The sequence below is a fragment of the Ictidomys tridecemlineatus genome, chromosome X (assembly GCF_052094955.1).
Source record: "Ictidomys tridecemlineatus isolate mIctTri1 chromosome X, mIctTri1.hap1, whole genome shotgun sequence".
Lineage (NCBI taxonomy): Eukaryota > Metazoa > Chordata > Mammalia > Rodentia > Sciuridae > Ictidomys > Ictidomys tridecemlineatus.
Window position 1 is genome coordinate 20,168,921 of NC_135493.1, and position 72,089 is coordinate 20,241,009.

At 37.1% G+C, this 72,089-nt stretch overlaps 2 protein-coding genes and 1 non-coding gene across 3 annotated transcripts; 1 reads left to right on the forward strand and 2 right to left on the reverse strand.

Annotated features, from left to right (window-relative positions):
• Positions 1 to 207: 207 nt before the first annotated feature.
• On the reverse strand, positions 208 to 1,176 carry LOC101966495 (olfactory receptor 1468). The gene has a single exon (XM_005319492.2). The coding sequence runs from the start codon at positions 1,150 to 1,152 to the stop codon at positions 208 to 210; it is 945 nt and encodes a 314-aa protein (XP_005319549.1). The 5' UTR covers positions 1,153 to 1,176.
• A 12,831-nt stretch (positions 1,177 to 14,007) lies between these two features.
• Trnav-cac (transfer RNA valine (anticodon CAC)) lies at positions 14,008 to 14,081 on the reverse strand. The gene has a single exon. It is a non-coding gene; the product is annotated as a tRNA-Val (tRNA).
• A 14,463-nt stretch (positions 14,082 to 28,544) lies between these two features.
• Positions 28,545 to 29,468, forward strand: LOC101966780 (olfactory receptor 5AR1). Its single transcript, XM_005319493.1, has one exon. The coding sequence runs from the start codon at positions 28,545 to 28,547 to the stop codon at positions 29,466 to 29,468; it is 924 nt and encodes a 307-aa protein (XP_005319550.1).
• The last annotated feature ends 42,621 nt before the right edge of the window (positions 29,469 to 72,089 follow it).

A 72,089-nucleotide genomic window follows, 5' to 3' on the forward strand; every position in this document is an offset into this window, starting at 1 on the left:
TATAAAGTGGTGAAGAATAGAGGAGCAATTTTGGTATTTTTAGTGTATTTCTTTATGATGAGATGAGTCTGGTGTAGAGTCTTGGGTCTGAAAATAGATGGGAAGAAAATTGTTAAGAGAGTGGGTTCGCCTGAGGACCTGGATCCTCTTTGAGTTCATCCAGGTCAAAGAAAAGATAAAGATGATAAAGATGTCTTATGGCAGAATTCACCAACTCCAGCAAAAGCTTTTTCGGCTCAACATTCTCCTCAATGCTCTTTTCATGTCTTTGTTCCTTAGACTATAGATGAAAGGATTCATCATGGGGGTTACAATTGTATACATGATAGCAGCTACCTTATCCCTTTCTGCTGAGTAGGCAGAAGAGGGGAGAAAATAGACCCCGACAATGGATCCATAGAAGAGGGACACAGCTGAGAGATGGGATCCACATGTAGAGAATGTTTTCCACTTTCCCTTAGTTGATGGAACCCTGAGCACAGTGCTGCCAATAAGGGTGTAGGAGACAAGAATGAAAATGAAGGGGGTGAAGATAACTGTTCCACCAATGCCTAGGATAAATAAGTTGTTGATCTGGGTGTCTGAGCAAGCAAGCCTTAAAATGGGTTCCAGGTCACAGAAGAAGTGTGGAATTGCTCTCTGATCACAGAAAGTCAAATGAATCAGCAGACTGAGATGCAGTACTGAAACCAGGTTGGAAATAACCCATGGAGTCACAACCAACAGGGCACAGCGCTTGGGATTCAATAATGCTGCATAGTGTAATGGGTGACAGATGGCAACGTACCGGTCATATGCCATGGCTGCCAAGAGGAAATTGTCCAGGTCCACCAGGAGCATAAAAAAATACATTTGCGTAAGGCATCCTGCAAAGGAGATGGTTGGACTTTGGCTTTGAATGTCTGCCAACATTTTGGGGATTGTAGTGGTTGTGAAGCAGATGTCAATGAAGGATAGATTTGCAAGGAAGAAGTACATAGGACTGTGGAGGTGAGTGTCACTGATAATAGCTAGGATGATAAGTAAGTTTCCTACCATGGTGACTAGATACATGGATAGAAACAGCATGAAGATGATCTGCTGCTGTTCAGACCCCACTGTAAGTCCCAGGAGGAAGAATTCGGAGATAGTAGTTTGGTTTCCTTGGTGCATGGTTCTGCTGTGTCTAAAAAGGGAAAATTTGAACTTCACTGTAAAATGGTAATGTAACACAAAAGCCCATCTGTGCATTATATGAGATTATTGAATAGAATCAGGCTTTGGAACCAGACAGTCCTGGCTTATATTATTCCCTTACTAAAACACCAGTTTCCCAAGGGCATGGATTTTGTCTTCTATGTTCAATGCTATACATCAGTGATATAGACAGTGCCTGTCACATAGTAGGAGATAAATTTAATACTGGTTGGATTTATTAAGCAGTGGGTAAATAAATGAAAAAAGAACATTCTATATTTAAAACTCACTATCTTCATGTTTCTATCATTGGTGCTTTTCTGAGCCTATTTCATCAAGTGTAAAAGTTGAAGAGTATGTACTACATGAGGATGTAAACTAGATACTCTCCACTGTGTAGGCATTGCCGTGACACATGTAACATATCCAGGCCTGAATTTTAGCCATTTGTGTAGCTGTTATCAGTCACTAATTTGGAAGACTCGGAGAGTCTAAAGGTAAAAAGAAACCCCCAGAGTTATCTGAACCAGTCCCTGCCTTTGGGCAGTGACTATACATGTGATGATTTAGCTGATCACTTTTTAATGCTCCAGAGAAAGAGATTCTACATCTCTTTCCAGCATTTGATCCAAAAATTTATCCTCTAAGTAATTTGCTCACATCTTCCTGAAATCTTTCCTCTTTTTACATTTCAACAAGGAGAAAGTAGTCATCAATATTAAATGCTGCAAAAGTCATGTAGGAATGTCCACTGAATTAGGCAACATAGAGGTAATGTTTAATGTCTTTATCCAGACCAATTTTTTTGGTGAAATTGATTGGGCATAAGCAAAAACAAAGAAAACTTTAAGGAGCTAATATTTATTTGGGGCTTACTATGTTGTAGGCACTCATCTAAGTGCTTTATGTGGATTATCTTATCAAACATTCACCACAACCTTATAAGATAAACAAGACTATTAAAATGCCCAATTTACGGGGGAGAAAACCAACAAATAAAAAGGTTAAACTTATCAAATTGACACAAAGTCAGTATGGTAGAGTCAGGATTCTGAACTCAATATGTCTTCAGAGTCATCTTGCTTGATCACTATGCTGGAATGTCTCTATACTGTTAATGTTTTCATGTATGTGGGGGAGCATCAGGAAAGAATATTTGTTAAGCCTCACCTCTATTGTAGGCACAGAGGAGCTTGCTCAGCCAAAGCTATACAGCTATAAATGATGGAGCTAGGCTTTGACTTTTGACTCCAAAGCATTTTTTTTTGCCATATCTCTAAATCCAAATTAGACCAAGTGAATAAATGGGAAGTTTTATTTTTGCTTATTTCAAATTGCACCTTTTCCAGGCTCTTCTATATGCTGCTGGGAGATTCATTTTACACACTTGTTGCTTATTTGCATGCTTGTCATATCTTTATACCACCTTCCCAGTCTAACACAACTAGACTGCCATTGTGTAAATGCACATACTTTTACTGGTTTGTTGTTTAGCTTTGTATCTTCTGTGAAAAAAGAGTTTGGTGGCACTAATGAATAGTTGGAGCAAGATTACAGGAAGACTGTTACACTTATTTAATAACACATTTTTTCCTAAGTGCCACAGCAGTACTCATTTGCATACTAACAAATAAATGTGCTAATTATAAATCAGGCAGGATCAGGTCTGGTGGGACCTCTGCTAGGCAACACTTAGCCATTTCATATGTACAGAATGTACTGAAAATAATAAAGTGGCATATTATTATGTACACGTAATCTAGGCTTTTCATTAATGCAGATTGTATTAGCAAAGTTTGACAGCCCACGTTCCTGACTTGACCTTCAAGGCATCATATCAACTAACTCCATTTAACTGATTGTTCTCCTCTACTCTCCCCAAGCTGGAATTATCTTTCACAACCAAGCATATATCTATCTTCAGTCTTTCAACCACTATGTTCAATTCACTAAGTTGTCACAATACTTTTGTAGTGTACCGGGGAAATAAATGTTTGTGGGTGTTGAGGTCTCCCGCCTATGAAACTTACCCAGATGTTCTGTGGCTATTTCCAAAGCTATTCCAGAAAGAAACAGTTCAAATTTATCCAGTTGAAAAAAACAGTTGGTGACTTTTTCAGCTACAAAGTGAAACTTTCCTCCTCCTAATATAAAAAATAAGACAGAAAAGAGGACTGGAGCAGGACTTAAAACCTCAAGTTTGTGTTGTCTCTTCTTCTGGATTTGGAAAAAGGATCACCCTAGAGCTTAGGACACAATCCTCAAGGCTCCTTATTAGAAACTACTCTCAACTCCATTCTCTATGGACCAAGTCCTCCCTACCGGTTTATATTGTATTCACTGATTTTCTGGGATGTATAAAATTATATATAATCAAGTATAAAAGCAAACTTTATGTTTCTGTTGTGTTTTTATTCTAGCTAGAAAACTAAAATATCAATTTTCAGATAAAAATTCACCTTCCTTCATATGTAACAGGTGTGTACTGCATTTCTATGTAATCCAATGGCCAACCAATTCAGGTGATATTTGAAGAGCTTTAATAATAAAAGTAATGGTAGAGTTATTATTATTTGTCAGGCACTGTTTGAAGCTCCTCTTCTGTATTAACTCCTTAAATTTATTTTCATAATAAAATTGTCAGGTAGGTAAGTTTCTGATTCTTTTTGCATAGATGAGGGAACGGATGACAGAATATTTGAGTGATTTAATCAGTGCCACACAACCTAGTGGTAGTAGAGCCAAGTTCATACCAAAACACTTTTGCTTTAGATGTCACATTCTTAACCACTGCATTACATTCTCTTTTAGAAATTATGAGGAGCAGTAGAAAAAAAATGACATGCAGAGATCTTGACCAGAAATTGTCTTCTCAAATTTCTATTACTCTCACTTCCCACCAATCTCAGCAAATGTCCTCACCACCTATTTGCTTCTACCTCCCAACGCCTACCACTAAACCCAGAGATAACTCTGTGGCCCTCAACAAGTTCCAAACTTAGAGACTATAGACATGTTAACTACTCTTTTTCCTTCAGGTTATTATGGAGAGATTGATATCTTTCCTTCTATTACTGGACAGTCATTCCACCCATATTCTGGATCGCATCCCTGTTTGCCTTTGCAAGAGACTGATGCCATCAGTTAATTTCTTGCTTGCCTGTATCTTCAACCAATCCTTCTCTACTGACTTCTTTTGATTTTCAAATATGTTCTGGTCTTCCCAAGGTTCAAACAGACAAAACAACCCCCCCCCCCCGGATCCTTTAGCTCAGTTGAAGGATTGGTTTCTAAACAATCTCACTCCTACCATTAAACACAAATTTCTTGAATAACCTACATTTCTGTCTCCATTTCTTCACCTCAACCCACTCCAATCTGTCTTCTGCCCCACACAACTCTACTGAAATAGCTTTGATAAGGTCACAATGACACTCTTATTGCTAAATACACTCTTCTTGGCAACTCCACTGCATTCACCTCAGATGATCACTCTTCTTAATGTACTCTCCACCCTTCAGTTTGAAGAACCCCTACTCTCCTGGGTTTCCTTCTATCTCTCTGACCATTCTTTTTGAATCTCTTTTTATGGATCTTCCACATAACATTTAAATATTTGTTGTTATGTTACAGAGCTTTCTTTGCCTACTCAACTCTCTCCCTAGAATAAAATTATGTACTTTCATGAGTTCAATTACTATCTTTATGCTTTAGGTTCTCAGTCTTTTATCTCTAGTTTAGCTCACTCTTCTGAGCTTTAAACCATACACCTAAATTATTATTTGTTCTCTTCACTTGTATATCTCCTAAATTCCTCATCAAAAACCAAATTCATTGCCTATCAACCCTACCACCTTAAACCAACCTTGATCCTCCTACATTTCCCCTTACCTGAATAAATTGAAAACTGAAAAACACTATCAGTTTTTGTCATTTTTAACATCCCCCATCTCTCTTTCTTAAGATCCTGTTATTTAAGTCCTATATGTTTTCCGTCTTTAATGTCTGTCCAATAGATCTACCTCTATCACGCAATTCTAACCCATCATCATGGCTCTCAATGTACTTTTGTTCCCTCCAAAGAGTCCCACATACTAATACTTTCCAATGAATTCTTGATCCTCTTAGTTTAAGGTTCAAAATTACTAACATGTCCTATAATGCCTGAACTTGTGAGTTCTTGAGTTGTACCACCATTCCCTTCTTTCAGCTCTATCTGAAGCTCCAAGTTGCTTCTTGCCTCATTCCCTCACCCCATGCCTGTATTCTCTGAAGGCAATCATCTCCTCATCCTTTTAACTCATGTTCTGATTTCAGATCTCAATTTAAATGCTCCTTCTTCAAATGGGTCTTCTATCACCTCTAAAATTTAGGTTAGATCTTTTATAGTGGCATCTTATAGCCACCTACACATCTCTTATGAAAAAATTTATTGCAACTACTTATCTTTACTATTATCCTATAAATTCTATGAGGACAGGAACCATGTCTGTCTTCTACTGTATTCTGAATGATTAGAACAGTGTCTGAATAGTATTCAGTAATTTGATAGCAATTTAATTAGCAGTAGAATAAAAAGTATATACAGAAGAATTAATTTGGGGTGACTGTAAGGATCATATAAAATTGTTTTTTTTGTGTGTGTGTGTGGTGCTGGGGATGGAACTCAAAGCCTTGTGCATGGTGGGCAAGTGCTCTACCACTGAGCTATACTGTCAGCCCAAAGAGAAAGCTACTTTCTGACTGAATTTTCAAGAATGAAAATAGGTAGGAGGCATTTGAAACACCATTTTTAAAGATATAGAGGTAGGAAGTTTGAGACCTTAAAGTATAGGTTTTGTCCAGAAACTTAGAGTTGTCCACTATTGCTATACCACAGGAGGGAGTGGTGGAAGGTGAGACTAGCAATGTGGCTTGGGCACAATGTGAAGGTGTTTGTGAGTATCATCTGATTAATGATGTCTGGCAACATCCAAGAAAAACAACAAGTGTGATTTTGTTTTATGAAAAATTCAGAGTTTCGTGCAGACTAATAGGTACCAGAAATACAAACATCAGAAATACAAAGCAAAAAAGGCTATAAATAATTGCTTTTTTTTCTTTTTTATTTGTTCCACTTCTCTGTTCTGAGCTCCTTAGAAACCTTACTCCCTATTTCTAGTGATCAGAGAGCATGTCTTGAACCTGTGTGACTTTCTGAGGCACCAGAGAAATGATTGAGTACAAAGACAAAGGAATGAGATGTCATGTCTGGCACTTGCAGACCTGTCACCACAATTCCCAAGGCCGGAGAAAAATGGTGTCTCTTCATGCTCCTTTTGTGTTCCTTTTTCAGTTTGGTAAATCACATAACAACTTTCATTGGATTTGCCATTTCTTCAGGAGTCTTGGACTTTACTAGAGGAGATTTGTAAGTCTTCAGGCAATTGGTATTCAGTATTGTAATGTCTGATTTTTTTTAAAGAGGCATATTTGGAAACAGAGGACACTGACACTGACCTTTTCTCTGAGTGGCTGCCTTTGCATACGTCATAGCAAATGCATTTAGGAATTGCTCATTCGTGAGGGCTGTTCAGAGCAGGGGAAGGAAAGTGTCTTGGGAATTGACAAGCAGCAAAGCAATGTAGAAAGGAACAGGGACATTCAGACATGATGAATAGGGTCATTTTTGCTTTGAAATGATTGTTGTTTCCTCATTTGGGGAATGGATCCATATATGCTTAAGTTCTTGGTTGAATATGTATCTGTTTGTTTTGATGCAAAGGATCATAAACATGCACATGGTTTTAGTCTCATTTCTGTTCTCATCTACCTGACTGACCTTTGGAAAGTCCTCTCTCTGGGTATTAGTTTCATCCTCTGTAAAATGAGGAGGTTAGACTAAATTATCTCTATACTCCCTTCCCACTCTGACATTTGACAATTCTATGATTTCTAATTGGGTACATTTATGCATGTTGTGATGGAAGCATGAGAGTATATGACTCGAAGGTGCGTAGTAGAAATAGTGCAATTTATTTTCAACTAACACAGTGGTTTTGTATATGTGTTTTGATGTATAATTCATGAAGTTTCCCAATTTCCAGCATAGAGTTTGTGACAATAAAATTACATTCTGCCTAATTGGTTCACTTATCTTGTGTGTGAGAGTAGGGGGTTTATTATGGAAGAGTGTGTTATCTAAGATGGGTCACCTGAAGATGGTGGTAGGGGCAGGCTTCTGTTTGAGAGGAGAAAATGGGAGAATGGAGAGGAAGGGGAGAAAACAGCTTTAAGCAATATGCTTGATATAAGTTTGTGAAAAACACTAAGCACAGTTATGAGCTTGTCAACTACATTGAAGTCAGTCTCTGCTTATTGAACCTCTCTGAGGTAGGCCTCCAGGCTATCTATTTGTTCATTTCTTCATTAATAGAGGAAGGAATAGTCTTGAAACTTTTCTTCAGGTTTGGGAAAAAGGAAGTTATGCAAGAAAAGCATCCCATAGGTCTCCTTTCTTCTTCCCAAATTCCACCCAGCTGGCAGAGGAGACCCAAGTATCCAATGACTTACTTTTCCTTCTTCCTCTTCCACAAACATCTTTAAGAGCAACAGGACACAAAGAGACCAAGGGCTAGATTACTAATAGCATCGCTGCCCCATCTTACCCCAGGCATCAAGTTTTTTTTTTGGTTTATGATCCCCTATAGAACCATTCTCATATTTATATATCCTTGAGAAGAATCATATTTTCTTTCATTCTCAGGTACTCCCTAATGATCAGCATGCTATCTTTTATGCATGAACCATATTTTGTCAATCTTTAGTTCCATGCTTCCCCACAACTTCAGAATATTGTTTCAATATAAAGGGATGCAAAAAAGTAACATTTAGAACACATAAGCACCAGCATTGGAAATAGCTATATGGAACACATGTCACTTAGGTAAAGCAAATACATGCACGTGGAAAACTTCAGATCTTCAAATTGTGCTTTTACAACTGAATAAAAACACATAATAGAATGAAAAGTGGAACAGCTAATCAGTCAGAGTTTGGAGGGTGTTTGTCATAAAAGGCTTCCTGGAAGTCTTGGGAACGTGATAGTTTCCACACCCATAATTGCTTCATAATCAGGCCATCCCAGGGGTCCATTTGTAGTCGATGTTTCAATCTCAGAAATAATTTGATATTTTCATTTGTGGTATGGAATAATTAGTCTGTTAAGTAATATTTATTGTCATGTGGGTCTTAGGGAGCATGTTGTCCTTAAAGACAGCTGGCAGGGGAACAAGGTGCTTGCAAGCTTCTAATTGGCTTGGGAAAGGATGAAATTCTGCCACCTGAAGTGCCAAGGGAACAAGTACAGAGTGTTCTTCTTTCTAATGAGATTTGGTGGTTTGTGGAGAAGGGGGGGGGGTCTTCCTGATTTTCAGTTACTTGCATAGAGTGTCCAGAAAGTCAGAATTGGGAGTACAGAGTGAGGGTCAGAGTGACCCAGCATTTTATCAACCTTTAAATTTCTGTTGAATTCCCTCAGAAACAACCTGAGGCTTGGGTCTATTGGGACAATAGACACCTCCTCAGAGGGAAAAGCTTTCTGCTGAGAGACAAGAGCTACATGTCCTAAATCTGGCTTGAAATCTTATTTTCAGTGAGACTTTGAACCTATTATTTCCCTAATATGGGCACTAAATTTCTTATCTGTTAAACACAAAGAACTTCCTTCCCTAGTTATGCAACCTACCAGATGATATTAGAATATGTCAGTCTTTATATCGATCATATAACAGTTTGGAAAGGTAGTAATATGGAGATAGAAGTGCTATGAGTTGGAAAATTGAAAATGTCATACTGTGTCAGATAGACAAATCTGGAAGAGAATGTGATTATGGACTCTATCCAGTAAACTGAATTCCCTAATAGCCCTTCCTGCCACTTTCCCTCTTTCTCTTTTGTTATGGTTAGATGTAAGGTGTCCCTGTGAAGATCATGTGTGGGACAGTGCAAAATGGTTTAGAGGTATAATGATTGGGTTATGAGAGCCTTAACCCAGTCAGTGCATTAATCCCCTGATGGGATTGACTGAGTGGTCACTGTATGTAGGTAGGTTGTGGCTGGAGGAAGTAGGCATTGAGAGTGTGCCTGGGGTGTATATTTTGTATCTGGAAAGTGTAGCCTATCTCTGCTTCCTGATCATGTTCTGAGCCACTTTCTTCCACCACATTCTTCTACCATGATGTTGTACTTCATCTCAGGTCTGAGGAATGAATACAGTCATCTACTAAGAACCCTGAAACCATGATCCCCCAGATACACTTTTTCCTCCTCTAAAATTTTTCTCATCAACTCTTTTAGTCACAGCATGGAAAAAGCCAATTAAAACACTCTTTGTTCATTGCTACTGTGTGAATTAATTGTACTACCACTTTATACATTGAAGGTCTATCCCCTCATATGATAGTATTCTGGAGACGATATTTTGTATGGAGATTAAGTCTCCATGAGGTCATGAAGGTGAAGTTCTCATGATGGAATTAATATCCTTATAAAAAGAGATACTAGGCAGCTAGTTCTTCTCCCCTGCCCCGAAATCAAGTCAGGACAGAACAAGAAGGCTGCCTTCTACAAGCTAGAAAGTGTGCCTTCACCCATATTAGCAACCTGATCTTGCACCTTCAGCCTCCAGAGCAATGAGAAAGTTTTGTTACTGAAGATGCAATAGACGAAGATGATTATTATTTCTTAAACCAAGGCTGTCGCATGACTTGTAAGGAAAGGAAACCCAATATCACCAATCCAAGTTTACGTTCTTGAGAATTGAAAAGAGTGTATTTTCAAGGTTGTTTTTTTTTTTTTAGGACAATTCACCTTTTTATTTTATATAAAGTGAAGAACTGGCCTTGATTATCCAGCTCTGTTATCAACTCACCTCTTCTTGCAGACACACACACATACACACATACACACACACATAACACTCTGTGTATTTGTCACTAATCTTCACTCATAGAGATATTGGGAGACATACAACAAATTCAAAACTATTGGCTCCTTTTTGGGTATGAGTATAATTAGCTCATTTAACAGATTCTTCTTTGTGGGCTATCTTCTGAATTCCATAACATATGGTCACTATATCACCACGTGTATCATGAAATTCTATATTCTGTTACTGTGTTCCTTAAGAACTCTTGGCAGATAAAAATTAATTAAGCCACTATTAATTCATCACCTATGGCATGTAAGACCCTGTTCTGGATGCTGAGGTACAACAATGAATAAAAAAGAAAGATTGTTGTGTTTTTTTTGTTGTTCTTACAATGCTTGCAATATAGTGGGGGGAAACAGACAATAAATATATAGGCAAATGAATTTAATAACATACTATGAATAAAATATACAAAAGAATTGCTCTGTCAGTCACTACTTTAAATTAGCTTTTTATCTAAATGTACTGGGTATATACATAGTACATAAAGAAGATCAGTGTGTTTAAAAGTAGTGAAAAACATAATGAAAGCAAAAGGTAATCAAAGATAATGTTATGAGGAGTCCAGAAGGCTATGATGAGGAGTTTGGATTTAATTCTCTGGCAATATAAAGCCTTTTAGGATATTAATTATGTCCTATTGTCCTATATATAGTTTGAAAACTTTGGACTTCTTAATTGGTAAGAAGGGGAGAGAAAGGGTCTAATTAACACTTTACAAAGAAGCTTCTGGCTGCTTTCTGGAAGATGGAATATAGAGGGCGACAGTGAAAGTAGCAATCCCAATTGTAGATTATTGTAGTACTGTATTGTAGAACGCTACAATGAAGATGATAGTGGGTTCAGCTAAGACAGTACAGTGAAGGTAGAGAAAAGTCTTTGAATACTGGATGTCCTTTTAGGGTAGAGTAGGGAGATTTGATGCTTTGGATATAGTAGTGGTATACTTTGCCCTGTAATTATTGTCATCTCTGTGGTCCTTGCTCATCTTGGCCTTTCTGCTCAACTTACATCATTCAAATATAATTATTGGGGCTGGGGATGTGGCTCAGGCGGTAGCTCGCTCGCCTAGCGTGCTTGGGGCCCGGGTTTGATCCTCAGCACCACATACAAACAAAGATGTTGTGTCCGCCCAGAACTAAGAAAAAATAAATAAATATTAAAATTCTCTCTCTCTCTGTCCCCCTCTTTCTCTCACTCTCTCTTTAAAAAAACCAAATATAATTATTTCTTGGTTTCCAGTTTATAATTTTACAATTTCAACACAGTGTGCCATAGTGTGGGAAATTTTGCCAAGTATTCATTTGTATCTTTTAGTCTGGAAACAATTTCTTCAGTTCTGGGAGTTTCCCTTTAATGATTTCTATGATTTCCTCCCCTCCATTATCTCTCTTCTTTTTCCAGAAAATTTGGAATTCCTAAGTTGCACTTCCTGGTTTCATCCTCTATTTTAAGAAACACCTTTTTATTTCTTTAGTTTTTGTAAGAATGCCACAACTTCATTTCTAATACTTCTATTGAAATTTTATTTCTTGGGGCTGGGGATGTGGCTCAAGCGGTGGCGCGCTCGCCTGTCATGCGTGCGGCCCGGGTTCGATCCTCAGCACCACATACCAACAAAGATGTTGTGTCCGCTGAGAACTGAAAAATAAATATTAAAAATTCTCTCTCTCTCTCTCTCTCCTCTCTCACTCTCTCTTTAAAAAAAGAAATTTTATTTCTTCATTTCTAGTACTTCTATTGAAATTTTATTTCTTCTATCACTTAAAATCCCTGAGAGCTCTTTAATTTATTGTTCATTTTTAAATAGTATACTGATCTTTTATTGACTATAATACCTTCTTTTATAATTCTGAAACATTTAATGATTAGCTGCAATCTCTTTTGTAGGGTTATTTTTTTCTTGTTTATTTTGATTTCTTCCTGTATTAGTCAGGATTCTCTAGAGGAACAGAACCAACAGGAGGTATAATCATAAAAAGGGGATTTATTAGATTGGCATACACAACCAGAAACTGGATAGTCCACAGTGGCCGTCTGCAGGCTGGAGAGCTGGAGGAACCAGTAGCTGTGTAGTCCAAGAGGCTGAAGCCTCAGAACAAGAGGGATCAAAGATGCCACTCAAGTTCAAGACTGAAGGTTTCTGGAAACTCCCTGGAAAATCACTGGCAGAGTCTGCTTTGGAAGAGTGAGGAAATGAGAATCTGGTGTCCTCAGGCTTAATTAAGAGCCTATTCAAGGGCTGGGGATGTAGTTCAGTGGTAGAATGTTTGCCTAGCATGCATGAGGTCCTGGGCTTGATCCTCAGCACCACAATAAACAAACAAACAACTAAAAAAATTAAAAAGAACACATTCAAGAAGAATTGAGCTTGCATCTGTGGCTGCTTGCTTGTTCTTCCAATTTTTATCTCATCCAAGCCTCCAGTCTATTGGATGGTGCTGTCCATGCTGATGGAGGGTCTCCACTTCAGTTCCCTATCCCACATGCCAATCATTCCTAGACACACCCTCTTTAACACACCCAGAAGCCTCTTCATCTTGGCATCTCTTAATTCAATCAAGTTGACAGTACAAATTAACCATTAAACTTCCTTTTATGATAGAATTGTTTTAATCACATGTCTTGGGATCCTTGGCTATTTGGTTATATTTAAATGGGACACAAAGAGACTGATTAATTTTTTTGTCAAGGTGAGCCTCACTGTTGGATGATTTGGTGAACTCCTAATTATTTTGAAATAATTTTCTATAAGTCTTATCAGGTCCTCTCAGAAAATCATTTCTCAGTCTTCCAAATGGGGATTATAATCTGTGGTGTGTGTGTGTGTGTGTGTGTCCCATTTCCTCCATTTATCCATTGATGGGCATTTAGACTATTTCCATATATTAACTACTGTTAATTATTGTACAATGAACAAGGTCATACAGGTATCTCTTTGACATACTGATATCATTTCTTGTGGATATATACACAGTGGTTGGATTGCTGGATCATATGGGAATTCTGTTTCTAATTCAGTGAAATTAGTGTGTTGCCCATTTTAAAGTTGGTTTATTGAGCTGGGGGCAGTGGTGGATGCCCGTAGTTCCAGTGACTCAGGAGGCTGAGACAGGAGGATTGCAAGTTCCATTATAAGTTTGAGGTCAGCCTCAGCAACTTAGTGAGATGCTATATCAAGTAAAAAATTTTAAAAAGCTAGGGTATGTAGGTCAGTGGTAAAGCATTCCTGGGTTAAATTCCCAGAATAGATAGATAAATAAATAAATAAATAAATAAATAAATAAATAAATAGTAAATTTAAAAAATCAGTCTATTGAGTTTTTCTGCAATCAAGTTTTGGGAGGGAGATCCTTATATATTCTGTTTTTCTTTTTTTTTTTTTTAAATTTAGTCATTGATGGACCTTAATTTAATTTATTTATTTATATGTGATACTGAGAATTGAACCCAGGGCCTCTCAGGTGCCAGGCAAATGCTCTACAACAGGGCCACAACTTTAGTCCTTTAAGTTTTTAATTTATTTGTTCTAAACAGTTATACATGACAGCAGAGTGCTCTTTGATTCAGTGTATACAAATGGAGCACAATTTTTCACTTCTCTGTTTGTATTCCTCACATATTCTTTTTTTAAAGAGAGAGAGAGAGAGAGGGAGGGAGGGAGGGAGAAAGAGAGAGACACAGAGAGAGAGAATGTTAATATTTATTTTTTAGTTCTCGGCGGACACAACATCTTTGTTTGTATGTGGTGCTGAGGATTGAACGCGGGCTGCACGCATGCTAGGTGAGCGCGCTACCGCTTGAGCCACATCCCCAGCCCATAAAATTTGTAACTGAACATCTTTTTTCCTTTTTCTTTTTTGTGGTACTGGGGATTGAACCCAGGGCCTTTTGCATGTGAGGCAAGCACTCTACCAACTGAACTATATCCCCAGCCGTCCTCACATATTCTTGATTTTAATCCTTCATCAGTTATATACATTGCAATTTTTTCCTCCCATTCTGTAGGTTGTCTGCTCATTCTGTTTATGGTTTCCTTTGTAGAACAGAAGATTTTCAGTTTGATATAACCCCATTTATCCATCTTTGCTTGACTTTTGTTTCCTATGAATTGTAGGTCTTTTCCAAATCAATCCTTGCCCATTCCAATTCCTGAAGCATTTCCTGTATGTTTTCTTCAGTAGTTCCATACTTTCAGGTCTTACATTTAATTCCTTATTCCATTTTGAGTTGACTTTTATAACTGGTGAGAAATAAAAGCCTAGGTTAATTATTCTATTTTTGTATATATGATTTTCCCATCACCACTTATTGAAAAGACTGTCCTTTCTCAACTGCAAATTCTTAGCACTTTCATCAAAAATTAGTTGACTGTAGATGTTTGGGCTTATTCTTTTTTTTTTTTTTTTTGGTAGAATCATTGGTTGATTTTATTTTTATTTATTTATTTATTTATTTATTTTTTATTGGTTTTTCAAAACATTACAAAGCTCATGATATATCATCTTTCATATATTTGACTCAATTAGGTTATGAACTCCCATTTTTACCCCAAATACAAATTTCAGAATCACATCAGTTACACACTCACGTTTTTACATAATGGCATATTAGTGACTATTGTATTCTGATACCTTTCCTATCCCCTACTATCCCCCCTCCCCTCCCCTCCCATCTTCCCTCTCTACCTCATCTGCTGTTGTTCAATTCTCTCTCTTGTTTCCCCCCCTTTTCCCCTCACAACCTCTTCTATGTAATTTTGTGAAACAATGAGGGTCTCCTACCATTTCCATATGCTTTCCCTTCTCTCTCCCTTTCTCTCCCCCCACTCGTCTCTGTTTAATGTTAATCTTTTCCTCATGCTCTTCCTCCCTGTTCTGTTCCTAGTTGCTCTCTTTATATCAAAGAAGACATTTGGCATTTGTTTTTTAAGGATTGGCTAGCTTCCCTTAGCATAATCTGTTCTAATACCATCCATTTCCCTTCAAATTCTATGATTTTATCAATTTTAGTGCTGCGTAATACTCCATTGTGTATAGATGCCACATTTTTTTTATTCATTCATCTATTGAAGGGCATCTAGGTTGGTTCCACAGTCTAGCTATTGTGAATTGTGCCGCCATGATCATTGATGTGGCAGTATCCCTATAGTACGCTCTTTTAAGATCCTCAGGGAATAGTCTGAGAACGGCGATAGCTGGGTCAAATGGTGGATCCATTCCCAGCTTTCCCAGGAATCTCTATACTGCTTTCCAAATTGGCCGCACCAATTTGCAGTCCCACCAGCAGTGTACAAGGGTACCCTTTTCCCCACATCCTCGCCAACACTTATTGTTGTTTGACTTCCTATTGGCTGCCAATCTTACTGGAGTGAGATGGTATCTTAGGGTGGTTTTGATTTGCATTTCTCTGACTGCTAGAGATGGTGAGCATTTTTTCATGTACTTGTTGATTGATTGTATGTCCTCGTCTGTGAAGTGTCTGTTCAGGTCCTTGGCCCATTTGTTGATTGGGTTATTTGCTTCCAGGATTTGGCAATCCATTCCATCTTTCATCTCTGGGAAGTTTTCTAGAATTATTTCATTTAATAGGTTGTCCATTCCTTTGATTTGATTCTCTATGCCTTCTTCTATCCCAATGACTCTCAAATTTGGTTATTTTATGACATCCCATATCTCTTGAATAGATTGCTCATGGGATTTAAGCATCTTTTTCTGTGTTGACTATATTATTTTCAAGTTGATAAACCTTGTCTTCATTATCTGATGTTCTAACTTCTACTTGATCTAGTCTATTTGTAATATTCTTGTTTGAGTTTTTAATTTGGTTTATAGTTTCCTGCATTTCTAGGATTACTGTCTGATTTTTTTTTAAGATCTCTATCTCCTGGCAAAGCTCGTTCTTTGCCATTTGAACTTGTTTGTTTAATTCATTTTCAAAATATACTTTTATTGCTTGGACTTGCTGTCTCATGTCTTCTCTAATATTCCTTTCCTTCTGAGTTAGGTATGCCTTGAGTTCTTTCCCTATCCCTGTTTCTGATGCTTCTAGGTCCTCCTGTAGATTTAAGTTGTCCTGCATTGTTTGTACTCCTTTTTTCCCTTGTTTTTTCATGATGTTCACGCTACTTTCCAGCTCTATTTGATTGCTGTGTTTCTGCTCTCTTCTATAGATTTGTTTTGGTTTTGTATATGTCTGTTGTCTCTCCTTTGTGTTGGTAGACTATGCCTGCTAAAGTGGATTCCGCTGGGAAGGAATTCCGACAGCCAAGCTCCAGTGACGTCACCTCACTGCTATGGTGGGCCCCAGGCTCCTTGCTGGGGTGTCCGAATGGGGGGGTGGGACTGGACTGTCTCTGGTTGGTTTCAGCTCCCGGTAGCCGGCAAGCGGGCAGTCTCCAGCTGTCCAGTCGCATGGACAGCCGGCAGGCGATCTGTCGCTGGCAGGCGGGTGGTCTCCAGCCGCACAGTCTCGCGGGCAGCCCACAGGCTATCCAGCTGCCCAATAGCGCAGGCAGCCGGCGGGCAATCTGTCACCAGTGGGCGGGTGATCTCTAGTCGCGCGGTTGGTCGCTGGTGGGCGGGCATTCTCCAGCCGCCCAGTCACGTGAGCAGCGGCTGGGCTGTCCCCGGCGGGCTTGCGGTATCCAGCCGCCCAGTCGTGAGGGCTTGGCCTCTAGTCCCCTGGTTTCTCCTGCTAGTCCTGGTTTCTCCTGCTAGACCAGATTTCCCCTGCTAGACCAGATTTCCCCTGAGTGATGTCTCTCGGCAGTTCAAACTGTACTCTGGGCCTGCCGTTTGTTGGGCGTGGAGGGTGGCTATTGGGAACCCTGGTACTCTATTGTTTTGATTTTTTCCGCTTGCCCCTCCCCCAGCACTGGCAAGACAGGTTTCGTTTTCCCCGCTGACGGGAGGGGGAGTTGAAGGTCGGGTGTATCTAGTTTTCCCTGCGTCTTTATGCAGGCTTGCTGTGATAATCCCTCCCCCGGAGAGCCTAGGAGAGATTTTATGCGAATTCCCCGCTCTATGGGAGATGAGCTGAGTAACATACACCTGTTTTATTGTTGCAATCTGTTGGAGAGTGGCGGTGGTTACTTCAGCTCTCCAAGATGGTGGCCGCTGGTTTCCTTGGTGGAGTTTCCGTTGTGGGGGATAGAATTGTACCGCTTCCTTCCCCGTCTGAAATCCCAAACTCAGCCTGGGGCTCAGTGAGGGCTCAGCCGGCAGAAATCCCAAACTCAGCCCGGGGCTCAGTGAGGGCTCAGCCGGCAGGATTCCGCAGAATCCGCACCAATGTTTCTCCCTGCTTGCTGGCCGCTTCTTGGTGGCACCCCGCCGTCTGTAGTGGTGGGGCAGGCCGCGAGGATCAGTTAGCCCGGATCTCCGGTCGCACAGTTGGCTTGTGTTTGAGACTCAATTACCGGACCTCGGTGCTAGAAATCCTTCCTCTAGGTTTCGGTGCACCCCCATTTTGCTGTAAGTTCCTAACAAGATAGTTTTTTTGTCGTCGTTCTAACTCGTTATTCACCTGCGCAGTGGCGCGGTACATGGGGTGTGATGCACTCTATTCGAGGCCATCTTCTCTCCTCCAAAGTATCCTCGGCTTGTTCTTATACTCAATATTCTGTTCCATTGACAATACCATGCTGTTTTGATGACTGAAACTTTGCTCTATGTTTTGAAGTCAGATTGTGTAATGCCTCCTGCTTTCTTGTACTTGCTCAAGATGATTTTGTCTATTCCAGGGTTTTCATGGTTCCATACTAATTTTAATATTGCTTTTCCTATTTCTATGAAGAATTTCATTGGTATTTTGATAAGAATTACGTTAATCTTTAGATCAGTTTGGGCATTATGGTCATTTTAACAATATTGATTCTTCCAACCCATGAACACATGGTGTCTTTCCATTTTCTTTATGCATCCACTTAACTTTTATCCATGTTTATATTTTTAATTATAAAGGTATTTCACCTCTTTGGTTAAATTTCTAGATATTTTATTTTTTTTAGCTTTCGGAAGTGGGATTGCATTCATGTTATTATATTATCTGTCTCTGTCCACTAATATATATGCATATGAGAAAAGGAACTTTATCTCTGTTGTTCACTCTGCATTCTTTGTGTCAAATACAACAAACATTCTGTAAATAGTTGTTGAATAAGTAATTTTCTTGTGTATTTTAGCATATGAGAAAATTAGATTTGTAGTCATAACATCTGAAAGTGTTTATGGGACAAAATAAAAATAGGCATATAATAAATTAGACAAATAAAAATGGAATAATTAATGACTCAGGGGAAATGTGTACAAGATAATACACATAAATAGAACATAGACCTTAATTTTTTAAATTCATATTTAAAATTTTATTTAAAAACAGCTGGCTGGAGCTGGGGTTGTAGCTCAGTGGCAGAGCCATTGCTTAGGACATGTGAGGCACTGGGTTCGATCCTCAGCACCACATAAAAATAAATGAACAAAATAAAAGTCCATTGACAACTAAAAAAACTTTTTAAAAAATCCAACTGCCTATACTTAATTGATTTGAATGGACTAAGAACAGCTATATGGAAATCAGTTAATAGGTAGTCCAGGTGAGAAAAAATTATGACCTGTTAGAGTAGAAAGAGGTGATCATGTCTTTAGTCCATTTCTCCTATTATAACAGAATATCAGAGAGTGAGAAAATTAAGTAGTAATGGTTTATTTGATCATGTTTCTGGGGGCTGGGAAATTTAAGATTGAGGGGATACATCTGATAACAAATTCTTATTGTAACATTACATGGTGGAAGAACAAATGAGCATGTTTGGAAGAGAAAAATAGGGTGGAACTTGTCTTTTTATCAGGAACCCACTCCCATGATCACAGTATTAATTCATTCATGAGGGCAGAGCCCTGTTGACCTAATCATGACTTAAAAGTTCCACCTCCTAATACTGGGACCATGGAAGTTAAAACCAGCATGAGTTTTGGAGGGGACATTCAAATCATAGCAGACCAGAATCAAGGGGAATTTAGAAGGTAGAATTAGGTGGACTTGATAATGTTTGGGTAAAGGAGGAGGTGAGAAAGAAGGGGGTCTTAAGGGTGACCCATACTTTTCTGGCTAAATGGGTAAGTGGCACCCTTCACTCAGATGGTCAGACTAACTTGGAGGTTGACAAGAATAACTATGCATGTTTTAGTCAGATTTTTTTCATTGCTGCGACCAAAAGACCTGACAGGAACAATTAGAAGAGGAAAATTTTATTTGTGGGCTCATGTTTTCAGAGGTCTCAGTCCGTAGATGGCCAACTCTTATTCTTGGGGCTTGAGGCAGGAAAAAAACACCATGGCAGAGAGTGTGGTGGAAGGAAAGCAGATCAAGACAATATACCAGGAAGCAGAGAGAGAGACTAAGCTCAGCTCACCAAATATATATCCCAAAGGCACACCCCTGATGGCCCACCTCCTCTATCCACAACCTACCAGCCTGCAGTTACCATCAGTTAATCCCTATCAGATAATTAATTCACTGCTTGGGTTAAGGCTTTCATAACAATCATTTGTCCTGCAAACTTTGCTTTTTCTCACACATGAGCTTTTTGGGGACACCTCATATCTAAACCATAACAATGGGAAACAAATAGTAACATTAATTTGCCCTGCTGCTTCCTCGACTGCCTAAAAGACTATTTTGACCCAAGAATTATAAATAACAAAGTTTTGGCTTGAGTTGCTCGGATTTCCACTATCTTATTTTGCTCTTCTTAATAGACTTAGCTAAGTAATATAGTGAAAAAAATATTTTATTACTTTTACCTGACACAACAAACTTTTAATAGAAGTATAGCTTAGTTTAAATAGAATCAGTTGAGTGTGTAAACTCCATTGACTAGGTATGACATAACTTGGGTTTTAGATTTGGCTTTGTCATTATCTGTATGACTTAGGACTAGTCATATAACTTCACTATTCCTTTATGTAAAATCAGTTTGTTTACATAATAATTATACTCTGGCTAATATATTCCGTGACTGAGAAAGTGGAGAAGATCCATGTTTATTTTGAGATCAAAAGAGCACCTACAAATAAATAAAGTATAAATACATTCTGGATGGGAACTTATAATGTATTGGCATATAAAGCCACTAGGAGTAGCTACCATTTAATGAGAGCTTATTATGTGCCATTTGCTGTTTTATTGTTTACCATCACAATAACCATATAAAGTATTACTATCTCATTTTATAGAGGAAAGATGAGACTCAGAGAGGGTAAATAGGCCAAGGTAACACTGGTCATAATTGGTAATTCCAAGAATCAAACACAATTTTGTTTTACTGTAAAGCCAATATATTTTCTACTTTAAAATACTGCCTTTTTGTGCATAGCAGGTTGCCTCTGAAACATGTCACTGGGCTCTGACTCATTGAGTCTTAGAAGTAGAAGAAAAGCTCTGCAAATCATCTGTCCAATCTCTTGTTTTATGGATGCAGACAATGAAGAGCAGAAATGGGATGTTATTAGCCAAAAGTCAGATAGCTGGTTAGTGTCAGATCTGACACCAAGTCCCATCTCTTAGCTAACCTATCCTTTGCTCTTTCTAATTAGGGAACCTAAATATAGAGCCTGACCCTTATTGGTATAAATGTACCACTACATATCTTACATGGGTTTTAGGACAATAAACATGTTAACATGCATATGGAGGAAAAGTGTTTGTGGAAGGAGTTTTAAAAAATGTTTACATAAATATAACATATGATTAAGGAAAGACAACCTATTTACACAGTAGCCTTTCTTTCTTTCTTTTTTTTTTTTTTGGTACTGGGGATTGAACTCAGGGGTTCTTGACCACTGAGCCACATTCTCAGCCCTATTTTTTTATGTCATTTAGAGATAGGGTCTCACTGAGTTGCTTAGTGCCTCACACAGTAACCTTTCAATTAGCTTCAGATTCACCCAGGGGAGAATGATTCTACATTATATGCTGTGCATTGCTTTCATTCAGCACTTCATAGTTGCCTCATGATTAGCTGTTTTTATGGAGAGAAGTCCAAGGAGCTAAAAAAATGCCTCAGTCTTTCCAGAAGAAAAAATTGGAGGAGATGAGTGAAATGCTAAATGTATCCTTCAAAAAAAAATAGCAAGAAATTGTAGGTGAGTAGAGTGGACTTGTGTATTTTGTTGAAGTCACACAAAGAGTGGAGTAGAGGGGAGGGAACAATAGGGCAGGTTCTTTCACTGAGAGCCACTGAATTCGGCCATAAAAACTGATCTATGTTGACGTGTCTGCCTGGGGCCTATAACTTGAAAAACTTTAGGCAGAACGACAAGTTTTTCTTTGAGTAACTCTAAATTGCTTTTCACATTTCTATTTTATGTCTGCAGAGGGTAAGAATGTAGCAGGCAGAAATCAGAGCTGATGAATTCTAAGCTTACATAAACTAAGGTTCCCAATCCTGGAGCTTTTCTTTTTCCCTGTCAGTAGACTTAGTAAAACAAGACAGATGGTCCTGAGTCCTCCTAACTCCTGTCCCATTACTCAGGGATTTTGGAGACTGGACATTGTGATGGCTTTGTTGAAATAGAAGAGGATTTAGTGGGCTAGGGTGTGAGGGGGGAGAGGCAGAGGGGATGGAGGGCATCATAATCAAGTGGATGACTTGTGTTCATAGGAGATGTGAGAGGAGGAAGCACAGAGTTCAGGCCCTGCAGTTGCCAACAAGCAATTACCCCTCCCACTTTCCTGAAGATCCTGCAGAAACCCAGTGTGCACAGTCATCCTGGCCCTGAAAGTTTAGTCCCAGAGAAGGATCAGAGCAAATGCTTGTAGGTTTGACTTAGCACTCACCTTTATAGTACTGTTGACTTTTTAAAATTGCAGAACTTGAGCAATTTACTGAATCATACATTGCGGATATCAAGCATTCTGAGTGCCTGTCTGACCTTTTTAAGGTACAGTCATGGTTTTTTTGTGGCTTGAGGTTATTTCACAAATATATTTCTTTTATTTGTTCCTACTGATTACATGGCCATCTAGCCTGTCAGTATCTAATGGTGTGTTTAGCCATCCCCCGCAACCAGGAAGTTGGATTTATTTTTAATGGAATGCCCTTTTCTCTTTCAGCTGTTCACATCTTTCATCAAACTCCACACACCTTTCAAGGTCCATATTCAGTCCTACCTCCCCCACAAAACCTTTCTTCTCCGAACCTCCACCCTGATCCATGCCCATGATTGAAATTGGCCCCCTTTCTTTGTTCTTTCATGTTTATTTCCATGAAAGAACGAATTATACTTACAATGTCTTCCCTAATATATTATATGTTCTTTGTGGGCAGAAATTGGGTTTAACGCATAAGTGAATCTTCTAAGCATATAAGATCATGATTTATAGATGTACACATACAACAGATGAATATTTGAACAGCAATGTGATGAACATTTTTGCATAATTTATTCTCATTTATTTTGAATTATATCCTTTGGGATATCTTCCTGAAATGGAGTTGACTGGGTAAAGAGCAGTTACATACCATCTTAGTATGTTCTAAAAATGCACTTCACCTTCATCTATTTACCTACTGACCTGTTTCTTAATAGTGATCTGTATTCTAAACATACCTATCATGTTGGGGAAAACTTTGTGTTTTAATTTGTATTTTGCTGAGGTGATATTTTTTTCAGGTGATTATATGCCAAATGTGCTCCCTACAGTGCATGGTGTCCATTATTTGTCATCAGAAGAATGTATCAAGGGAGCTTCATATTTTGATCTCCTACATTACATTATTTCTTTATATGTTTTGACTAGGGTGCTTTAAAAATTCTTCTCACTTCCCATATTATCCTTTTTTAGTTATTTCCTCTTTGACATTCATTTTTATAGTACAGTGTACAAAATATTTTTAGTCATGTATTTGGACACATCATCCTAGTTCTCAGTACTATTGTGGCTTAGATTATACCTCAGTTTTTCAAATGGCCACAATAGCTGGATAAACAATTCTATTCTGTTTGGGGAGTTTTATTGTATGATTTCACCAGATAGATTTTTGTGCTTAACTTTTTGATCCATCTGAATTTATTGAAGCACATGATATGAGTTTCTTATCCAAATTCATTCTCTTCTTACTATTACAGTTTTCCTGACAACAATTATTTGTTAAGATCTTCCTCTCTCTCGTTCTCTTGCTGTGTATGTGTGTGTGTGTGTGTGTGTGTGTTTTAGTTTTTATAAGACTTTGACTTTCTTTAGAATGTGCCATTTCCTTGATCAATCTTTGTCTTTTAATATTTATTTTTTAGTTTTAGGTGGACACAATATCTTTATTTGATTTTTATGTGGTGCTGAAGTTCGAACCCAGTACCTCATGCATGGTAGGCGAGTGCCATATACCACTGAGCCACAACCCCAGCCCATCAATCTTTATTTTTAACCCAATGCCCAACAGGTTTTTATATGTATGGCTTTGCAATAAAGTTTAAAATCTAAGAGGCTTTCTGCCATCATTACTTAAAATAATATCTTTTGACATTTTTGGCTTCTTATCCTTCCAGGTGAATCTAATCAATTTATTATGGTCTGTAAAATATCCTGTAGAATTTTAAATTGATATTACATTAAATCTATACATTAACTTAAAAAGTATCATCTTTATTACATTTTAGCTTTGCCAGTCAGACAAAAGGTATTTCTTTCCATTCATCCAAGTCTTTATTTCTCCAATTATGCTTTTATCATTTCCTTTGAATATATTTCTTTTGTCATTGCTAAATTTTTCAAAGTACTTCTAAATTGGTGATCTCATCTGGTGCTTAGGGTTTTCTGCTGTAGGTCAGTAGAAGGATGTAGATACAGCCAAGGATGGCTGATCTACAATGGACTTTTTATTCTCCAGTATTTATCATGATATTTTTGTTTGATAAAAGCTTTATTGAGATACAACTCACATATCAGAATATATATATAAAATATATAATATATATTTTATATTATATATATACATATATTATACAATTCAATAGTTTTTTAACGTACTCCAAGCTTTGCATCCATCACTGTGATCAATTTTCAAACATTTTCACCACTCAAAAAACAAATTCTATTCCTCTCATTTTTATACCACTCTTCAAGACCCTACCAACAAATAGTGTAGTTTCTAGACATTTCACACACATTGAATCATACAATAAAATAGACTTTTAAGAAGAAATAGAATCATACAACAAAATAGACTTTAAGACTTATTGAGCACCAAAATATACATTAAGCAATTTAAATTTTTATGTTTAATTTTCAAAAGTCATTTAAATTAGGTAATATGATTTCTACTTTAGATAAGGAAATAGGTAGCAGAGAGGTCAAACAATCTGGCCAATTATTCTGTTAGGATGTGTGGGGATACTTTGACCAAATCTTTTACCACATACCATGCTGTTGTCTCAGTGCTCCTAACTGCCTTGTACAGAGAACAAACAGAAGAGAAAAAAGAAGGGCAGAGTGGTTTGTACAGCATAAACTCACAGAATCATAGAAATTTGCTTTTCAAATTCTCTCCATCAGATACTGAGAATGACCAGTGATCTTTGTGCAGTTTGACTCACAGTGTCATGGGAAATTAAAGTTCAAAGCTGAAAAGAGCCTCAGGGACCACGTAGTTTAGCTGCTCCATTTTATTGATGAAAAAATTAGGACCCAAACAAGCAAGCAATTTGCTCAAGGTCATACAGCTTAAATATAGTGACAAAGAATTACCTTTCATTTATTATGAGAGAAATGAATGTACCAAAGGTGAAAGTTTCCTCCACAATAACTTCAGAAAACAAGTTAAGAGTAAAGCAAAATAGTCTTATGAAAAGGTCACTGAATTTGATCAGGAGATTGGGGTTCCAGCACCAACCCTGCTACTTGGTTCACTGAGACCTTAGACAAGTCATATGATCTCTCTGGGTTTTTATTTCTTTACTTAGAAAAAAAGTGGATCAGAATCAATGATTTTTTGGAAGGCTGGCACTTACCAAAAATCCGAGAAATTTTTATTGAATGGGTAAATAAGTGAAACTTTGCTTAAGTTTCAAGTGTTAGCCTATATTTGGAAGATGCACAGTGAACTATATAACTGAAGAACTGAGAAAGGTAGTAATCAACTTTTTAAAGAATGAGTACTCTAAATTTAAATGCTTTTAAAAATGGGTACAGGAGTGAATTTTTTAAAAATATGAAAAGTCACTTCTTCATCAAATTGAATTGCCCATTCATCTCCAACAAGTAAATATATCCAAGACATGTTAGCCAAAATAATAATAAACCGTTTCTAGTTGCTATCATGACAGCAGTTAAAGCAGTGGAGTGTGTGGATAGGAGTATCAAATCATTTCCTTTATAGTCTTAATTTTACATGTTTGTTTCCTTTGGGAAGAAAAAGCAATTCAATCTTATTTTAAACAAAAAAAGATTTCACCATGTTTTAAGGACTAACAGTCACTTAGTCATTCAAGTATTATTTACTGAATGCCTACAGTGCACACAGATGCCAGGGAAAAGAATGATCCTAAAATGTGAAATGTAAAAGATGACACAAGAATGTGAAACTAACATTAAAAAGCCTGTCTTTCTCATCATACAAGGTATGTGAACTGCCTGGAGCTGTTTGTTTAAACCTTCACAGGTTGAAACTTTCACAGTGGAGAGGTAGAGCAGATGATGTGTGTGTGGGGGGTGGTGAGTGGGAAGGCAAGGAGTGCAGCTCTGTAAGCACGAGCTGGAGCAGGCAGCAGAAAATGATCACATTGACGCATTTCTCCTCCCTCTCCCACCTTCCATGATGGAATAATAATAGGGATCCGTTCCATGTGTATTATATCACCCTTCAGAGTTTACGGAGTGCGTTCACATTCATTATTTTATTTGATCTTCATGCCAACCCTAAAAGAGGCATAGGGAGTACTGTTTTCTCTTGTTTTTGAGATAAGAAAATATGGGACTCAAAGAGGTTAAAGTGGTCTACCTACCGCTGAGAGACTACAAACTATCTTGAGGACTCGAACTCATGTCTTTGTTACAGAATGCAGTTGTCTTTCTATTAACTTTCATTCATCCCATTCTTTTCTTTTTCAATCTCCCCATTTGGAGGGATAAGTTGCAGAATATTCCACTGGGCAGGTTGCTGTGCTAAGCAGTAGCAGTAGCAGTTAATATCAGCAGTTTGGGTAGAAAACAACAATAAAAATGAATTAGAACTACTGAGAGAACCTCTTTTCATTGGCTTTGGCCACACTTTATATGTGTGGGAAGGGGTGTAAGAGTGTGGGGCATAGGAATTATAATTCTACTGGTTTTTCTAAGGTCCACTTCTATCAATCTAAAATGATACCGATTGCATATACACAATACCTCTGCTTCCACTTGGTGAAATACAGTGGAAAAGGTAATAAATATACAAGTGGAGTTGTCCTGAAGGAAAGAAGAAAATAATTCAGTGGGCACCTAATATGTACCCAGTGCTTTACTTGCAATATTTCATTTAATATTCACAATTGCCCCATAACAGAGGTCCTACTTGTATCCCTCTTACAGAGTACACTAAAGCTTAGGTAGGGTGTGCCCTAGGTCACTAGAACTAGTGATCTCCTGAGCCAGGATTCAAAAACAACCATAAGGTCTCAGAATCAGAGATTTTAACTATTAAACCAAGTAATGAATCTGTGTTTTGGGGTGAATTCAAACACACATGACTTTCTTTCTTTATTCTTTTTCTTCAGGGCTGGAGATAAAAACCCAGGGCCTTATGTGTGCCAGGCAAGTGCCCTTTCACTGAACTACATTTCTAGTCCATGACTTTCTTTTTTTAAATATATATTTATTTATTTATTAGTTTTAGCTGGACACAATACCTTTATTTTATTTTTGTGTGGTGCTAAACCCCGTGTTCCATGCATACTAGGTGAGCACCCTACCACTGAGCCACAACCTCAGCCCATGACTTTCTTTTTAATCAAAGTTGGGGTTTCCCTTCAGAGGTCCCCTTGTCCAGCCTCTAGTTAAATACAGGAACTATTTCTAGGCATGATTCACCAATGATTACCCAGTGATCCATAGGAGCTCAAAGTTGGTTTATATTCTATAAATGAAGATGGAGCTACATGGACTCATCTTTTATTTTATCTGGTGCTTCATCCATGGCACAGCCCTGGCATTTGTTTTTAGGCAGCAAGCTAGCATCATGGAGAGATAGCCTGTAACCTTTAGAGAGTGGGACAGAGCCCATGCACTTAGTACCATATGACTTCAACCATTTGGGGACTTGGTCCTTTGCTCAGATATATCTGTTCACTAAGTCACAGTTAGTTTTGCATTTGCATTCCCTTTGTTCCAAGCATGGTCAAAAGAAATGGTAAGTGATGAGCCAGAAGCTGCAAGAATCCTGATGGTATTGGTTCTTCTGTGGTTGCTATTTCATAGGACCCAATGATACCCTCAAACTTGATTCCAGTTTCTTATGGTCACTTAGGAGCATTCCTCACTTCTGCAACAATCAACCAATGGAGAGATGATCATGGTCCTGGAAAATCCTCTACTGACCAACACAAATAGTGAGTATTGGTGACTTCTCTTCTTTCAGAAATGTCACAATACTGAAGGTGGGACGAGGACCCTCTCTGTAAATGAAATTGGTTGACATATTTACCAATTACCTCATTTCCAATAATTCCTTGGGTGTGGTTTGAAAACAGGAGAGAGAGTAACATGGAAGTCTATAGCACTAATTTTTTTCTTTTACACTTTTATTTTGTTTACATTTTTGTACTTAATTTGTCATATTTATGTTTTTTCTTTCCATATTTTGGAGGGAGGGTACTGGGAATTGAACCTGAACCCAGGGGCACTTAACCACTGAGCTACATCCCCAGCCCTTTCCATATTTTGTATTGGTGCAGTATAGTTGTACATAATGGTAGAAGTTGATGTTACATATTCATACATGCACACAATATAACAATATAATTTGGCCAATCCGTTATTTTTTTCCAAGAGTGTGTAGTCCTGTGTTGGTGAAGAGCAAAACTCTCACTCATTTCTTTCACAAATATTATAATGAACTTTTTGCTTCCTGGGCCTTTATTTTCTTCCCTGTGTTCCTTTTACTTTCTGAGTTTTCTTTACTTCCTTTTTTTCCCTTCCCCTTTAGTCTTTACCTCTTCCATGTTGTGCCTGGGAAATAGTGAACCTGTTTGGGAAGGGTCTAAAGTGAGACTACAGATGAGGAGAAGGGATGGATTGTGTCATGGATTTGTGTGCTTCGAATGGAGCTGTTTTACTCATATCATCCAGTTTTGTCTTATTTTCTCACTTAAAGCATGTCTGAAGAATTTTAACTAGTCCACAATAATTCTCAGCTGTGTCAATGGAGAATTCATCTATAGTGACTAAATTCATCCTTCTTGGAATGACAGACAACCCACAGCTTGCAGTTCTGCTATTTGGAGTTTTCTTTGTTGTTTATATCATCACTGTGTTGGGGAACCTAGGCCTGGTAGTCTTGATAATAATCAGCTCCCGCCTCCACACTCCCATGTATTTTTTTCTCTCTAATCTGTCCTTCCTTGATGTTTGTTTGTCATCCACCACAACCCCAAAGACTTTAACAAATTTATTAACTCAGCTGCATGAGGTTTCTTTCCTTGGATGTGTGACTCAGATGGGAATTTTTATAATTTTTGCCTCTGCTGAATGTAATATTTTGGCTTCCATGGCCTATGACCGCTATACTGCCATCTGTCACCCACTATTCTACCACCTTACCATGTCGAGAGGTCGTTGTCACTTCTTGGTAGCAGGATGCTACCTTGGCGGCTTAGTTAACATGGTTGTTGTAACAACTTCCGTCACACAACTATCATTTTGTCAACCACATATCCTCCCACACTTCTTTTGTGACATCCCTCCACTGTTGGCTCTGGCTTGCTCAGATCCCTGGGTTACTCAGATGTTGGTTGTTATCTGTGGAGGATTCACACTGGTCACCTCCATTGTGGTGATCCTTGTCTCCTACATGTCTATACTCATGACTATCCTGGGAATTCCTTCAGCTTCTGGAAAACAGAAAGCCTTCTCCACTTGTGCTTCCCACTTCACTGCTGTTGGTCTCTACTATGGAACAACTATGTACACTTACTTGCAGCCCTCTCAATATGCATCCCTGTCAGGAAATCAGCTGGTCTCTATATTTTATACAATGGTGATCCCCATGTTAAATCCTCTCATCTACAGTTTGAGAAATCAGGAAGTGAAAATTGCCCTACAGAAAATATTGAGGCATAGTCTCTAATATAGTATTGTGTATTTCAAAACATAATAGGTTTGGGGCTGGGGATGTGGCTCAAGCGGTAGTGCGCTCGCCTGGCATGTTCAATCCTCAGCACCACATACCAACAAAGATGTTGTGTCCACTGAAAACTAAAAAAAAAAATGAATATTAAAAAATTCTCTCTCTCTCTCTCTCTCTCTCTCTCTCTCTCTCTCTCTCTCTCTCACACACACACACACACACACACACACACACACACTCTCTTTAAAAAAATATAATAGGTTTTGTGAAGACTCACTTAAATTTAATTCACAGTGTTTTCTGTGCCAGCACATGAAGCCTTGGTAAGAACAATTGAATTGCTCTGAGTGTTCAGAAGTAGTTGTTTAGATAAACAGCAATGCAGTTGGAGGATATGGACAAAATAATACATATTTTCTGAAACAAGTGAATGAAATATGGAAATGTAGGTATAGATATATCAATCTGAGTGGTGAACCTGTATGATAGCACTAGTTATAAGTTAAAATAATTGTAAAATAACAAGAAAGTTTAGAAAACATATAATTTGACTTTATGTTATTTGAAGAACATGAAGGAAAAGAAAGGTGGCAGGGGTGGGGTCTCATGAAAATCAAAGGGAGATCTGTAGAGGAAAAGAACCAGGGAGCAAGAGGAGGAAAGGGAAAGGGAAATGATAATGGTCAAATTATATAGTTCTATTGTGAGCATGTACAAACATGTAACAACAAATTCCATCATTATGTACAACTATAATGCACAAATAAAAGAGTGGAAACAAAAGGAGAGAATGTGGATGACAACCAGAATGCAAATAACTGTCTTGTGCCACACATTTTATATTGAGGTTTGGTACACCATAGGCTGAATAAGGTTCAGTTGATATCTTTCATAAGAACTCAGAAGACTTCTAAATATTTATCTTCCAATTGCTGTTCCACCGCTGCCACTTCAAGGCTGTAAAACGTGAACATATACATAAATTCTTAGGTGCAACTATTGAGGTTGATAGGGATAAATCTTAGAGTAATACTAAGCCAAACAGTAGAGGATGTTAACTAAATACAATTGGAAGATCCTGTGAAAAGGACATTTGACCACTGGTTAGTGGAATCTCCAGCCCTGAATTACTGCTATGAATTTTTTTGTGTGCAAATTCTGAGTGGACCTGGACCAAGTTCATTGCTATTCTCCAATATACTTCAACAGGCAACACAAGTGTAAGCATAATCACAATTAATTAATTAGTCCATGAATAGTCCTCAGCATTTGTAAAGAAGCATCAAATTTACACAAATTGCTTTCTTATTCAAATATATTGATCAATGGATCTGGCGGATACAGCTCAGTGGTAGGAAGCTTGCTTAGAATGCATGTGGCTTTTGGTTCTCTTACCACCACTACACACATATACACACAAAATGGTGAAACCAAATATATTGAGCAATAAATAACAGATTCACACAATATAACCCCACATCTGAAGAATATAAACCTTAATATCTTTTTATTCTATAGATGAGGGAATTAAGGCCTAGAAAGTGACCAAAATCTAGTGACTAGTTGGGAAGAAATAATCACACTGGTTCAAGCTGTAAGTAAACCCCAAAAGTAATATTTACCTACATCTAGCTCAGGCTCAATTTGGGTCCCAAAAATAGTTTATTTTCAACCTCTATTCCCAACAACTGTGTAGCCTTAGTAGCTCTCCTCCATGAGCTCCCAAACCCTAGCTATGATTGAGGTCATGTGTCATTTGGTAGCCATGTGAAAACTAACTCACTTAGAGCTCTAGATCTTTATTTGGAGCTACCAGCCGGAAATTCCACTTGGTCGTTCCTCAGGTACTTCACACTTAATGTTTCAAAATGGAACCCTTCTTAACCCAATCCTCCCTCTTCCCATCTCCCATCTGTGTAAATGGTATTGCCTGGATATTAAAGGCTAACAACTAAATGTCAATCCTTGATACGTTCTTCTTCCTCAGCTCCCTACATTCTATCAAGTATCAAATCCTGTCAATTCTTCCTCCCAAATACCTCTTGAATTAGGTTCTTCTCCACTGCCACTGCCACTGTCCTAAATCAAGGCACATTCCTTTCTTGCCAGGATTAACTAAATAATCTTGTTTCTCTTCTTCCTGAATCCACCCTGGATCCTATCAAATCTACTTTACCAAAATTGCCAAAGTGGTTTAAATGTAAATCTGACAACATCATTCCTTTTTTACCCTCCACGCTGTTTTGAACTATTTCATGTCACCCTTTGCATATAAGATAGATTCCAAACTCCTAAATATGGCATGTAAATCTTTTTATTTCCTGTCTGTCCTAGTCCTATTCATCTTTAAATTCTAAAGTTAAATCCCATCTTCTTTTCTAGGTAGTTTTGTTTGATGTTTCAGAGGGAAGAAAGAATTCTATTTTCCCTTTGTGCTTTGTGTGTATATTATAGTTTCATGATCCTTGACTTTCTAGTGAAATTCTGTGCATTTTCCCAATTTTTGTTTTGCCCACCTCGACTGAAACCCTTTGGAGGGATGGAGCCATGGTTAGTTAACTTTTTTCATCTCCCATCCTAAGTCCATCTTAGGACCTGGTTGCCTGGTAAAGGCTTAAAAGTAAACAAACAAACACTAACAGAGTTGAAATTCACTGACAACTAACCTTCTTCTTTATTCAGTCCACTTTCTCCCCCAGGCATTGATACATCCTATTGTGTAATGGAGAAAATCTTACTTACTGGAGTGCTAGACTTTAGCTGAATCTCTTGATTTTGTAAATGTTTCTTGTCATCCCTAAGTAGGGAAATGGAGCCACTTTTCCTTCATTGACCTTAACTTTCAGCACTCCACCATCAAGTCAATCCTTCATCCTCCTTGGATTTTTGCTTTTCTTTGCTTTCTGATTGGAGGACATGACAGATTTCTTTCTACAATTCAAGAACCTCTTTTTTGTGTGTGTGGTTCAAGGTTAGAGACTCCAAATCTGAAGTCATAAGTAGATGAACTCAGAGAGAAAATAGGGAATGATGGATTTTAATTTTTTAAGCTTTGGAATGATTTTTTAACTGATTGCCAATGCAGCCCAAAAATACAGAAACATAAAAGTGCAAGAGTTTTGGCTGCAGAAAGTATGATTCACCCATAGCATAACACTCACCTGTCCTTCCCTGAGGCATCTCTCCAGAGACTCAATGACAATCAGAAAACATTAGAATTAATCAAACCTGCTCTTTTCACAGTACCCCCAAGGGAAAGCAATATTCTGGAGATCACTCAGCTAGTCAGTGGCAGAAGCAAAATTAGAATTCAGGTTTCCTGATTCATAACCCCAGAATACTTTCTATTACTATCCTTTCATATGATGTGATTCTTAACACAGCTTGAGAGGATGGTCCAAAATGGGCCCCATCAGATCGAACAGCAAACGTTAACTTATCATCTATTTCCTTGGCATGTGAAAGTGTCCCACATCTCAAACAGCCTCAGAAAAGCAAGAGACAGTTAGCACTTCACAGGCTGATTTTTATATGGGAAGTGATGGACTTTGGGGATACCAAATGCTTTAGTAATGGAAATTCCTTATAATCAGTACTGGTTACAGAATTTGTAGGACCAGTATCAAATGTAACTCCCAATCCCCTTTTTCAAAAACCAGAAAAGATGTCTATTAAATGTATTCAAATAAGAAGCTTTTCTCCTTTTATTCTACAGTCTGATTTTCAACTTGTTGTGGTGTTTTCAATTTGCTATTTAATGCCATACTCTCTTGGGTGCAGGGATTCTTGAGAGGCAAGTGCAGACTCTCATAGGTGCCCAGTGACCCTGGTCTGTGACTAGGTAAACATATCATGGTCCATCGAATAGCAGGCTCCTCCTCCCATTAGCATCTGGATAGATGCATTTTTTCCCTGGCCAGTGGGTGGAAGTCAAATCAAGTATATCCCCTTCCTATGAACAGACTGCCCCAACCTATGATGGACAGATAACCAGAAAGAGTACTTTAACTTCTGTACAGGTACCTGAATGGGGTGGATGATAGGCCTGACTTATTTTCCTGCCAAATTCAATATGGCACTGACATCCTGGGTTTGGGGGAACTGACACTGTATCCAGAGTACATGTCTCTGACTCCAATCCTCCCTGTGTTCATGTCTAGGCCTCTGAGGGTGTAGGGTTGTAGCTGTCACTTGGGTAGGACAGAGATTGGGGAGGTTGGATAGGGTCCCAAGTATTAAGTTCACAGGATTGGACATTGAAGTTCCAGGGAGGTGGGGAGGTGGTGCAAAGTGGAACTTCTTTCTTTCAGAGACTCCAGGATGTCAGTTCACATGCAATTGTCCCATCACACTTCAGATTTCACTTATAAAATCATTCAAATTATTAAACATTTCATGAAAGTAATGTTAAATCCCAAGTGCAGAATTCTTTTGAGCTCAGGGACCTGACTACGTGTCCATGAAGTCATCTCTATGCACACAGAAGGATTTCTTTTATCTTTATCAGGTAGTATTGTGTAGTGGTTAAAAGTCCAAACTCTATGGACTGAGTTTGAGTGTGTAGCTGAGCTAGACCTGGGTTTTATTTCCAGCACCATAAAAAAAGAGTCAAGTTCTGGGAATCAGACTGCTAGACTTTGAGACCTACTTCCCTTACTTCCTAATTCTGTGAATTTAGACAATTAAACTTTATATCTCAGTTTCCTTATTTGTAAAATAGGAATAATAAAATTACTTACCTCTTAAGTTAGCTGGGAGGTTTCAATGAGGTGATATATCCACATTGGTTAGAATCATGTGCAGACATGGTTAAATTCTCAATAACTGTCTCGTGTTATCATTTATAGCATCTAGGAATTTTCATTTTCAGTTCTCCAATACAGGCATCACGTTTTATTTACTCTGGCTCTGCAGCAGATGTGTATGCCAATGGTATTTACTCAGCTAACACAGCACATAACCAGACTTCATCTCCAGTGGCCTCTCAGGCTTAACGAGAACTCCACTAGATCTGTGCAAAGTAAGTGAATCCAGTCAGGTGTTACTGGTAGATTTTCATTTTTGTTGTTGTTGATGTTGTTCATAAGACTTAGGGCCTGACCTGCTAAGTCTCAAGACTACTTTAGCCTAGAGGATTGCAGCTGTAGTTCTGGTGCTTTTCCAACAGGCTTCTAAGAAGAGGAAATCCTCAGGGCTAGAGTTGTAGCTCAGTGGCAGAGCACTTGACTGCACGAGTGAGGCACTGGGTTTGATCCTCAGCACCACATAAAAATAAATATATAAATAAACCAAAAAAAATATTGAAAGAGAAGAAATCGTCATTGTTAAATAGTGATTCCTGGGATTGGACCAAATGTAATGATTATCCAAGGTTATCCATGGGACCCTCAATTCATTTCTGCTGCCCCAGCAACAGCTCTTAGAGGCATAGACAGTCTGGGCATCTTAGTGTAGCTTAGGCCAGCCCTTTCAGAAGGGACAAGGATAATCTCAGTGAGGGAATGAGGGTTGGTGGGCAATATTGGAGGGTGAGGATTGAGGGCTCTATGAAGCAAGACAACAGCTCTGTCCCTCCTCTCCCAGGTGTCATGAGAGAATAAATGCTGGCCTCTGTCTACATCTGTGGGTCAGGGTTTCAGAAGAAGCTGAACCTTGCTTTCCATGGAGCTCTCAGCACATGCTCAGACCCTCCCCCACTCCCGGCATACACTCAGGTGGGCTGCAGTCTCCCCTGCAGGTGGAGCTTCAGGTGTTTACTGGGGATCCTTCCTGGCCCTGCTCTAGGCAGTGGTGCTCAGAGCAGCTTCTGGCCCTGGGCTCTGATTGCAGGACCCAGCAGAGATCATGTTAAGCCTCACTGAGCTCAGCCAGAACAAATCCTCAGGCTGAATCTGGGGGCCTGAGCAAATGAGCAGATACTGAAGGGAGGGACAGCTCTGGAGAGCCTAGTGGCGAGATCCTTCAGCCCCAAAGCCTGAACAGCAAGTCTTGCTGGCTGTGTGGTCCCCAGCTATTGTCCAATGCAAGGACATTTTTAGGGACTCCTTTGGCCCAGCATTAATACTTCTTGTATTAGCCAGTTGGGCTTTTTGTAGGTATCAGATCAGGAACATTCTGTCCTTGAAGGAAAGTCCCTGACTGATCACCTGAATACTGAATGGCCTGGTGATCAAGCTCCAGTTTGTCAGAGAGACTGGCTGGAGTGAACCTGGAATTCCTACAAAGGGAGAAATCCTGGAACTTGGAACTAGCTCAGGTCTATCTACACAAATGAATGTCTAAGGGTGAGACTTGGGAACCCAGGGTCTTAAGCAGGGGCAATATGGAAGACAGGTTTCTGAAGAGGTGAGGTACCTTTTATAATTCTGAGAACATGGCTAAGCTGGGATTAATAAGAAAGAGAAATATGCAAGTCCACTCACAAATATAGGGAAAAGAGTGGCAAGAGGGATAAGAGATGCCAAAGGGAATGGAGGACATAACTTTTTCTCCATAGATTATGGGCCCTGGAGAAAATTGTTAAACACTTGAAGAAAAACTAAGACAGATTGTTTTCACTTTATTTTTTTTCTTGAAAAGTGGTATGTAAAATAACACTTTCAAGCTTAGTAAATTCCTGCTTATTTTCTTTTTAATTTTAGAGTTATGTTCCTGATTTTTCTAAAAAAGGGTATCCTCAATTCATAACATCAATAAAGGTGTTAGTTTCTCGTCAGTAAGAATTGGCAGCTTTTCCACACATGCTGGTTGACCCTGATGATTAATTGAATTACCTAAAATTACCTTTTCTTGATTTTGATAGAATCACATGCTCATTTGGGGGGAATTAGAAAATATGGAGAAGTTAAGAAAATATAAATTGATCAAACTTGACATCTAGAGACAACCATTGTTAGCACTTTGGTTAATGCCCTTTTAGTCTTCTTTTAAAAAGTACTTGCATAGGAGTGTGTATGTGTGTGTGAATGTATTTTTAGTAGAATAATAATGAAATACTATTTTGTACCCTTCTCTTTTCACTTAAAATATATTAGGAAAAATATGCATGTCAAGAAACATTCTTCCTCTTGAATTTAATGGTTGCATAATACAACAGTGTATGGATGAACCCGCATGACTAATTGTTAACAAAGAACTTTGAAAAGATTGATAGAAAGAACATATAGCTAACAATAGCATCTATCAATGTGCTCAAAGCAAAAGTGAAATACACAATTTGAGACGTGACTGCATTTTATCAAATGCATAAATAGGAGCACAGGCTAAATGAAGTTACTGGGAACAAGTATTACCTCCTCTGATCAAATTTTATGTGAATACAAAGGTTTCAAATGGAACTTTAATTTGAACAGGTAGAAAAAAGAAGACACTGGAATTCCAAAAACTTCTATGAGACATGTGTCCTCAGATATGGACATTACTGGAACATACAGATTACTTCAGCTTAGAGCACTAAAACCAGCCTATTCCAGCCCAGTGAATGTCCATCCCATGAATGGGGAATCAAGAAAACAACATCAGTCTCTAGCACAGTGTAAGAGCAGTCAGGTAGGAGGTCAGTGGTATAAGAACTTCTGCTTGCATTGGAACAGATGGTCTACTAAGAGTGGTAAGGATAATGGATGTTTATGGTCAGTTCAGAGGAAGTCACAGAGAAGGAGTAATGCAGACCAGCTTGGCCAAAGGAAAATTATAACAGAAGTGGTCAGGATTGGAAGTTGCAGAATAGAAGGTGAAACATGAGGGTTGGTAAGGAACTGATGGCCCTTATGGTGTTTGGAAAACAGGATAGGTTACCCTGAATTGACCCTGGTCATAAGGGCAGTGATTGGGAGAAGTCTAAGCAGGGCAGAAAGGTAAATGGGGACCATTCCCAAGGAGGATGATCAGCTAGTTTCTCCACTATAGTGATGGCAAAGAAGAGGAAGTCAAGCCCACCAGAGGTTAAAATAAAGATCAGTCTGAGGAGGATCAGTCATTTCTAGGAGAATGAACTTTGCCATCACACTGGAATTCCCTCCAATTGTCACCAAAAAGCATCTGAGACAGAATTCCTAAAACAAACTCAGGGATCTGACTGATATTCTTGATCTGACTGATATTCTCCTCTGTGTTGGTGAAGGTTTTAGTTCCTAATACTCTGAGTTTTCTCAAAATCAGGATAGGCAATTTGCAGTTATCCCAAGGGGTAAAAACAATTCGCATCATTTAAAATTCATTTGAAGCCATGTTTAATTAACATAATATTTAATTCTACTTTAATTACTTTTAAGAACCCACATATTGCTTTGGGGAATTAGTAAAATTAGACAAAATTAGTGTGTCATAACATGGAACATGTTGGGAATCATTAGTCTAAACCATCTGGATAGATGGCTGTCTCCTTTCTACTTGATAATTGCCATCATTGAATACCCTACATCTACCCTCCCTTCTTCCACCCACCTCCAGTAGGTATTCTCTTGAGAGCTGAGAGTTTTTTTTTTTTTTTTGGCCCGACAATGTTCACTTATCTTTAAACTTATCCTCTGATCAGTTATAAGGCAAAATAGCCTTAGTTTCCTCATATAAAACCTAAAGGTAATCACAGTCTCAGGATAATTGTGGGGACTCAATAAGATTATATACCTAATGTAGGTATTCATGAAAAGTCGCCATTACTAGCAAAACTTACACCTATGGGAGATAGAGGGCAGTAGGTCTTCATTTATACAGTGGAACAAGCTAGAAGCAATAATGAAAATGGCCACCATATACAACCTTGGGTGGTTTTAAAACTTAGTTCTGTGAGAAAGATCTAGTGGGTAGTGGAATCAATACTTCTTACCTGACTGGTATGATCTCCACATACTTGCAAGACACAAATACCACCTGTAATGCTTCACAGAATCCATCGAGACTGTAATGTCTCAGTCTTCAGGAATATCATCAATTCTTTTTTGGAATTATGGAGTTCATGTGAGTGGGGAGATGCTTGAGCTTGAGAAGAGATGTCACTACTCCTTTGTACCTGTTTGGTGGTGATAGTGGCAAGGGAGTGGCTGATGGGAGAGCACAGTGTCAATCCAGGGTAAAGGAACAACAATTTTCTTTAAAAGTCAAATATGATTTTCAAAGTTCAGTGCCCTGAGTTGAGTTTAACAGCAAAAGTATAAATTTTGATAATTGTCAATCTCATTGGAAGCTTGGCTATCCAGTTCCTCTAACCTATAGGTGCAGAATTTGTATTTGTGGTTGCCAGGGTCTAGGAGAAGAGAATTGGGAGTGACTGCTGGGATGGGGATTTGAGAAGGCATGATGGAAATGTTGTAAAATTGATCATGTTGTTGGTTGCAAAACTCTGTTAATATACTAAAAACCACTGAATTTAGTTTCAGTGGTTGAATTTAACCAAAAATATATGGACCATATCTCAATAAAGCTGTTGTTTAAGAAAAGTATTGGCCTATCTAGTTCTGATCAGGTGTTCCTGTAAATAGTGTCATTTTAGAAGTACAGATAGATTCCCTGGGACTGACATTTCTAACCAGAAGGAAATAATGGAATATTTGCTTTATAAAAGTAAATTCTACCCCCAAACAAATTCTATCTCTGCTTCATATATGATACAAAGTAAATTTTAAGTATTTTTAAAATACCACATTCATATAAAACATTTTAAATGATAGTAAGTCAATATACAGTGAAAAATTTCCCTCTTATCTATGATCTCCTATCCTTTGAAGAGGTGACTATTAGCCATTTCTTATTCATCCTTTCACTTTATAAATACATAGAAACCCATCTTTGAAATAACAAATAGTACTTCACTGTGCACACTGTTTTTCACCTTACTTCTTTCACTTAAAATTATAGTTTCGAGACTGTTTTTTTATCAGCTATCCCAGTTGTCTATTAAAACATAAGAAACAACTTTGAAAGAGTGAGTTAAAAGAATAACTATCATTTATTTTGATCATGAATGTGGGGATGACTAGATTTAGGTAGGCAGTTCTTTTTAGGTAGGCAGTTCTCACTGAAGATCTCTCAGATGGTTGCAATCACATGGTGATTTGGAATAAATTTGTTTGGCATCACAAGGCTTCATAGCTTACTTGTCTGCTTGTCTGGCATTTGGAAATAGGGTCAGGTGGCTACCTTAGACCCCTCTCCCCCACCTCACCTCCCTTCTCTTCTCTCCTCTCCTCTCTCCTCCTCCTCCTCCTCCTCCTCCTCCTCCTCCTCCTCCCTCCTCCTCCTCTTCTTCTTCTTCTTCTTCTTCTTCCTTCTCTCTCTCTCTCTCTCTCTCTCTCTCTCTCTCTCTCTCTCTCTCTTCCTTCTTTCTTTTCCTCTCCTCTCCCATCATAATGGCTTTATGGTAGCTAGATTTCTATGCATGGTGGTTAAATGCTACCATCACAATTGTTCCAAGAGAAATAGGCAGAAACTGCATGTTATTTTCTAACCCAGCCACAGAAGTCATGAAGCATCATTGCTGCTGTATTCTATTTATTGAAGCAGTCATAAAGCCCAACCTAAATTCAAGGATGATAACACAGACTTTTTATTTTTGCTCCCTTTCTCCACTTTTCTGGAATTCTGATAACATAAACACTAGCTGTTGTTTTTTATACTTCCATATGTCCCTGGGGCTCTGTTCATTTTCTCAATTTTTATTTTCTCTCTGGTACTCAAATTTCTATTGTTAGTGACTTCAAGTTCTTTCCTTGCCAGGGTTACAAGTGTAAGCTCTTCATTTGGCCTTTTCTGGCAGGAGTGAGAGTAGGGACAAAGATATCTTGCAGTATGTGACCAAAGTAGAGTGCTTATTGTCTAGAAGTTTTCAGTTTTTGAGGCTGCCCTTTTCCTGATCCTTTAGCTAGAGAAAATGGGATTTTCCTCATTGCTTTTTTTTTGGGGGGGGGGGTGGAGGAGAATCAATGTCCACTGGTGCTTCTGTATTTCCAGTTTCTCCATTATCCAGACCAGAAAGTTCAGGAGCAAAAATACTACCCAAGGAACTCATGGTCATGCTATTGTTTGGATCCTGAGATGCCAGCCTATCTGCCTTTCCTTCTGCACTTTTCAGTTTGCTTATAGTTGTTTTATACATAATGTCCAGGGTTTTTATCTGTACTTAAATCATAGCAACAGGAAAGAAAAATGTGTCTATTCTAATTTTTCCAGAAGCAGAAGTTCATAAATGCTTGAATAATTTACCTGTTTTTCTTTTATGGCTTTTGGGTTTATGCCATACTTAGAAATGTCTCCACACTGAAATTAAAAGACAAGATCATCCATGTTTGATTCTAGTGTTTTACTTTCTTTCTTTCTTTTAAACTTACATCTTTGATTCACCTGAACCTTATGTTGCTGTATGAAGTGATATTGGGACCTAACTTTATTTATTTATTTTTTTGCATTGAGAAACCCATTTGCCTCAGCACCATATATTGATTAATCTATCTTTCCCTTTTCTTACTGACCTGAAGTAACATCTTTTTCATATGCCGAATTCCAATGTAATTCAGGTCTCCTTTTGGCTCTCTATTTATTTTCATTGATTTTATGAACAAGTGCTACAGTGTTTTGTTTTACCTTTACTTATTATGCATAAAGGTTGTATGCCAATTCCATTTTATTGTTATTCTTCTGCAGAAAGATTGTAGTTAGACTTCAATTTTTTTAACAGAAACTTTAAGTTTGATTAATTTTAAAAATTCTATTTTAGGGGCTGGGGTTGTGGCTCAGCGGTAGAGCATTGGTCTCACACACGTGGGACCCTGGGTTCGATCCTCAGCACCATGTAAAAAATAAATGAGTGAAATAAAGGTATTGTGTTCAATTATAAAATAAATATTTTTTAAAAAATTGAATAAATAAATAAGTTAAATAAAGGTATTGTATCCATCTACAACTAAAAAATAAATGTATAAAAAATTCTATTTTAATAGGAACATGTTAACATTATAAGTGCATTTAAGGGGAAAATATGTCTACCATTCACTTAAATCTACTTTTATGACAAAATGTTTTAATTTTTTTTCATATGGGCTCTGTGCATTTATAGTTAGCTTTATTCCTAGAGTATATTTTTTAATCTTTACTGTTGCAGTTGCAATGGCATCTAAATTGCATTTTAAAATTTTAAATTTTGCATTATCCATATTATTTATTTCTGCTAATTTTAATGAAAAAAACTATATATTCTCAAATAAACTGTAATTTTAGATAAATTTTGGATGATATTATAAACCTTAGTAGAGAAACCTTTATAATCACTTTTTTTGGCTATACAAAAGGTGATTGCACAATATTTATGGTTCTTAATTTTTTTACATTACTTATTTTAATGTTATTATTAGGTCTAAATTGCAACATAATGTAGTGGGCTTATTTCTTCACAATTTATTTTGAAATATTTCAACCCTTAAAAAAGCTGAAAGAGCAAAACAAAGAACTCCTAAGTTCCCTTCCCCAGTAATCTTTGTTTGCTATCAGTGCATTTGATCTCTCATGTGCTTTCTCTCTATGCAGGTGCACATGTGTGCATGTGCATACTATAATTACTCTTTTTCTGAACCTATTGATTTGAGAGCAAGGTTCAGACATTATGTCCAGTCACCCAATTACATCAATGTGTGCTTCCACAAAGCAAGGAAATTATCTGTCATACTCACAATCAGAAACATCCAATTCAGCAAATAAACATTGATATAGTACTACCATCCAATGCATAGACTCCATTCAAAGTTTGCCAAGCATCCTCACAATATTTCTTTCCATTTTTCTCTGTTTTGTTCCAGGACCCAATCTAGGTCACACATTACATTTAGCCTTCATATAGTTTTAGTCTCCTTTAGCCTAAAAAATGTCCTTAGTCTTTCCCTGACTTTTATGATCTTGACAATTTAAAGAGTGCATGCCTATCATTTTGTATGATGTTCTTCAACTCAGATATACTTGTTAGTTCAAACTCATGCCATACATTCCTGGCAGGAAGACCACAGAAATGACATTGTGCTGTAAGCGCAGTAGTGCATCAGGGGGCATATGATGGCAACTCTGCTCCAGTGGTGATGATAATAATCTTCATTACTTGGGCACGGTGGTTTCCATCAGCTTTCTTCATCATAGAGTCAAAAATTTTCCCTTTGTAATGGTTAAGCGTCTTGTAACTTAAATGATTAAGTATTTCTGCCCAAATCAACCACAAAGATGATAATTCTCAAATGGTAATTTTTTTATTTGTATCATTCCTTCTATATTCATTAGCTTACATTCCACTCAAGAAAGAACTTTAATTGCACTACAGTTTCCTTTTTATTCATACTCCTAAAAAAATTCAGTATGGACTCATGGATGGATTTCCATGCTATACACTTGGTTGTAATACTTTATTATCATTATTTATTTTGATACTCAAATTACCATATATATGCCTAGTGGGAGCCTTTTGCGAGTTGTTTCAGTGCACTTTGACACATCATCTCTGTCATTCTTTGATCATCTCCTTACTTTTCAACATAGTAAGATGTTCCAGGATTGTCTTTTACTTTCCCTGCTTGAGTCCTGGAATCAGCCCACTTACAAGGATCCTTGAATCCTTTGAGAGGATGGTAATGTATTTAGAAACCAAGATCTGTGCACTCAGTACTCTCTACCAGAGATAGAAAATGTACATTTGTATATGTGTGTCTACATTACACATTCACACTGCACACAGATCTGTTTCTCTGTCTCAATCTCTCTCTCTCTCTCTCTCTCTCTCTCTCTCTCTCTCTCTCTCTCTGTGTGTGTGTGTGTGTGTGTGTGTATGGATGTAAAGTTATGAGCACACACTGATGCTTCCAATTCAAATCCAACAATGTTCCCACTTTCTGTATTTGTAAACCACTTCTGTAGCATTCAAAGACCTAGCTCCCATTACTCTCAATATATTTGCTGATGTGTTCAATAACCTTGCATATAAGTAGTCTTCTGACTATGCTGATGACCTCCTCAGTTCATGATTCCATTGCCATTTCCACACTGCACAGCCTCCTCAGCCATGCCACCATCTAAATTTACCATACCATCACATCCAGGAGAAGGAAAAGGAAGAGAAAGAAGACCTCATTAATGTTTTTAGTAATTTACATGCATTTTTAAGTTGTTTTAAGGTATACAATCATATCCATGAACAATGAAAAATTTAACTTCTCCTTTCCAATGTTAATGTCTTTTTTTTTAACCTTTGCCTGTTTGCACCAGAAAAGATCTAAAATAATGTTAACTAGTAGAGATGACTATGGGCATCCTTGCCTTATTACTCACTTCTATATAATGTTTCTAGTATCTCATCAATAAGCAGAATACTAGGTATTTTTTTTTCTTTCTCACTTTCATTCTAAATCTTTCTTTGTCAATTTTCCCTTATTATGGTCCACCTTTATTAAACAGACATGGCCATTGAGTTTTACAAAATGAATACTAGTATTTATGGAAATTATTATAACATTTTCTTTGATAAATTTATATGTTTAATTGTATCAATATATTTCCTAATACTAAATCTTTTTTTTAGTTTCTGGTATAAAACTCACTGTCTTGATCTATTTTCTTTATAGCCTGATGACTTTTACTTGCTAATATTTAATTCAGTATGTCTTCATTGGTGTTAATAGTTGAGAATTGACTTCAGTTTTATTTTATCCAATTCTGTATCTGTTTGGAAGCTCTTTCCTTTCTCTGTAATCTAAAACATATTAATAGCATTAACATGCTTTGTTACTTTTTTAAAGAGAGAGAGAGAGAGAAAATTTTTTAATATTTATTTATATTTTTTTAGTTATTGGCGGACACAACATCTTTGTTTGTATGTGGTGCTGAGGATGGAACCCTGGCCACACTCATGCCAGGCGAGCGTGCTACCGCTTGAGCCACATCCCCAGCCCCAACATGCTTTGTTACTTTAAAATCTGATAGAATTGGAGAATTCCAGTTTTAGCTCCAATATGTGAAGAACTTAGAAGTCATCAGATTTTCTTAGAGCTTTATAGTTACACATAGTAGTTTGGCTCATCCTGATAAACCCATGCATGCCTGGAATTTGATTTCAGTTCATGATCCCCCACCCCACCCAGCTGTTTCCTTCTCCCTTTTCCCTCCTCTCCTCCCTCCATTTTCCTATTCTCCCCCTACTCTATTAGATAGAAGTCACCACATTTTAATATATCTAAAATATAACTTTAACAAAATTACAGTAATAATATGTTGGGTGACTTTTAGAATTTTGTGATTTTTATCATATTTCCATAATGTTAATGTATGATCCAAAATGAAAAAAAATGTTTAAGGAGATAAAAATGTTAACCACCCTAATTTAATCATTATACTCTATATACATATACATATACTGGATTATTGCACCATATCCCATAAATTTTTACAATTAAAATAATTAATTTTAAAAACCACAAATAGCTAAGACAAAGGCATCTTTTCTTAGCCATCCTAGACTAAGAGGTTTCCTCAGTTCTTTAGTGAAAGAAGAATTGGAAATTGATATATAAGAACTTCAAAATATGTTATTTGTTATGTGCAATAAAACTGCAAATAAATGAGCAATCAACACTAAAAAAGAAAAAAAATATTTACAAAATCATTGAAAAGAATCACATATTTAGAAATAAATTTTAACCAAGGAAACAAAATTTGCATGGTGAAGACTTCAAAATATTGCTGAAAGAAATAAAAAAAAAGACCTCTATAAATAAAAGGCATCTTATGTTCAAGAACTGGAAAACTTCATATTGTTAAAATGATAATTCGACTAAAATAATATGTACAGTTTCAGTGTCACCCCTAACAAAATCTCAATGGTCTTTTTTCATAAATGGAAATGTTGACTCTAAAATTAATATAAAATTTCAAAGGTGACCGAATATTCAAAATAACTTTTAAAATAACAAAATTGGATAACACACTTCCTGACTTCAAAACTTGCTAGAAAGCTATGGTAGTCAAAAGAATATGGTATTAGCATAAAGACTGACATATAGACCAATGCAAGAGAATTGAGAGCTCAGAAATAAACTCTTGATCTATATTTAATTAATCTTTGACAAGGGTTGCAAGACTATTCAATGGAAAAAGAATAATTTTCTTCCAAAATAGTGCTGTAAAAACTGAAATAAAGAATAAAGTTGAACCCTTGCCTATTCTTTATATAAACTTTAACTCAAAATGAATCACAGACCCAAATTTAAAAGCAAAAGTTATAAAACTTTTAGGAAGAAATAAGAGGAAATCTGTGTGATCTTGGGTTTGTGAATGGTTTCCTAATTATGATGCCAAAACTAAAGGTAATAAAATAAAGAAAATAGCCCAATATGGTGTGTTTCAGGCCTATAATCCCAGCTACTCAGGAGGCTGAGGCAGGAGAATCACAAGTTCAAAGCCAGCTTCAGCAATTTAGCAAGGCCTGTCTCAAAATAAAAAAAATAAATACATTTTAAAAAGAGGCTGAGGTAGCTCACTGGTCAAGCACCCCTAGGCTCAATCCCCAGTACCACAAATTTTAAGAAATATTTGGGTTTACTTCATTAAAATTTGAAACTTTTGTAAAATAAAGAACAATATCAAGAAACTGAAAAGATAATACACAGAAGGGAGAAAATATTTGCATGCTGTATATCCAATAAGGGTTTAATAAGGAACTCCTGAAAAGCAACTGCAAAAATACAAACAACTCAGTTCAAACATGGGCTAATGACTTCACTAGATATTTCTCCAGAGAAGATATACAAGGGGTCAACAGGTGCATGACAATGTGCTTAGCATCATTAATTATTAGGGAAATGAAAATTGAAAATGCAATGAAATAACATTTCACACTTACTGGGATAGCTTTTTTAAAAAACAGAAAATAAGCACTGGCAAGGATGTGGAAAAACTTTAACCTTTGAATTATTGTAAATTGCTCTTGGAAATGTAAAATGGTGCAGCTGCTGTAGAAAAGAGTTTGGCTCTTCCTTAAAAAATTACATGTAGAATTATCGGTTACCTCAAAATTCTACTCATGTACATACTCCAAAGAATTGAAAATGTGCACTCAAACAGATACTTACATGCAAATATTCATGTCAGCATTATTCACAACAGTCAACAGATGAAAAAACCCAAGCATCCATCAATAAATGAATGGACAAACAGAATGTGGAAATACATATATAAATTCTAAAAAGGAATGAAATTTTATATATCCCTCAACATGGCAGACTCTTAAAACATTCTGTTAAATGTAAAGGGCCACTATTGAATTGTATGATTCTCTTCATATGAAATATCTAGAATAGATAATTTCCTAGAGAGGAAGCGAATTAGAAGAGAGGTTAAGGTGGAGGAAATGAAAAGCTATTGTCTGATGGGTACAAAAGTTCTGTTTGGGGGTAATAAAAATTTTGGAAAGCAAAATGGTAATAGTTGTACAACATTGGTAATATAATCAATGTCACAGAATTGTACACTTAGAATGGTTTAAATTGCAGGATTTGTTTTACATACATTTTCCTAAAAATGAAAACTTTAAAAAATATATGATTGGTCCTCTCCCCTAAAATAATCCATAAAAGTTTAAAGACATATTGGTATGCTAAGAGAGAATGTAAGAAGAAATCACACAAAATGCTCAATTCAAACCAAGGAATGCCTAAAAAGAAAAAAAGAAAACGTGAACAAATGCAATATGTCAGAAATAGTTACATTCAAGGTAGATACTAATCCAACATCAATAGTCATATTAAATATGGCAGTGGTGGTTGGGAATATAGCTCAGTGATGTAGTATTATCTAGCATGCAGGAGGGTCTGGGTTCAATTTCTAGCACCATGAAGCATTTCACACACACACACACACACACACACACACACACACACACACACACACACTCTAAGGGAATAGGGTGAAAAGAGTTGAATAGGTGAAGCACAAGATTTCTTTAGAGTGATGAAACAATTTTATATAATGCTGTAGTGGTAAATACATGACACTGTGCATTTGTCAAAATCCATAAAACTTTACAGCACAAAGAATGAATCTTAACATATGCAAACAAAAAATAATTTAGAACATCAGAGGATCCCAGAAAAGAATGCAGACTGTGACAAGATAATCTAACTCTTTTATTAATACATGAAACATCTTCACTGAAGGGAATAGGGACAAAAGGGTTTGATGTAAGTGACTATGGAAATGAGTAGAGTTTTTAAGACTAAACACAAAAGGTTCTGAACACAAATAGTGTACACTATTTAGTAAAGTTTTATCTCATGGGAGTGTGGTTAAATCTGATAATGTTACACATGTTCACTAATATTGAACAATTAAGTAAGTGAATGCTGGATAGTAGGAGCCAGATTTCTCAACCATCTGAGTGGGAGTTTTTAGATAAGCAAGTGAAGAAGGCTAGGATGATCTATGTGCAAATGGATTAAAATTGGAGACATCAGACCTCATGTTTAATTTAATATAAACAGATGCTAATGGTTGAAATATTTCTAGATATGTGCATATACACAAGTTCATACACATACATATATTTGTTTTTTTCTTTCAGGTGAGAGAGAGGGCCTCGAAGCAATGACACCTCAGTAGCAACAAGCACACCCAGTACCCAGACATTGGTTTCTATTAGTATTCTCCAATAAGAGGAATGTGGACTCCTTGGAGAAATTACTGATTCTAAGGCTGAGGTAGAAATGACCTAAAATTAACCATCTGTAGTGCCCTAAAATAGGTAAGTGCCTTTAAAAATTCCTACAATAATGGGAATACATTAAGATACCTCAGAAGCCAACTAAAAGAGTTCCCAATGAGCAAAGCTGGATTTGTTCTTTCAAATCAATAACCAATACCAAATGTTAATTTATTAATTAAATATTCCCAAGGGCCCTCCACTGGAAGGGATTATTCTCCTTTCTTTGAGCATCTACATATAAACTCCATATGTGTAATGGATTGATTACTTGTTATCTGTCATTGTATTTACACAATTTATCTCTGCTATTGGACATGTTTCTTTTAAAAAAATAATTTATTTTGTAAATTGATAAAAGTTGCATATATATTAATCATGTACAACCTGATAAAAGTTGCATATATATTAATCATGTACAACCTGATAAAAGTTGCATATATATTAATCATGTACACCCTGATGCTTTGAAATATGTATAAATTTTGGAAAGGCTAAATCAAAATAATTATCATATACATTGCTTTATATACTTGTCACTTTTTGTGGTAAGAACCCTCAAAATCAATTGTCCCACTGACTTTTAAGAATAAAATATGCAGCTGGACATGGTGGCGCACGCCTGTAATACTAGTGACCTGGGAGGCAGAGGCAGGAGGATCACGAGTTCAAAGCCATCCTTAGCAAAAGTGAGACACTAAGCAACTCAGTGAGACCCTGTCTCTAAATAAAATACAAAATAGGGCTGGGGATGTGGCTCAGTGGTTGAGTGCCCCTGAGTTCAATCCCTGGTACCACCCCCCACAAAAAAGAATAAAATATGCTGTTATTAACTGTGAACATTATGTTGAACAATAAATTTCTTGAATTTATTCCTGTCATCTAACTGAAATTTTCTGTCCTTTGATGACCATCTCCCCAACCTGCCCTCTCCTCCTCAGCCCCTAATAACCATTCTACTCTCTGCTTCTATGAGGTCATTTATCTTTAGATTCTACATATAAGAGATCAGGTGGTATTTGTTTTTTTGTGTCTTGCTTACTTCACTTAACATAATGTCCTCCAGTTTCTTTCTTGCTGCTGGAGATGATAGGATTTCTTCCTTTTTTATATATTTATCTTTTAGTTGTAGTTGGACACAATACCTTTATTTTATTTATTTATTTTTATGTGGTGCTGAGGATCGAACTCAGGGCCTCACATGTGCTAGGCGAGCACTCTACCGTTGAGCCACAATTCCAACCCCTAGGATTTCCTCCTTTTTAAAGGCTGAATAATATTATATTGCATATATGTACATTTTCTTTTTGCATTCATCAGTTGATGGAAACAGGTTGTTTCCATTTCTTGGCCACTGCAAATAGTGATGCAATGAGCATGGGAGTGCAGATGTCTCTTCAACATACTGATTTCATTTCCTCTAGATATATATCCAGTAATGGCCTTGCCAAATCATACAATAGTCATATTTTTAAAAATATTTTTAGGAACCTCTTATGATTTTATGTACTGTACTCTTTTTATTTCTACCAATAGTGTGCAAGGATTCATTTTTCTCCACATTCTCACCAGCACTTGCTATATTTTGTTTTTGATAATAGCCATTCTAACTTGGGTAAGATGGAATCTTATTGTGGTATTTGTTTGCATTTCCCTGATGATGACAGTGGTGTGGTGACAGTGGTATTTTTTTCATATATCTCTTTGGCCAATTGTACACCTTCCTTTGAGAGATGTCTATTCAAATTTTAGCCCATTTTAAATCAGGCTATTAGTTTTCTTGCTATTGAGTTGTTTGCGTGCCTTCAAATATATTTTGGATATTAACCTCTTTTCAGATATATGGATTGTACAAGTTTTCTCTTCCCTCCATTGAGTGTTTCATTTGCTATATAGAAGATTTTGTTTGATGTAATCCCAAATCTCTTAGCAACAAAATTAAGTAGCATTGAAAGATAACTCAAAATTCAAACAAATTTCCTTGAGTTCATTCTAATATAAAGTGGTTGAATAAACAAAAATATGGGGGAGAAATAAATCTTTGCAGAAAAATTCCAAATAATTTCTGTAGATATTAGGATTAAGTTGAAAACCTCCGAGAGCCAGAAAGTGTTTCTGGGAGGGAAGAGGGAAAGCGAGTGTCATATTTCATAGCTCCAAGGGACACCACTTACAATTAGAGGGTATGGAGAAGACTTCAAAAACTAGTCCCCTGATAAAAAATGAAGTAGATCAACCAGATAAACAAGGTTAATATCTCTATTGATAAGTCACATGATAGCATTTGCACTTGATATTATGGGATACAAATGGAAATTTACATATGTGGTCTTCCAACAGCCAACAGCCTACAATCCAAGTATTACCATGAGAAAAAAACTTCAGAGAATTCCCAGTTCAGGGCTATTCTGCAAAATACCTGACCTATACTCTGCAAAACTATCAAGTTCATCAAAAACAATGAAAGTCTCAGCAAACTGTCTCAGCAAAGAGGAGCCTAAGGATACATACCCACTATCATGGGATTTTTACATTTTTAATTTAATTGTATTTTTTGCAGTACTGTGGATTGAACCCAAGGCCTTGTGCATGCTAGGAAAACCTTCTACCACTGAGCTACATCACCACCTGTTTGGCTGGGATATCATGGAACAGAAAAAGAACATTAGGTTAAACCAAGAAAATTTAAATTAAGATATGGACTTTAGTTAGCAATAATGTGTCAATAGAAGTTCTTTAACAAAAATATCACACTAATGTAAGATGTTAATAATATGTACAACTTCATGTAAGATATGTGGGAACTCTTATACTATCTTTACCAATTTTTTGTAAATTTATAAGTGTCCTAAATTTAAAAATAGTTAAATTGGGGCTGGGGATGTGGCTCAAGTGGTACCATGCTCTCCTGGCATGCGCGGGGCACTGGGTTCGATCCTCAGCACCACATAAAAATAAAAATAAAGACGTTATGTCCCCCGAAAATTAAAAAGAAATATTAAAAAATTCTCTCTCTCTCTCTCTCTCTCTCTCTCTCTCTTTCTCTATCTCTCCCCCCCTCTCTCTCTTTAAAAAAATAGTTAAATTTGGTAGAATTTATCCAAGAAATAATTTAGATCTGGTGCTTTGGGGAATAATTGCCCTTTAACATTTTTTCAGTTTCTCATAAGATAATTGGCTTGGTTATGTCTCTATGCTTTGAGAGACAATTTTGATAATTTTTATTGTTGTAGAAAATGAAATTTAACATTCCAGATTTTTCAAGTTTCTTTGTAAAGAGCAATACAGGCTTCTGAGGAATGGAATCAGTAACAGCCCCATGAGCTCCCAACTCAATACCCAAGCCTTTTCTACCTTCTCCAGTTGGGACAACTATATCCTCTCTTTTCAACCTCTGCCTCAGTTCTTCTATTCCAGACTTTCTTTGTTTTTAATTTTCCCTGAAAGAAGTCATTTTTATGACCTGGGTTCTTGAATTCCTATGTTGACTTCCTATCAACACCATCTTTCCCAGCAATACACCAGTACCTGGGAACAGGCTGGCTTTTTTTTTTTTTTTTTTTTTTGTCTTCCACTGGATTCTTTTGCCTAGACTCTACAGAACTGGAGTTTTATACAACCCTACCCCAATATTACCTAATTTTATCATTCAGAGCCATTCCCTATCCTACTCTGATTTCAACCTGTTTCCTAGACATCTGTGCTACTCATTTCATTTTTTATCAGGGGACCAGTTTTTGAAGTCTTCTCCATACCCTCCAATTATAAGTGGTGTCCCTTGGAGCTATGAAACATGACAGTTGCTCTCCCTCTTCCCTCCCAGAAACACTTTCTGGCTCTCAGGGGTTTTCAACTTAATCCTAATGAATGAATCATTATTTGATACCTGCTTAAGTTAAGGTCCTGCCTGGCAACCTTTATAAGTTAAAAGCGAGAATTCTTTCCATCCACAGATTTCTCCCCTTTCTGTTTTCCTTTTTGAAATAATTTATGATTCCAGGGGTCTGTGCTAGGTAGATGTTTCTTGGGGTTTACATGCAAAGATTTCCCTTTCAGTAGAAGGTGACTTAAAGCAGCTAGCAACAGAGAAGGGCAATTTAAGAAAAAGCTGCTAAAACGCAGAAGCTAAAGCAGATTGATTTCAGTTTCCAAGCTGCCCTCCGCAGCTGACCACCAATATATCTGCCTGTCCAGGGATGCTTGAAGGGATTTAGCATTTTGTTTGGGCGTTTGTAGCAAGGATTCTGAGATCATTGCCTTAATAGAAGACACACACCCGGGGGAACAACAACAAACTGCTTTAGCAAAAGAATTTCTACAAACTATTTTCTGAAAGAGACAGCATCCCTTTCAGAGTGACGTATTTTTTCAATAGAGAACTCTGCAATTGTTTTAAGCAATTATTGTTTAAATGTTACTAATTTCTCACCTGGTTCAGGATACATCATGAGAAGATTTGGGATCAGTGAGATGGAGATATTTCTGGCTACCAAAGTTGCTGAGGGAGGTGATAGGAGTTGAAATAGCTACGAGGTGGAGTGGTGGGTTCTATGTTGTATAATGTAAGGAGAGATGGCTAGGGAGGTATCATTAGCATGAATTGTGTTCCCATAAAGAGGATTTCTGTTCTAGGTAACCATCTGTTCTTGTTTGTTTCCAGGGATCTTTTAAAAGTCAACATCCTTGATTTTCTATTACATGAATTCAAGCAGAGTTGGAACTCAACGAGGGCTAGTGACACAAGGAAACTTCCTAGAGGAGGTGGAACTGGAAGTGCTAGAACTAAATCTAATCCAGAATTTGTTCTGCTGGTCTGCTGAATCTGGAGGAATTTTACTAATACAGATTCCTGAGTTTTCTGCTATTTTCTACCCCCCTGGATTCTAGAAGGAACTTAGAAGATTCACTTTGAAGTCAGTATATTCACTAGAAGCTTGGTTGATTAACAGAAGACCTGGTACACAGCAGGAGGGCTACAGATGCTCATTGTCTGTCACAGAAATGAGTTAGAAGTGGAGTCTGGGCATGAGCAAGAAACTGTGGGCCAAAGGAGAATAATGAGGGGGTGGGAAATACTAGATGGGCAAACATCTGGGCATGTGGAACTGCAACCATCTATGATAGAGAAAAATGTTTTAGAAGTCTGGAGAGTTTTTCCAGGGTCTAGATCCCCAAATATGAGTGCCACTGGCTAAAGCTTCCATCTGTAGGCTAACGAGCTTGGTGAAACATGCCCATGGGTTATACTATCAAACTCACCTCTATCTAAATCACAAAAAAACTTGATTGACCTGGACATTTGAGGCTCAGTACTTGCTTTCATATCTCTGGAACAGAGGGGTTTGATTGCTCTATTCATGCAGAATAGCCTTGAATGAGAACTGCCCAACCTGTATCTGGGGTTGTTTGTTGCTTTTGTAGCTTTGGATGCTCAGGGTGGAAGGTGCATAGCTGAGAAGACATTTGGATTTGTGAGTCTGGAGCTAGGATCTTGGGGCTGTTCTGGTGAACTTGGATAGTCACTTAATATAATTATTGCATTAAGAGGGGTGGGTAGCATGCCTCTGCTAGATTTCATTGTGCCCTTTTGTCCTTTTGGTCATAATTCCTTTCATGGCTCTCTCTCATGCAGAAGGGAGATTTTGATTTCTTATACAGATCTTTCAACAGCATGAGTCAGTAGGGAAAGGGTTAATCCCACCCATCATAGTATCTAAATATTATTTTATATGCTTCCCTGTAGGCCTGGTGCCCTCACCTCCTGCTGTTAATCAGAAGTTTTATTATTGTCTCAGCCAATATGCAAAGCACTCACTCCCTCTTCCCCAGACACGCGTCACTGTCCCTAGCTCAGGGCTTCTCACGAAGCCGGTGTTCAGCTGTTGAATAATTTCATGACTTCAGTGCTGCAGTGGCTGCTTGTAAAGGCCAAGTTTTCATTTTCTCAGAAAAACAAAGTGCAATTTAGGTACACTATCACTAGGTGGAACTGGTCTGTTGGAGCAATTTGAGTCCAAGTCCAAAAAAATTTGAGCTCTGGATATGTTCCAGATAAGTTAAGTAGATGGTTCAGGCTTTTTCTAGAATCATAAATAAATCCCTTTATTAAAACTCTTGAACTCTAATTTAGACAGCAGAGTAGATAATTCTTGTAAATGCAATAGGCGCCCCAGGTAGAATCTGTTTGTTACCTTTACTTATTGATAGCTTCCTTTGCCTTCGTCAGCTCAAATGGAATCTTAACTTACAAAAGCGTCTTTTGACAGGTACTTTTCATTCAGTCTTGGAGCTGCTTTGACGTCAAAGCTCCCCAGATGCTTCTCCCTCAATGGCCAGCAAAAGAAGAAGTGTAGGTCTCAGCCACAGGCTGTCTCTCCACCTTAGCTCCACTGTTTGAGCTAATTATAGGGAACAATCTCTTTGCCCACTAAGGAGGAGAAATAGGCTTCACAGAGGTGTGATGGTGCCTCACATCAGAAAAATATACTTTCTTACTTGACACCTTCTAGATTCCCTCCTTCCATCAGTTCTCTGAACCTGCTGGGGGCTGCTGGCTTAATTTCCACAATAGCTGCAGTTAATTAGTATCCCAGGGTAACTGACTTCCCTTAGCAACAGAGGTAACAATGGCTTCAGCTCAAAAATTACCTTAGCTACAGTTTTCTTCCACTGATAAAAACATATTTAATACTCAAACACAAGTTTTGAATGGAAAATTAATCTGATGTTTACTCATCGACAAATATTTATTAAGCCCCTACTGTGTGCAAGTCACAGAACAGACCACTGGGTATAGAGAGTTGAATGTGCTGTGGTCCTTTTCTCTTGTGGAACTCAAAACTGAGTTCAAAAGAGAAGATATGAACTCAAACAAGTGTACTACAGGATAGTGTTAAATATACTGTCTGGTTTGAAGACCTGAAGGTTGTGTGAGGACAATGAGTCTTTAGGACTACATGAGGTGACTTTTGAACTTGAAATTCCAACTGTGGAGGCTGACATTTTAATTTAGCCCTAATTTTGCCACTTCTGTTTGATCTCTGATATGTTATTTAAACTTCATGAGCTTCAGTTTCTTTTCTTGAAAATGTGGAAGACCAAAGTCTACATTAAAAGGCTTATATGATGGTTAGTACATTGACTGGCCAATAGTGGCTCTTTTCATCTTTGGTTCCTCAGTATCAAAAGCTCAGTGGTTTTTACTAGGTGCAGAAGAAGGGATGGAGTTTGTACTTGAAAGGATGTGCCAAGGGCAACTGGGACAGGCTGGGAAGGAAAAGCAGAGGAAATTAGCTTACAAGGAGAGATTGGGTGCAGAGAGAGATTAGATTGGAAAGGTAGCTGAGCTTTTGTCACAAGGACTGTCAGTTAAAATGTTAGAGCTAGAAGGGAGTGTTTCAAAATAATATGGTGATCTGAGCTTTTTATTTGATAGATGACAGAGCTTTCCTGGTCCTGTGTTTCCTAGAATGATTATTTTAATTGTGAAGTAGAGTTTATTTTCAAGTTAAAAGGAAGAGTTAGTACTCAGTTTCATGTGATTTATGATTTCCAACTTCCGTCAAGTACTTTTTCAACAGAGCTTTAAGATACATCTAGCTATTGGCATGTACCCTTACCAACTATACCCCTATTAGAGTCACTAGCAGAGAGAGAACAAGAGGAAGTACTTGCCTGTGTCTGAGCAAGTACTGGAGAAAAGTGAGCAAAGAAGAGATGTTGGAAGAACTAGTTTGCTTCTGCCTCAGTTCCCTGTAAAATGCCAGACTTGGATGCTGTCTATGGCCATCTTCACCTTCTATCTAAAGCAAGGGGAATGTCTGATTGCTGCTAATTATTATATTATCATTGCCATTGCTGTAAATGATGATAAGTCCTAATCTTAGCATTTGCATTTGCACAGCACTACTTGCTCTTTTAAAAGAACATTCAAGTCTGTTTTCTCATTTTCTTCTCACACCAGACCTGGACATTGTTTAAGCACCATCCCCACCCCCATCCCCCTTAGTTCTACAGATGAGGAAACTGAAGCCACTTGGTTCACAACACATAGAGAGTTAATGACTTCCCTCCAATTACACTGTTAATGGATAGAAGAGCCTACGTAGGAGAAAGTGACATTCATGGGTCACTCAAACTCCTGTCTCTAGGAAGACTTGTGTGTCATTGCCCTTCTCTGAGGGACTCCTGGAGATCACACATTATCACTAGCAGCCTTACTACTCCTACAGACCATCAACACTCATCCAAAAAGCCTGAGGCCAGCCATGGTGCTTGGGCTCTTTTCCCACATCTAACCATTCCACAGCATATAACAAATCCTTGACAAATTTCCAATGAGAAAAAAACAAAACAAAACAAAACAGAAACTCAATGCCCTCCATCTGTGAGTTGATGTGGCCAAGAATAGGCCTACTTGAAGAATAATCATGAGACTTAACCCCCTGGCTCCCAAGTCTAGCTGGTATGTTGCCCCTAGAAGTTGTTAAGAGATTTTTTTTAGGGTCTTATAAGTTCCAACCAACAGGCAAACATCATTATTATAATTCAGTAAATTTCCATAAGGAACTCCATTGATAGATGTTGTACATTTTAGATTCTTTTGTTTCATACTGAGCACATAAATAAAATTTTTATCTTATTTTTTCCTACATTTGTGGGAAGAAAGACCTCATCTCCCTTCAAAGAGAATTTAAATGCCAAACAAAATTCCAGCCTCTAAAAAAGGATCAGTGAAAAAAGATTTTTCAAATATATATAATTTTCAATATCTACTGATCTCTGAATAAATTGACATAAATTAAATACCTAAAAGGCACTGTGTACTTTACCTGCATATTTCATCTAATTCTCACAATAACCTTAAGAGGCATGACCTTATCATGTTCATTTTATACATGAGGATACTGGTGGTCAAAGATATTGAACCTGCATTTACAGCATAGAGCCACTAAGAAGGAAATGTGGGACTTTAATACAGGTCTTTTAACTCTAGAGCCAATGTTTTCATAATGTGGATTATGAAAAGTACAAGTACTTTTATGAAAAGGAGCAAGTACAGAAGTTTGTTGCAAAGGTAAAGTTAATTTTTGGTAAAAAACTAGGGAAGCAAATATTCATGAATTAGGAAACATCTTAATTTCAGATCAAAATCACTTGGCCACTTAAAAGTAAAGACTTAATAAATCATAAAGAATTCCACTTAAACTTATTATCTAAAGTGATTAATAAGAATGACATTTCCTTCCCAGCTCCAAATGATAAAATCAATTTGGGAACTTTCCCAATAATTTGAACTTGAAACACTAATCTTAAAAGAAAGCCTATATATCAAAAGTCTTCATAGAATGGCACAAATATAACAGAATCTTAATTTTAAATTTTTATTAAAATGATTTTTCTTTTCAACAGGAGTCAAAAAGCCAAAAAGCTTTCAAATCCATTGAGCCTTCTGCATTTTATTTAAGAGGTTTCATTTTTCAAGCCAAAGCTAGGAAGACAAAACAAGCTCATTTGATTCACACCCCAGAATTGTAATTTCTCTGCTCGAGCCAATATCTAAGTGCCTGTGTTAAGGGCTTCCCATCGACCAGAATGTGTTAATTCATCAATCCACACAACTTGCCTTTGTACTTTTAAAGGGCTCCTCATTTTCCCTTTGGTTAGAATTGCCTGTAAAATGGAGGACACGCTGTAAAACTTAATTTTCAGGTACACAACAAAATATCTTTTTTTTTTTTTGGTATTGGGGAATGAACTCAGGGGCACTTGACTACTGAGCCACATCCTCAGCCCTATTTTGTATTTTATTTAAAGACAGGGTCTCACTGAGTTGTTTAGCCTCACAATTGCTGAGGCTCACTTTGAACTCACAATTCTCCTGTCTCAGCCTCCTGAGCAGCTGGGATCACAGGCGTGAGCCACCATTCCCGGCTCAACAAAATACCTTTAAATAAATATACCCTACACAATAATTGGGATATGCTTCTACTAAGTAATTCACTCTCTGAAATTCAATTTTAACTGGATATCCTGCATTTTTATTTGTTGAATCTGGCAACCTCACCCTTGTTTCATTTTAGATATCCCTGGGGTGTCACCTATAAACTATTTCATTTTCAAGATGCATTATTTGTATGTTTTGTAGTGTGTATGTGTGTGGGGAGGAGTCCCTTCCAAAATTCTGAAGCATACTCTCATTCTTGAGACAATAGCTGTCGATCATTTTGATTAACAAAGTGTCCTCAAAACTACACACACACACACACACACACACACACACACACACACACACACACATTATTTAGTATAAGACTAGCCAGAACAGTTTTAAAGAGGAAAACAAATGGTGGGAGGAGGAGGGAGTTGTTGGGAGAAACATCCCCTGCTATATATTAAAAGGCATTGTAAATCTCTGTTGATGAGAACAGTTTGGTTCTGGTATGTGAGTAGATAAATCAATGCCATAGAATAGAGATTACCCAACTTCCTACCTCAAAATAAGTTGCAGAAATAACAAGAAGTCAAATGGAAAATGCAGTTGTGATGGTACCAGAAAAAAAGCAGAAAGCATTAATTTAATCTTGAAATGGAAAAGACCTTTTTAAAGAAGACATAAAGTCCAGAAAACAGAAAAAAATTTGAACAAATATAATTACTCATAAATTTTTAATTTTTTTCATGAAAAAATACAATAAACAGGCAAAAAGCAATTTAAGAAAACGTCTATGCCTCTGACCAATAGCAGTCCAATGTGAACAATAGCTCTGTCTGAAATAACAGTGCACTGTTATTTAATATGCAAAGGTCTCTTACAAATCAATAGAAAAAAGAGCACAAGCATAAATTTAAAAAATAAGTAAAGGCCATAAGGGGCTAGGTCATTGAAAAACAGCACACGTAGTTGATAAACACAGAAAAAGATGTCAAACGTTACTAATCACTGAAGCAATTAAATTAATAGTAATTGAATTATGTTAAATTAAAACAACAGTAAAACATCATTTCCTTCCATCAGACAGGAAAAGATCAAAAGTTAAATAATATTTAGTGTTGGTTGAGGATAGTAAAATGGGTATTCCATACTTTGGAGGTGGGATTATAAATTGGTACAAATTCTTTGGAGGACAGATTTTGTAATGTCTATGAACATGAAAAATGCATTTACTGTGGACTCAATAATTCTCATTCTAAATATCCATTAAAATACTATAAAAGTATGAAAAGGTATACATGTACAAGGATGTTCATTGCAACACTGTTTGTATTAATGAGAAAATGGGACTAATCTAAATGTGCATTTTAAAAATATGGGATAAACAAATTAGTATATATTCAAATATTGAAATAACATCAGTCAATTCAAGAAATAAAAGTGAACTACATTACTGAAATAAAATTACTTCCAAGGTTAATTTGTTGAGATTGAAACAAACTAAGATTCCCACTGGTGTGTTTAGTTTTGCTTGCTCAGAGAGAGATTGGCTTTCATTGTCATACCTGTTTGTACTCTTTGAAACTTTTTATATGAAATGCAAGTATTACTTTTTCAATAAAAAACCTAATCTATAAAGGATACCTCTTCAAGATCCTTTTTTAAAGCGTGCTTATCTCATCTCTCATTTCTTCTCTTGTTCTTATCTCAAGGTCTATTTGCCAGTTATCATTGTTGTGACAGTTGGGTCCTGCAGGGAGCTGATGATAACTGGTGCCTTGCTCCCTTTCATAACACAGCCCAGCAATCAGCAATTCAATTTCCTTGTACCCGAAAGGCCCTCGGTTAATGTTACCATCTAAGAATGTCACTTCTCCCCACCCCCCCGCCCCGAAACCAAAAATCTCAGGAGGAAGAATATATCCCTCCAACAGTGAAGTTCAGAACATTCTGCATTTCTTCCATAGGAGCAATTTACCACAGACACAATTCTTGGGTTCTTTTCTAACTCTCCAGCAGATGCCGCTCTTGTTATTAGCCCTTTCTGGAATGCCCTCCCTTGCCTAGCTGGTGCTTCTAATCTTATTCCTTTAAGACTCAAGTGAAGTCTTAGTTTTTTTTCTCCAGGTTGAGTTTCATGATTACTTTGGCCCGTTCAAAACACTGTTCTTTCCTTTCTCTAAATTTGTGTATTACTTTCATAAAAATATATTAGATTATTCCAAATAATATTGTTGTAAAACCTTTAAAATGTGAATTACTACTTTACTTTTTACTTTTTTGGTTGAGAGAGAACATTGTATGTTTTAATCACATACAACATGATGTTTTCAAGTGTATATATACATTGTGAAATTTGATTACATCTAGCTAATTAGTACCAGCACCTTTTATCTTTGGTGTTTTTGATAAAAACTATTCTAATGGGTGTGAAGTGCTATCTCACTTTTGTTTAGATTTTCATTTCTCTGATAATTAGTGATGTTGAGCATTTAAAAAAAATCTACCTGTTAGGTATTTGTAAATCTCCTTTTAAGAAATTCCTACTCAAATCTTTCGTCAATTTTAATGGGGCTTTTTTGTTATTCAGTTGTTTGAATTGCTTATTATCGCTGTATATAGTCACAATTTTTATGATGAGAACACACAACATCCATCTCTACAATTTCCAAGAATACAATATATCATCATTATCTATAGTCAACTTACTACACAATAGGTCTCTTGAAATTTATTCTTTCTACCTAACTATAATTATGTATCTTTTTGCTAACATTCCCCATCTTCCCCCACTCCCTAATCACCCCAGCCTTTGGTAAACACCATTCTACTCTATATTTCTATGGTATCAATTTTTTTAGATCCCACATATAAGTGAGATAATGTGGTATTTTTATTTCTATGCCTGGCTTATTTCATTTAACATAATGTCATCCATGTTTACCCAAGTTGCCCAAATGAATGTTTCATTTTTTAAAATGGCTGAATAGTATACATTGTGTGTGTGCATACACACACATGACTTTTTAAATTATCCATTCATCTGTTGATATTTTCCATAATGGTTGTACTAATTCACATCCTTACCAACAGTGTACAAGAGTTTTCTTTTCTCCACATCCTTTCCAGCACCTTTTATCTTTGGTGTTTATAATAAAAACTATTCTAATGGGTGTGAGGTGCCATCTCACTATAGTTTAGATTTCCATTTCTCTGATAATTAGTGATGTTGAGAATTTTTAAGATCTACCTGTTAGGCATTTATACATGTTCTTTTAAGAAATGACTACTCAAATCTTTTGTCAATTTTAATAGGGTCTTTTTTTTGTTATTCAGTTGTTTGAATTGCTTATATTTTTTATATTAACTCCTTGTCAGATGTATATTTAGTAAATATTTTCTCCTACTCTGTATATTCTGTAGCCATTCTGTTGGTTGTTTCCATTGATGTGCAGAAACTCTTTAATTTAATGTAATTTCATTTGTTTATTTTTTATTTTGTTGTGTATACTGTTGATCGAGTGGGATTCATCCCATGGATGCAAAGATGGTTGAACACACACAAATCAATAAATGTCATATGTCACACTAACAGAAAGAAAGACAAAAGAGGTATGATTTCAACAAATGCAGAAAAAGCATTTGATGAAAGCCAACACCTCTTCATGATAAAAACTCTTACAAATTCGATAGAAAAGGAAAGTACCTTGACACAGTAAGGACCATATGTGACAAACCAACTGCTAATATCAAACTGAATGGGGAAAAGTTGAAAGCTTTCCCTGTAAGATCAGGAAGAAGACAAAGATGCCCACTTTCCCCATTTCTATTTGACATAGTACTGGAAACCCTTTCTGGAGCAATTAGGCAAGAGAAAGAAATAAAAAGCATCTTGGTTGGAAAGGAGGAAGTTAAATGGTCTGTTTTCAGATGATATGACTTGATCTTATATAAGGATAATCCCAAAGATTCTAATAAAAATTTAGAACTAACAAAGTTATCAAAGTTGCAGCATAAAAAATTTAAAAACCAGTAGCATTCCTAAGTATTAATAGAGAACTTTTTTAATAGAGAACTTTTTGGAAAGGAAATCAAAGAACACATCCATTCACAATAAGTAAAACAATAATTAGGAATAAATTTAATCAAGAAAATGAAAGATGTCTACAGTGCAAATTGTAAAATGTTAATGAAAGAACTGAAGACACAAATAAGTGGAAAAATATCCTTTGTTCACAGGTTGAAATAATTAATATTGTTATAATGTTAATAGTAGTCAAACCAATCTACAGATTCATATATTCCCTATCGAAATGTCAATGACATTCTACACAGAAATAGAAAAAAATTATACTAGTAGAACAGAGGAAGAGGGGAGGGAGAGGGTAAGTGCTGATGAGTGGTATTGGCCAAATTATATTATTGCATTATGTGCATGTATGAATATATAACAACAGATTGCATCATTATGTATAACCATAATGCACCAATAAAATAAATAGAGAAAAATAAATAAATAAAATAAAATCTTAGAAAAAGATTAAAAAAATCCTAAAAATCTGTATGGAACCACAAAAGATCCCAAATAGCCAAACAATCAATTTTGAACAAAAAGAACAAAGCTGGAGCTATCAGTACACCTGACTTTAAAGTATACTACAAAGCTATACTATCCAAAACATTACAGTACTGGCATAAAAACAGACACATACAACAATGGAACAGAATGAAGAATCCAGAAATAAATTTACGTATTTGCAGCCAGCAGGATTTTGACAAATGTGCCAAGAATATATGCTGGGGAGAGAACAGTTTTTCTTTCCTTTTCTTTTTTTTTTTTAGTGGTAGATGGACACAATATCTTTATTTATTTCTTTTTATGTGGTGCTGAGGATCGAACACAGTGCCTCACATGTGTGAGGCAGGTGCTCTACCACTGAGCTACAGCCCCCAACCCAGAAAGAATAGCTTTTCTATGAATTGCGTTGGAAAAAGAAGAACTCTATACGTATAATAATAAATTGAGACCTACATCTTTTATCATACACAGAAATTAACCAAAAATGGATTAACTGCTTATAAAAGACCTGAAGCTATAAAACTACCTGTACTAGAAGGAAACATAGGGAAAATACTTCATGACATTGGTCTGGATAAGGAGTTCTTTTTTGTACAAAATATTTTTCTTTTAATGTAACTAACACAAAATGGGAATTAACTATATGTCATTGTATAAATGACAATGTCACAACAGGATTCAATTTTTTCCCCAATTCTATCAGACTTCTGAAAAAACTATTTAAACTTTCTCTCTCAATTTCTCCATTTTTATATTGTAGATGGTCATATCTACCATATAGAGCTATCTCATGGACATTGAAAGTAAAGTGACTTGTATCATATCTGCCCAGTACATAACAGATGGTCAATTACTTTGAGCCTAGGAGCACCTTATTCTTTAACCCAACCTGCTTAGTATCAATAAGAAGAGGAACAACAAAATTGGGGTTAATGGACCCCAGAATAAAATTTAATGTGCATTTATAGATTTTTTTCTTTTTTCACTTATTTGGCTTTCTTATCTTATTTCTTCTCTTTTCTTATTTCAAGGTCTATTTGTGTTCTGGCTCTACCACTATCATCTGTATGACACTGGACTAATTAGAGAAATTTTTAGAGCCTGGATTTTTCCATACTAAAGCAGGGTTGATACTGCTTCCTTTTAAGGGCTGTTGGGGAGTTTCAGTGGGATTATGTATGGGAATGTGTAAAGTGTTAAGTTGTAAAGTGCTACAGCAATTTGAAGTGTTCTTATTAAATGTTCATGTAGAGTGAGATTTTAAAGAGAACAAAAGTCTTTGGAGTCCCAATGATTTATTTTGCAGCTCAGATTGATGTGTCACTTTTAGTTGGTTCACAAGCCATACTTCCAGCTGTCATCCATCAACACTTTGGCCACAGCCTGTTCTTGGCTGCCTGTCTGTATGGAATTAGTTATCCTTCCTAGCAGAGCCTAGTTTTCTCCAGACAAAATCCCTTCTTCCCAAGGACAGATATTCTCTCATTGAGTGTTCAACTGACAGACCCCATCTCTTGAGTCTTCCTCATTCTTTCTTGTCCATTTTTCTGTCTTAGAGATGTCGAAACATTTTGTAAAATTCATTCATTCCTCAATTTTGTTTTACAGACATGTATTGGGCACCCACTGTGTGCCAGTTTTGATTACTAAGTTTTCAGCCTACAGAGGTAAATAAGGCACCTTCCCAGCTCTCTAGAATTTCACAGGTAACACTGTAAACAAATGATTTTGTGTAATAAGTATAGCAATAAAAATGTTTACAAGCTACAGGAACAGAAGATTCAGGAAAAACTTCCTAGGTAATGTGTCATTTAAGTTTCACAGGATGACTAGTATTTTGAAAGACAGATAAGAAAGATAAAGATATTCCATGCAGATGATTCAAGTTATCAAAAGGTACAAGACATAAAACAGCACTGAGTATTTACAGAATATATTACAGGATTATGAAGAGTGATGGGAAGAGTGTTGGGAAATGAAGTACAGCCCAGAACATGGAAATCATTGTATCCATGCTAAGAGCCCTAGATAGAACGAACCACACCATGGTAACTGTTTTAAAGAGGAAAGAGGCATAATAATTTCACAAAAGTGGTTGTCAACTCTCACCATGCATGAGAACCACCCAGGAATCCTGAAAAATAATATGTTTAGGGTCTACCCATGAGACTCTTACATCACTCATCTTCATTGAAGAAAAGAATTGGACATTTTATAAATTGTATTCTGGTGTTCTTTTTTTTAATTCTTTTTTGTAGTTGTAGATGGACATCATGTCCTTACTTTGTTTATTTTTTTTTATGTGGTGCTGAGAATTGAACCCAGTGCCTCACACATGCTAGGCAAGTGCTTTACCACTGAGCCACAGCCCCAGCCTTCTGGTGTTCTTAAGGTTCACTTGGGGTTAAGAAAATGAGCATAGAGTTTCTAAAAGATCATTTTTCTTTTAGAGAGAGAATTTTTAATATTTATTTTTTAGTTTTCGGTGGACACAACATTTTTATTTTATTTTTATGTGGTGCTGAGGATCATACCCAGCGTCCGTGCATGCCAGGCGAGCACGCTACCTCTTGAGCCACATCCCCAGCCCCCCAAATAGTCATTTTGATACTCGTAGCATTGTGATTCCCAGAAAGGCAAGGCTAGAAGTGAGCAGACCACTGAGGGATCCAGAGCTATTGAATTAGCCCAGGTATGATAAAACCTAGAAATATGACAACATGTTAAAAGGATAGATTGTTACCTTCCCTAAGAACATTATTAGATGAATAAAAATGGACTGTTTCATAATTTTTCAGCATTGGACATAGGTACTAGATTGATTAATCACTAAGCACTAGCTACTTATTTCTGTTGTTTCCTGTTTTTCTTGCTCCACTCCAGGGAATATTTCTAAGTGTATTTTCATATGTCTTCTTAGAATCCATTGATGAATCCAAGAGGTAGAATATGCATTCAAATATTATAACTTCCAGTAAGAAGAATAAACACACACAGGGGTGGGGGTCAGGGGAGGGAAGAGCAAGCAAATGTGACAAAATAGTGGAGAGTAAGTGTAGGTGGAAGGTATATATTTAGAGGTTTGAAACTTTTCAGTATAAAATATTAATAATCTCCCTGAATTATATACTTTGAAGTGGTTAAAATGGTAAGTTTTAAGTCATATATGTTTTTCCACAATAAAAAAAATGGAAAAATATACAGCTTATGCAGATGAGGGTGAACACAAATGACCAAATGAACTGAGGACCCAAACCTGGGCATGAGAAGAGAGGAGGATATGAAAAGATAGATACACAATCATGATTCCAAGTATTATCAATATACTAGAAGGATGAATGGAAGTTAACTATTTTGTAGTTCTACTTTAGAGTCCAGAATGTCAATTGCACATATACAGTATTCTTTGTCATACCAGCAGTTGGTATGAAAATGTCCTGATTTTTTTCACATGCTCATGGCCTGATGTGAAGCAAGGATGTGACATTGTTGCTAAATAGAATTATATGAGTTGAGATGTCAGGCATAAAGTCTGAATATCGAAAACAATAGAGGTTTGAGTCTAAGAAATATTTGTAAAGATTAAGCAATTGTGTACACCAAGCGGGGGTAACATGTCTACAAGAGAACCAACAATATGGAGGAAATGTAAAAAGTCATCTGAGATATGAATCTGAGAGTTATATTTTCATGAGAAGGTTTGCTCAAAAAGAATGAAGCAGAAAGGTAGATAAATAATCCTTTCCAGAGATATCCAGAAACTAAGAAGCCAAAAAGTAGGGGTGGAAGAATTCATAGGGTTCTAAAGATCTAGACCCAAAGGGTTAACATTGCAAGTTCCCAAGAGCCTGGCCAGCAGCTGTGAGGCAGCCCCACTGCAGCTGCTGTTCAGAGTTTGGCCCCACTGTCTGCCAAAGCCAGGGTAGAACTCTGAAAAGCTAGAGAAGACAAGTCATAAGAGGAAAGTGAGCTTTCTTTTCAAAATCTACAGTTCTAGGTTGCAATTTTTACTATGCCCAGATCATAAATGAGGAAACCAGGCTTAGAACTGACTAAAAATGATATTACTAAGGAATGGCACAAATGAAATTCAAACCAAAGTCATGAGTTTGTGTACTATTTATTAAGATCTACTCATAGCAAGCACTGGGGCTATAAAGGTGAATAATACATGGAATTTGCCCTGAAGAGGTTTATAAATATATTAAAACAATGCAATCAGGGTTAAAATAGAGGTTTTCACATTACATTATAAAGTTGTGTGCTGGAGAACAGTAGCTGAAGTGAAGCTGGACACATGGAGAAAATGATAGAAAGAGTTATCTGGAAAATTGATTTGGGCCCAGATTGTGTTGGCCTGAAAATGCTATGCCAAATTGGGTGGACTTTGTATTGTATACAGTGAAGAATTATAAACATTTCTAAACAAGAGGAACTGCATGGTCAAATCCATTTAACTCGATAAGTCTAAGAGCAGGTGGAGGATGAACTAGAGGGAGCTGGGAATAAAGATAATGAAAGTGACTATTGCAAAAACCCATATGAGAGACAATAACAGTAGAGACGTAGAAGTATGGGGATAAATAGTTGTGAGAGCTTTTTTCAAGGTAGAATCGGATTTTGTGACTGATTAGACGAGGTAAACATGAGAAGTAGATGTTGATGCTGAATTGGTAAAACTTTAGACAATTAATGGAAATGGAGATCAGTAAGAAGGCCAGGTTGAAAGATTCAGAGTTAGAAGATATTTGGTTTGGGATAAATTGATCTTCCAGATGACTCTCTGTACCAGAAAAAAATTTCCAGTAAGCAGTTAGAAACAGAATTAAATTTGAAGAACAAAATTTGAGCTAAAGTTAGGAATTCAAGATCTGGTTAGAGCTAAAACAGAAGATTGAAACAGTCTGTTTTAGAAAGCATAGAGAAGTGAAGAGAAGGGGAGTGGGGGAGAGAGGAAGGAAAATGTGAGGAAGGAAAGGAAGTCAGGGACAATGACACATAATAGGGGCACAACACGTGTACTTGTAAATTAAACTAATGTACAAATAAATGAATAAAGAATCCCCAAATTAGGGGCTGGGGACGTGGCTCAAGTGGTAACTCGCTCGCCTGGCATGTGCGAGGTGCTGGGTTCAAGCCTAAGCACCACATAAAAATAAAAATAAACATGTTGGGCTGGGGGTGTGGCTCAGTGGCAGAGTGCTTGCCTAGCACGTGTAAGGCACTGGGTTCAATTCTCAGGACCAAATACAAATAAATTAATAAATAAAAATAAAGGTATTCTGTCCATCTACAACTAAAAAACATTTTTTAAAAATTGGTGAGAGGGCTGGGGTGGTGGCTCGGTGGCAGAGTGCTTGCCTTGAACATGTGAGGCACTGGGTTCGATCCTCAGCACCACATAAAAACAAATAAACAAAATAAATATATTGTGTCCATGTATAGCTAAAAACATATTTTTAAAAAATTGGCGAGAGAGGGCTGGGGTTGTGGCTCAGAGGTAGAGCACTCACCTAGCATGCATGAGGAGGCACTGGGTTCAATTCTCAGCACCACATAAATATAAAGATATTGTGTCCACCTATAACTAAAAAATAAATATTTAAAAAAATTGGTGAGAGAAGTAGAACCTCCAAAAGGGGTCATGTGTATCAAGGGAGAATAAAGTCTAGATACTACAACTGAATGAGAAAGAACTGAAAGCACAGTGGGAGACTGCTTCGATAAACTTGAGATGTAGCTGTGGGTCTGAATTCAGTTTTTCATGGTAGCAAAATACACAAGATTGTCAAGAAACTCCAGAAATATCAGAGAAAGAGCGTAGTAATACTGACCATTGAACAGTGAAACTTCCTCTAAAGGAGGGTATATGGAGCTGGAGTTTAAAGATGAAAAAGCTTGAATTCCTGAAAGGAAGGGAAAGGAAAAACATGTAAACAAATTGGTCAGCACTACGTTTTAAGTGTAGAAGCTTGATTTCCATTGTGCAGATATTAACAGTGGTGGGATTTAAAAAGGCAAGGGCTTGTAGGAGGTCACAAAATTGGCCCCTTCTCACATACTGGTTTCTTCTCTGGCCATGGGATCTCTCCCTCTTACCTATGTTCCTGCCTTTGAGATGCCATCTGCTATGACACGACCCAGCCAAGAGACCCTTACCAGAGCTGTTGCTATTCTATCTGGACTTCCAGCCTCCAAAACTGGAAGCTAAATAAACCTTTCTGTTTGTTTGTTTGTTTGTTTTTGTAGCATGGATTGGACCTGGGGGTGCTTAACCACTGAGAAATATTCCCTAGCATTCCAACCCCCTTTTTTAAATTTCAAGACAAGTCTTCATTAAATTTCTTAGAACCTTGCCAAGCTGGTGAGGTTCGCTTCGAACTGAGGATTCTCCTGCCTCAGTCTCCTGAATCGCTGGGATTACAGGAGTGTGCCACCATGCACGGCAAGCCCTCTCTCGCCAAGTGTCTAGCCTCAAGTATTCCATTATACTATCAGAAAAAGAACTAACACTGACAGCTTAAGGACACAGTGGCTGAGACTGACTTAATGAGAATGAGAAGTTGTAACATTCTAAAGAAAACCTCACAGATACCTTCTGACACCATCACTGACCCAATGTTCCAGTCTGATCACCAGGAGATTGCATTATCAGTTAGCATTCTGATCTTCTTTTCTCCTACCAGGTTCTGCTCCTCAACACTTACTCCAGGGGCCAGGTAATAGAGTTAGGATGGTGAGTTCTCTTGTTCCTCATAGCTTAATCATATCACTTCACACGGATTCAATGCAATCTTTACTGGCTAAAATTCCACTGTGGATTTGTCAATATGACCAATGTGAAGGCTGGAAATAATTTGGAGAAGGTTGTGGCAGGAGAGCCTTCAATGTCAGGGTGTGAAATTGGAACTTGATTCTGTAAGAGTGGGGAGCCATGTGAATATATTGAGAAGGAAATGATAATATGTTTTAGAACTGAGAAATGGAAATACAACTTTGGTTTTGAGGGTCCTTATCGTTTGGCTTTGTATTATTACTTGAAAGCTATAGCATGATTGGATCCTAGATCAGACTGATTTTTTGTCTATTCCAAGACAGAAGTTACAGCAAGGAAGAAAGACAAGAGTAGAGGATCTGATACGCCTGGTTTCTTTATAGTCCCCTGGTCTCTGCAATCTTCTCCAAGCTTCACTCAATTTCATTATCATCTCCCATAATTTGTTAGCTAGTCCTTCCCACAAGGAACTAAAACTGATCCATAAATGTGGAATCCCAAAACATTCTAATGCCATAAGAGATCATTAAGGTTGAATGGAGACATTAGAACTAGGGTTGACAATTTCAAGTGGAAACCCTTACCAAACAAAGGTAGGATACTTACCTAGAAAATCTATCAAATTATTAAAACCTACCAAATTCTGCCCAGATCACTGATTTCTGTGTTGTGTTTTTTTTGCTTTTTGTTTTGGTAACAGGGATTGAATCCAGGGGGTGCTTAACCACTGAGTCACATCCCCATCCCTTTTTATTTTTGTTTAGAGCCAAATTGCTAAATTGCTTAGTGCCTCACTAAGTTGCTGAGGCTGGCTTTGAACTTGTGATCCTCCTGCCTCAGCCTCCTGAATTGCTGGGATTATAGGCCTGCACCACCATATCTGGCTTCCTTTATTCTGTGTTTTGAGAGTTCCCTTTGAGGTGCATTGTGTAGGGCATAAGAGAAAAATTCATTTTCAAAGGGATGACTGACCCTTCTTTAGTTTATCCTCCTGTCTTCTGACTGTTCGTTCTCTCATATACATCATCATAATGGGAATGTAGTCATGGTCACCTTCATTGAACTCAGTCTCCATTGATCTGTCTGCCCTGCATATATTTCTGCTTTCACCTTTTTCCAAGCTCAGAGTATTAGCAAACATGTTTCTCAAGCATGATACTATGCTTCTCTGGGTCTTGAGGCACAGATGAACTTCTTTGGCATCTTCTCTATCACAGAGTTCTTTCTCTTATCATCAATGGCCTGTGAAGACTATGTCACTATCCATGACCTTTTGTTTTCTCCAGTCACAAGTACAAAAAAATCAATTAGCATTTGGTTGAGGAAACTCTATATTAGGGCTTTTGACTCAGTGGTCCCCCCAGCTCTTCCATTCTACCTCTTCTACTTCAACTCCTATTTGTGCTCACTTAGGCATCCATTTCTAATACATATCTTCACTGATAAATGCCTTCCAGCTTTGAATTCCCTGACTTCATTAACTCCTATAACACTGTTCTCAGTCTGTGCTATAGAAATATCTGCCACCATCCCACCATCTTGAAGTGCTTCCTTCCTGGGAAGAGACAGAGTTACTGGTTCTACACTGATTGTTCCATGAGAAATCCAGAAATCTGAAAGATGAAATTTTGAGACATGTTTTTCCCCAGAATTCTATTTATTGTCCTTTTCTTACAGTTCAAATGAATGCTCATTAAATGTTTTGGGGTGTAACTAGAAAAGTTCATTAAAAGTAAACAACAGGGCTGGGGTTGTAGCTCAGTGGTAGAGCACTTGCCTTTCATGTGTGAGGTACTGGATTTGATCCTCAGCACCACATAAAAATAAATAAAGATATTGGGTCTATCTACAACTAATTTTTAAAATTAAAAACATTTTGTACATATTCCCTTAATGTGGACTATGTGTGTATTTTATGGAGTTTGAAGAAGTAACACATTTCACACAGAGGCATTCCCTTTAATCCACTACCAGCAATGAGAGATTTGAAGATTTGATTGATGGCAAAAGGTGTGTTCAAATCTTTGTTACCAAGATGTCAATGTGCAAATAAGGATCTGTTTCACTAAGACTCAGAAATCTCTACATGACCTGTATATGTACAAACTTATACTATCTCCTCAGTGGCTTAGTTTGTTTCTTATACATCATGATCTTATGGAACAAAAGTCATTTTATGGGAAATTGAGGCTCAGAAAGGTTAAATCACAAGATCCCAGATGATACACTAGTGGAAATGTAGTACCACTGAGATTGTACTTTCCTATGTATTTCCAGAGCTTGTGCTTTCCTGCTACATATTTGTGACCTGAGACAAGGAAAAGTGCCATCAAATGGGAATTAGCTTGGTGGTATATCATTAATATGAGGCTTTAAAAGAGCTTAAAATTTTAAATAGCTTGATTGACCCATGCTTACTTCTGATAGAGATTATGAGAATCTTAAACCTCACATACAGCAACAAGGCAGTGTGCTTTTTAAATCAACAATTTGCAGCCAGAATGGGATGTTTATTTTAGCTGTTGTGAAATAAAACTCCTACATATCTTCAGTCATAATGGAAGTCAGTGGGAAAATATGGTTTTATATATGGTAGACTATTCACTTTATACTCAACT

Coding starts and splice junctions, on each gene's coding strand:
- LOC101966780 (XM_005319493.1), top strand. CDS start 28,545: ATGGAGAATTCATCTATAGTGACTAAATTCATCCTTCTTGGAATGACA.
- LOC101966495 (XM_005319492.2), bottom strand. CDS start 1,152: ATGCACCAAGGAAACCAAACTACTATCTCCGAATTCTTCCTCCTGGGA.